The sequence below is a fragment of the Triticum urartu genome, chromosome 6A, assembly GCF_056163025.1.
Source record: "Triticum urartu cultivar PI428250 chromosome 6A, HENAU_Tu73, whole genome shotgun sequence".
In the NCBI taxonomy this organism is placed as follows: domain Eukaryota; kingdom Viridiplantae; phylum Streptophyta; class Magnoliopsida; order Poales; family Poaceae; genus Triticum; species Triticum urartu.
The window spans coordinates 106,862,691-106,934,779 of record NC_141878.1 but is presented as its reverse complement, the minus strand read 5'-3'; the positions used below and the strand labels follow the sequence as shown (position 1 = coordinate 106,934,779).

The 72,089-nt window shown below is 46.0% G+C and overlaps 2 protein-coding genes, 1 long non-coding RNA gene and 2 pseudogenes across 3 annotated transcripts; 4 read left to right on the top strand and 1 right to left on the bottom strand.

Moving 5' to 3' along the window:
• Positions 1–25,366: 25,366 nt before the first annotated feature.
• Positions 25,367–27,390, top strand: LOC125515751 (peptide-N4-(N-acetyl-beta-glucosaminyl)asparagine amidase A). Its single transcript, XM_048681254.2, has one exon. The coding sequence runs from the start codon at positions 25,426–25,428 to the stop codon at positions 27,073–27,075; it is 1,650 nt and encodes a 549-aa protein (XP_048537211.2). The 5' UTR covers positions 25,367–25,425; the 3' UTR covers positions 27,076–27,390.
• A 13,740-nt stretch (positions 27,391–41,130) lies between these two features.
• Positions 41,131–43,155, top strand: LOC147964286 (uncharacterized). The gene is made up of 3 exons (XM_087529908.1): positions 41,131–41,136; positions 41,949–42,095; positions 42,631–43,155. The coding sequence occupies exons 1-3, from the start codon at positions 41,131–41,133 to the stop codon at positions 43,153–43,155; spliced, it is 678 nt and encodes a 225-aa protein (XP_087386034.1).
• An 8,308-nt stretch (positions 43,156–51,463) lies between these two features.
• LOC125516607 (receptor-like protein 2) lies at positions 51,464–54,206 on the top strand (annotated as a pseudogene).
• Positions 54,207–55,028: 822 nt separating this feature from the next.
• LOC147964285 (tyrosine-sulfated glycopeptide receptor 1 pseudogene) lies at positions 55,029–57,199 on the top strand (annotated as a pseudogene).
• A 415-nt stretch (positions 57,200–57,614) lies between these two features.
• Positions 57,615–63,052, bottom strand: LOC147964284 (uncharacterized). The gene is made up of 6 exons (XR_015607508.1): positions 62,564–63,052; positions 62,263–62,316; positions 61,883–61,994; positions 61,000–61,123; positions 60,736–60,880; positions 57,615–59,883 (listed from the first exon to the last, which is right to left on the bottom strand). It is a non-coding gene; the product is annotated as an uncharacterized LOC147964284 (long non-coding RNA).
• Between the last annotated feature and the right edge of the window lie 9,037 nt (positions 63,053–72,089).

Genomic DNA, 72,089 nt, shown 5'->3' with positions numbered 1-72,089 from the left:
ACATTGTGGTGTTGCATAAAAAGTTTTTGAGCCAAAGGAATTGTTCGGGCATTTTTAGAAATTGAATAAGTCATTTATTATGCTATTGGACCACTATATAATTTTGTGAGGGCATTTTTAATAATTCAAATGAGGTTGGTTAACTCATCACAATTTAATACTGAATAAATGCGACACCACGAACATTTTTGTTTTACAGTTTGAAGAAATAATATTTTGACTTGGAATTTAAATTTGAATTCGAACGCTGTTTGAATTAACGCGAGTTTAGCAATAGTAATCGTGGTGACGTGGCAACATTAGTGGAGGGTTACAGTAGCTTAAATATCCAGGCGTCACATTATATCATCGCAGTGTTTCCGAAGCATTTCAGCGGTGTGTTTCCCCCGAAGAAGGTCAAGAAATCCTTCGTGAGATCCATGAAGGCGATTGTGGTCATCACGCCGGGTCAAAATCTTTAGCGACCAAGGCGTTTCGTCATGGTTTTTACTGGTTGACAGCTCACGCTGATGCAGAAGATCTGGTCAGTAGATGTGATGGATGTCAAAAATTTGCACGACGAGCGCATGTGCCGGCTCAAGAGCTCCGGATGATTCCAATCACTTGGTCGTTTGCGGTCTGGGGGCTTGACATGGTGGGACCTTTGAAAAGATCTAAGGATAAAAAGGCACATCTCCTGGTGGCAGTTGATAAATTCACCAAGTGGGTTGAGGCAGAGCCTGTGAGTAAATGTGATGCAGCCATGGCGGTTCAGTTCATGAAAAAAGTGATTTTCCGTTTCGGGTTTCCACACAGTATTATCACTGACAATGTCACTAATCTGTCCCAGGGAGCTATGGAGGAATTTTGTCAACGAGAACCCATCCGGCTTGGTGTTTCTTCTGTAGTTCACCCTCAATCCAATGGTCAAGCTGAGAGAGCCAATTAGGAAATTTTGAAAGGGCTCAAACCCCGGCTTATAGTTCCTTTACAACGAATGCCGGGTTGTTGGGTAGAGGAATTACCCTCGGTATTATGGAGTATCAATACTACGCCCAATAGGTCTACGGGTTACACACCTTTCTTCATGGTTTATGGAGCAGAAGCAGTATTGCCTAGTGACATCCGTCATGACTCGCCCCGTGTGGCGGCTTATGTTGAAGCTAATAATGAACAAGCCAGACAGGATGCACTTGACTTGTTGGATGAAGAAAGAGACTTAGCAGCGGCACGGTCAGCAATTTATCAACAGGACCTGCGTTGTTGTCACAGCCGCCAGGTTAAGTCCAGGACTTTTCTGGAAGGCGACTTGGTGCTCCGGCTCATCCAGGATCTTTCAAATGCACACAAGTTATCCCCACCTTGGGAAGGACCCTTGTGGTTAGTAAAAATTTAAACAATGGGTCATAGTACCTCATTGACGCTCGAGAGCATGCAGACTCACGTAAGTCAGAAGAGGAGACCCGCCGGCCATGGAACATTGCTCAACTTCGGCCATATTACACCTGAGCCACCGGCTCTCGTCATGTACATACGTTCACGTTGTATATATTATGATAAGCAATAAAGTAAGACCATCGGTCTCTTTTCTTTTCACAGACTATGCATCTTTATTATTGCTTATTTACAAATGGCTATTAAGGAGCTGATCATATTTGAATCAAGTTTAACCTTTTTGGTCCAGCTTATGATCGTATCCGAATCTAGCTGCAAATCTCATGGTCACTTGGGGGCTTCCTGTTCAAACATAGGTCGTATTCGAACCAAAGAGAACATAGCTGTCGTAACCCTCTTGATCGGCTCAAGGCCAAAACTCACTGGGGGCTTCTTGATCGTATCCGAATCATAGCTTAACCCCTTTGAGTCCGTCTTGGACCTTATTCGAATCAGGGTCGTTAAAAACCTCTCAAGGTCATTTGGGGGCTTCCTGTTCAAACATAGGTCGTATTCGAACCAAAGAGAACATAGCTGTCGGTACCCTCTTGATCGGCGGAATGCCAAAGCCACTGGGGGCTATATGGTCGTATTCGAACCTTAGCTTAAGTCCGTTGGTCCAGTTTACTGGTCGTATTCGAATCATAAACCCCCAACATTTTTGAATACAAGATTAAAATTATGCTTGTTATTTGTTGCTTACCTTTTAGTTTGTTGTTGTTTCAATATTACAAATAAATTAGCCTGGTCTTCTTCACTGGCTCAATTATTGGACAACACAGCCGCCCGGGTCATTCAAGCCGGCGGTTCAAGGATCAAAAGGTATGAGCTACTAAGGTATAATGATCATTGAGTATTCAAGAAGAATTAGCTTTTCATAAATATTGAGTTATCAAATTCAATCACCTGGATTATTTAAACCGGCGATCTAAGGATCAAAAGGGATAAGTTATGGTCATTACTTATACACGCTTACCTGCTGCGTTAACTAAAAAATTCGAATTTATATTTGTCTCTATTTTTATCAAGGAACAGAGTTCAAACATTGCAGAGATAAGCATTAAATGATGCATAAGCAAGCATTAAACATTGGCATCTGGAAACATAGAGTCACATATAAGTATTTTATGCGCGATGGCATAAGCAAACATGCGAAGTTTTAACAGCTAAGTTATTACAAGGCTTTATAAGACCATGAAGATGATCATTGTCCCTCCCTCGCCGGTTCACCATCTTGAGTCTGCTGGAAGTTGGGTTTTGACCAATCAAAGCCGTTCATGGCGACAAATTCGGCTTCGTCGTCAATTAGGCCGACCGGGTCAACCTCCAGGGCAAATGTATCTTCTCTCACTGGTGGGATCAAGTCTGTTACTTTATATGAGGGAGGGGCCATCTTCTTATTCTCACTATCAAAACCCGGCTGGTACTTGTCCACATTGGTGTCATGTCCAAGACTAGTCGCCTAAGGCCGGACTTCGCGGACGCAGGCTATGAAGTCATCCTGATCAAAAGGAGACCCGTCCTCCTTCACGGTAGGATAGCCCCTTGCTACGTCCGCCGGGTCTAGGTCTGGCACCCAAGCCTTGGAGTGGCTTAGGGCAGTCAATGCTTCGGCTCACGCGCAGGAGCGTTTTACTTCTTGGAACCTGGCAGGAAGGATGGACAGCTTCTTCAGGACGTCGCTGAGCCGGTTAGGACCTTGATTAGCGGGAGAGATGGCAGCCAGAGCCCGTTGTGCGCCGATATACAATTGTTCAACTAAAGTGTATACTGCCTTCAGCTTAATCAACGGGTCTTGGCTCAGATTCTTACTTCGTGGACCTGCATATATTTTTAACAGAGTCAGTTGGCGGATTATACTCCGGTTTGGCAAAAAATATATGAAAGGTCAAATCAGGCAGCTTACCAAAGATAGCAGCGACCATCTGAGACACCCGGCCCTTTAAACCGTTCAACTCTATTGAAATTTCTTTCAGAGCTGTTTCGGTTGTCTCAGCTCGTCCGGTCAGAAGTGTTTTCTCATTTTCCCGAGTCTTATCCTTGGCAGCAAAGCTGATCTTCAAATTTTTCATTGCAAAAAGGCTTATTTGCAGTTTGGAGGTGGAAGATTTGATTTCTAACTCCTGATTCGCTAGCCGGGTCTTTGCGTCAGTCAATTGAGAGTTCAATTCAAAGAAGGCATTCTGTGAAACGTTCAGATAAGTCAAGACTTGGTTTCAAATTCAAATATCCAATTCAGGATCCAAGTCTCAAGTACTTTACGAATAAACCACTTGACACTTGGGGGCTAATGTATGCCAAATCAAAATTTTACGACTCTACAAACATATTTAAAGTCCCAAGTCCCTTACAAAGTAACAGCACTTGGCACTTGGGGGCTAATGTATGCAGTTCAGCAAGTTTATCAAGGTTAAGCCAGAGTGTTAAGTACTTTGAAGACGGTTTTAAATCCTAAAGTACCGATTCATTAATGATCAAAATGAACCAGTCCCTTGGGACTATAGGTGAAGTTTTGTTCTATCAATATCACGCAAAGATTCAGAGGTCAAAGTCTCGGCCTATATTTGAAGTCTACAGGTTATTCCGTTTCTCTCATAATCTGAAGACTTGGGGGCTGAAGGAATATTAGTAAACCGGAAACAACGTACCTCATATTTCAACTGAAGCTGCTTGACCATCTCGATCTTAGACTCACGACTGGAGTGTACATGACTGAGATAGCCGGATAAGATATCACTGGCATTGAGACGGTCATAGTTGGCAACATCAAAGCAAACCTTCTGCCTCTCCAATGCTTCTTGCTTTGTTGTGCACCGAGCCAACACCGTTGGGTTCCCCGGCTCAACAAAGCGGCTCCTAGTAATTTGAACATCTTGAGAAGGTGGAGACGGCAGGTCGGTTGAGCTTGACGGTCTAGCCGTAGAAGGATTCATAATGGCTTCGTCAAAAGTCGGCTCAGGAGGGTTTGCCTTGTCAATAGGCGGGTGTTCTGGAGCGTTAGCCAATGGAGAAGGCGGCCTAGCTGGTTCAGATGCTAGCACTGGTGGGCCCTGTTCAAGAATTCATCCGATTAACCAGTTAACTTGCCGATTAATCCCTACTCATAGGGTCACCGAGTAGCCGATAAACCGAAAAATCGTCCGATTAATTGATTAAATGGCCGATTAACTTGCCGATTAGCCGATTAATCCCCTACTCGCTAGCCAACAAAGCAGCTACCAGTTAATGATTTCCTCAACAATGCTGGCAGGTCTTCCGCCGGTTTAGCCGCCTTCGTCTTCTTGGATTTAGCCTAGCCACTAAGGAAAAATATTGCAGGGTTGTCAGCATAAACATACAATTGAGCAACCCAGAAGAAAGGAGGATTTCTGATTACCCAGGAGCAGTCTTGAAAGCCGGAAATTGTGTCTGTGATGAGTCGCCTGAAGAACGAGACACCTCCTGAAAGGATAAAAGAAAAGAGTTAAAAGAAATACAAGGAGCAGGATTCATTAAAATGAGTTAAAAACAGCAATAAGTAAACCTCGTTTGGGCGTTTCTGAGGGGTCTGTTGAAGGATGACAGCCGGTTCATCTTCAATCCCAACTTCACGGCGGCTTTCATGTTGCTGCTTTTTCAAATGAAAGTTGGGATCCAAGTGAGCTAAGGGGTTAGAAAACCTTACTTTACGGATCACTCGTCGAACTTTGTGTCTTGGTAAGGGCTCTGAGTCGGAGGAAATGATAGTTACCTCTGCTTCCCCAGCCTGACTGGCCCCAGTGTCATCCTGGTAAGGATCAGTGTCAATAAGATTGTTAAAAAATTGGCCAAGGGAATCAAGGGCTACCTCCGAGTCAGACGTGTCATCAAGTTTCATTAAATCTTCAGCAGTGGTCTTCTTTTTCTTCTTCGATCTCTGGGTCGATTTCTTGGCATTCATGGCGGCGAGTTTCGCCTTCTTGGAAGCTTCATGATCATATTTCACTTTCCAAAAGTCAGAGTTGGCCTACAAAGACAAGAGGAAGGATCAGTGATAAACAATACGGCTGGACAAAATACAAAGGGAAAAATATCAGAGTATCCTTACTTCTGGTACCAGGTTAAGTTTATAGAAGGGATTTAACCCAACAATACTGCAATCTTCATACTTCCCATTCACCAGAAGGTTTGACATTGAGACAATGTCCTCTTCGGTTAGTTGAACCGGGGTATGACGGAGAGAGTCGTCCGGGCCTCCACCATATTCATACATCAATTTTGAACGACGGATTAATGGAATAATCCGCCATGAGATCCAGTAGCGGGTTAGATCGACTCCGGTTAAACCGTTCCCCAAAAAAGCGTTGATTCTTTTGATAGATGGAAGCAGCTTCTTGCGTTCAGCAACGATAAGTTTATCTGGCAGTGCGAACTTGGAGTCAATACGATCGGGGCGGTAACCCGGCAGTGGTTTCTCGTTGGCGGGTGAGATGTCCTGACAGTAGAACCAAGTTTGGTTCCAGTCCTTTGGGTGACTTGGTAAAACTATGAGAGGGAAAACAGCACCCTGTCGGCGCTGAATTGAGATGCCTCCAAGCTCTAAGCTAAGGCCGTTGGTGCACTCGTTCTACCGGTTCAGATAGAAGTATACCCTAAATAATTCCACAGTCGGCTCTTGCTGAAGATATACCTCACAGAGCACTTGGAAGTTACAAATATTGGATATAGAATTGGGCCCAATGTCCTGAGGATGGAGTTTGAAAAAGTGAAGAACTTCTCTGAAAAACTTTGAACCGGGCAGTGAGAAGCAACGGTTCATGTGGTCAGTAAAGACGATTACTTCGCCGTCTTTTGGATTGGGTCGTTCTTCTTCCGGGTCAGGAGCACGATAAGACATGATGCTTTTTGAGGGCAGAAACCCAATGAGGAAGAACTCTTTTAAACGATCCTCGGTTATGGTTGAGGGGACCCAATTACAGATGGTGGGTGTCTTTGACGGCATGATGTGCAAGGAACTGAAAAAGAAATAACAACATGCTGGTTCAGTTTACGGTCAGGTTAACAGTTAAAGGTTGAGGATGTAAAGCAAGTAATAGCGGCTTAACTAAGGGCTAATGACATATAAGGAAAATAAAGCCGGAGCGGTAAGCCGCCATGACTACAGATTTTCTCAGAAAGCAGATTCAGCTAAGTGTTGGCATAAACAAGTTTTACCAAGCTGTCATTACTATTTTGGATCAAATGGTCGTTCTGAAAAGAAAAATATTCTAGACCTAAAAAAACTAGTACAGATGGGTTCGTCAGCTATAACGAAGCGTCTATACAAGAAAAAGGGATCTACTGCTATCAAAAATGGATGCAAAACAACTACCGCGCGAGTTATGTCTCCTTTTTGGATCAAGAGAGGCTGCAGAGGAAGAACTACCAGAAAGGTTCATAAGGAATGGTGAAGAACACCGATGAACTCGCAAGCCCTAATGCAGATCTAAAAAGTTTGAGAAGGCAAGACTTACGGATGCGGATTGGCTGCGGAGGGTCGTCGCCGTTTATCTGGACAGTTCAGGGTGATGCAGCGGCCAAGCTCGAGGACGACGATGGGCACTACGGCGGCGGCGGAGCTCGAGCACCAGCGGAGATTGCGAGAGGAAGAAGATGAAGAAGAGGGGAGAATGAGAAAAACCAGTCGCGAGCCTATTTATAAGGGCACATGCGAACAGACGGGCGTGAAAATCAAGGGAGAACCAAATAATGGTTATCCAGCTATACAGACGCCTCGATACTCGGGAAGCATTAAAGATAAAAGATCCGTTGGAAGATGACGTCATGAAAGTTCTTTAAGTTTTCAAAAGATGATGTCACGGCGGGTTACAGAGCTTTTCAGACAGAAGATGGATTTCATCTAAGTGTTGAAGATTGACAAAGAACAAAGTTCAAAGTCAACCTGGGGCCTAATGTTGGGGATATTACTACCAGAATGACCCGCCCAGGAGGGGCCGGGTCAGCCCTAATGGCGGGTTACATAAGAAGCCCAATATACATTCAAGATGATAGTTTATTAAACATATAGAAAGCCCAAAGGCCTGGGGCCGGCTTAAGGCCCGATATTGTAAACCGCCGTATGTAAGGAAAGACTTGTAAGAAAAGGCATGTAAAGGAAGTCACCGAGCCGGACACGATTATGAGCCAGCCGGGACTCTATAGGCCACCAGGCGTCAACCCATGTATATAAGGGGACGACCCGGTGGCGGCTTAGGGCAAGAAAGAACCAAATCGATAACCAAGCCGGCGAGTTGAGCCCCTTGGAGATCGAAACTTCAGCAATACCAATCCCAACTAGACGTAGGCTTTTACCTTCATCGTAAGGGGCCGAACTAGTATAAAAACTCTCTCGTGTGTCCTTTGTCCCGATTAACCCCGTTAAGCTTCCTAGTGCGATGGCCCTACGACTAAGTCCTTGCTCTAGGACATCTGCCGTGTCAACTCCATGACACCCTCCTCTCCCTTTCCCCTACCTCTCCCACTCTCACTCTTCTTCTTCCTCAATACTTCTCCCCCATTACTCTCCCTCTTCTACCTACCTTTCTCTCTCTTCATTACTCCTACCTAACTACACCACCTCCATTAATGCATCTCCTTTCTCTTTTTCCTTCCCCCTACACTAGTTGAAGTTGTCTCCTCCCAAATTAGGTAGCTAGGTAGATGTAGCATTTAGTTAAGTGACCTATTTGCCCCCTAACTAGATCTATCTTTGTCAAGAAGAGCTTTGTGCACTTTTGATCTCCCTACATCATCATCTCCACCGTGTGCTCGATCTCGAGATATATGTGGTTAAAATTTCATGCTTTTGCAAAATGGAAATATGTTTATGTGTGTGTGATATGTTTATGGAAATTGTGTGTGTGGCATGAGTTGATGCCAAATTGTGCTTTTGAGTTGCCTATGTTTTGCCGAAATGTCGATTTATTTCCGTTTCGGCGAATTCCGGGCAAACTCTAGATCTATATATGTCCTATTTTTAAGGAAGGTCATGCCGAATTTTTGTATGACTTTGATGCATGCACGCATTTTTATAATCAATTTTTTTATTATTACCGTGCAGAGTTGACGATGGTCAGTGGAACGATGGTGGACAGGTGGTTGCGGTCAGCGGTGCGGGACATGAAAGAAAATAACCGGACAGAGGTTTTATGTCCGTGTCAAAAATTCAAAGGAATAGTTTGGCTCGACCCCCATGACGATGGTCGTGTCGAAGCGCACTTGCTCATGACTGGTTTCATGGATGGCTATACTCGGTGGATAATTGAAGATGAGGATGACGATGTTGAGGATGCCGACGGGGCAGGCAATGATGACACGGGGCAAGACGAAGAGATGATCGATAATGGTGGCAGGGAACAGGCCGGACATGGCGGCGGAGAAGGGGCCGGACATGGCGGCGGAGAGAACGACATGGACTCCACGCAGCAGAGTTCGTCGGTAATAAGTTCAATCGTGCGGGACCCTCATGTTCAAGCATTGCTTTACAAGGAGATGAGTACTTAGAGAGCTGCTTCTAGAGAGGAGGCTCAGCTGGAGCAACTAGTGGTAGACTCGAACACTCCATTGTATGATGGTTGCAATCCTGAGGTGACCCGCTTGAGTTTCACGCTCCAACTCCTGAAGACGAAGGCTAAAAACAAATGGACCGACACTAGCCTCGATGAGCATCTCAAGTACCTAAAGGATGTTCTTCCCGCGGGTAATCTATGTCCTAGTAGTGTTGATGAGGCCAAGAAGATCGTGTGCCCTCTTGATCTGCCACACATTAGATACCATGCATGCATCAACGATTGCATAATTTATAGGAGCACGCAGAAAAAACAAGCTGTCCGGTGTGCAATGCTTCCCGATACAAGAAGGCCGGGAAGAAATGTCCCCAGAAAGTGGTATGGTACTTACCGATCACTCCCCGTCTCCAGAGGTATTTTGTAGATCCCAAGGAAGCAAAGCTAATGCGCTGGCACGTGGAGAGGAAGAAGCCCGACGATGGAGATGATCCGAAGCTGAGACACGTCAAGGATGGAAGCCAGTGGAGAGCGTTGAACAACTTCTATCGGTATTTTGAATGTGATGCAAGGAACACCGTGCTCAGCGCGTGTACCGATGGCATGAATCCGTTTGGCAACCAGAACACCAACCATAGCACATGGCCCGTGTTTGTATGGATGTACAACCTCCCCCCTGGTTGTGCATGAAATCGAAGTACATTCACATGAGCATGCTTATTCAAGGGCTGCAACAACCAGGAAATAATATTAATTTGTATCTGGGGCTACTTCAAGAGGAGTTTGACACATTATGGAAAACACCGGCCAAGATATGGGACGCCAGCAAAGGCGAGTATTTCAACATGAGAGCCGCGCTGATCACGACAGTGCAGGACTATCTCGGTTACGGATATGTGGCAGGCTAGGGGTGCCATGGATATTGCAGATGCACGCGGTGCATGGATGATACGACGTCTCAGTAGCTAAGGTCAAGGAAAGATGGCAGGTCTGGGAAAATCGTGTACATGGGGCATCGAAGATGGCTCGAATAGGACGACCCATGGAGAAACCGTGGAGATCTATTCAATGGTCACGCTGAGCATCGAGGACCTCCACGTAAGCGGAGCGGTGCCAAAATCGATGAGCTGTTGAAAAACTGGAAGGAGTGCCCCGCGTTGGGAAAGACAATGAGAAAGGCGTCGGAGCCGCTGCTGAAGGTATGGAAGACGAGGTCTGTGCTCTGGGACTTGGAGTACTGGCACAAACTCGATACACCTCATTGCCTTGATCAAATGCATATCTGTAAGAATGTCATTGAGAGCTTGCTCGCAACACTGATGAACATGCCGGATAAGACCAAGGATGGGCTGGAGGCAAGAAAAGACTTGCAAGATTTGAAAATCAGGGAAGATCTGCACATGCCGCCCCGTAAAATGTTAGACGAGACAGAGACGGAGACAGAGGCACGGGAGAAGAAGGGCAAGAAAATAAAGAAAGAGGATTATTGCCCCCCTTCTTGCTTCACCTTAAGTCAGGCTGAGATCGATCAATTCTTTAAGTGCCTTACCGGAGTCAAAGTTAGTTCTGGTTACTGTGGCAAGATAAACAGATATCTAGACATAGACAAGAAAAGGTTCGGCGGGATGAAGTCCCATGACTGTCATGTGATGATGACGCAGATACTACCTGTTACCCTTAGAGGGATAATGGACAAGCACGTCCGTGACACGCTTATTGGTCTGTGCAACTTTTTCGACGTCATCTCTCGAAAGTCGATCAGTGTGAAGCAGCTCCGAAGGCTACAGGAAGAGATCGTTGTGATACTGAATGAGCTTGAGATGTACTTCCCGCCCGCGTTCTTTGACGTGATGGTGCATCTGTGTGTCCATATTGTGGATGACATAATAGACCTGGGGCCATCATTCCTGCACAACATGATGTCGTTTGAGAGGATGAATGGGATCATTAAAGGATCCATTCGTAACATGTCCCGGCCGGATGGAAGCATCGTTCAGGGCTATGTGACACAAGAGTGCATCTCTTTCTGTGAGAATTTTCTATATGGCGCAGACCAGCCGCCTGGTGTTAGTGTTGGTTTGCCCGTTAACAAGCACAATGGGAGGCTCGAAGGAGAAGGTCACTGCAACTGTCGCAGGGAACTGCACGTGGCATACTCAGATCGACGTAGCAACTTTGACAGAGCAAACTTGGTAGTGCTACAACACCTAGACGAGGTAGATCCTTTCGTGGCACTGCACAAAGAAATTATCGCAAAGAAGTATCGTGACCGGGGGGTATGCAGGACGGACGCTGAAGTTACTAGAGAGCACAACTCCACTTTCCTGCATTGGTTCAAAGAGCATATTATTGCTAATCCCTCGGAGGAGGGCTCTAAGGACGGATTGCTCATATACACCTTAGCACATGGCCCCTCGCCCAACCTCGTAACCTATTAGGCATATGATATCAACGGATACACGTTCTACACGGAGGCCAAAGATATGGACAGTGATGATCACAACTCAGGGATGACGATGGAATGCATGACCGGCAGCGACAACGGCGCAACTGAACGATTTTATGGAAGGGTCAAGGAGATCTGGGAGCTTGACTACTCTGGACTGCACAACACGACGATGTTCCGTGTTAGATGGGCTAAGAATGTCGAAAGAGAAAACCGGATTTTCACTACCATGACTATACCCGACGCCAAGAGCGCTACCGTGAACGCTATCACCAAAAACGAGACATGGGTACACGCTAAGCACGTGACACAATGCTTCTTCATAACCGACCCATGCAATCCCAGTCGTGTTGTCATGAGAAGAGGCAAAAGGAACATCATTGGAATGGATGGAGTCGCCAACGAGGAAGACTATGATCAGTACGGCAACCCAATGAGGGAAGATGACGATGATGATGAAGTATACGTCAAAACAAGAATCAATACTACATTACCTAAGAAAAATCGTACTCCATGGAAAAGGCAAAGTCACAATGAGGGGCTCAATTATTCTTCGACGAACAAGAAGGGAAAGAAGCTGACTCAAAAACGAAAGCGTCAGCGCTGAGGAACCGTATGTTATCGGTCAAATGATGTAATATATGTATATATATGTTCCTATTTTGTATACACACTTAGCCATTATTATGCATGGGTCCAATGATGTAATATATATGTTCCTATTTTGTATACATATTTAACCGTCAAATGATGCAATATATATCGCCTTCCCTTCGTTCACTGCTCTCGGGAAATAAAAGTGGGAGAAAAAAAGGAAAAAAAGGAAAACTGGCAGTAGCGATTTCTTTATAAAACAGCTACAGTCAAGCTAGCAGTAGCGATTTCCTTATAAAACCGCTACAGCTAGTGAAGGTAATAGCAGCGCGTTTTATCTAAACCGCTACTGCTAGTGAAGGTAGTAGCAGCGCGTTTTATCTAAACCGCTACAGCTAGTGAAGGTAGTAGCAGCGCGTTTTGTCTAAACGCGCTACTGCTACATCCACTTAACCCAAAATTCTCACTCTCCCTGCTTCATCCCGCCTCTTTCCCCCCCCCCCCAAATCCCCACTCTCTCTTCCCCCGTCGCACCGCCGCGCCCCGGCGCTCGCCCCCGACCCGTCGGCCCTCGCCTCCCTCCTCTGCTTCCTCCCCTCCCAACCTCGGTCGTCGTCGGGCCTGCCTCCTCGCCCCTGCACCCTCTGTAAACCCCCCTCTCTCTCTCTGCTAGCTAGGGTTCTTCGGTTAATTTACTTAGGTTTTAGTTAGGGCAGTAGGTTAATTAGGTTATCTATTTAGTTATGAATTTAGCTAGGTTTTAAAATAGGACAGAAATTTAGGGTTAAGCAATTGTAGTTAAAAGAAAAGGCAGTATTTAAGCAATTGTCCAAATCAACATCCCTTGTTAAAGCAAATTTAGGTAGGCTAAATTTATATGCAAATTTGAACTGGACATGTGATATGTGGATATGTCATGTTTTGGACATTTCATGTTTGGAATTTGAACATGTCATTTAGACATGTGATGTTTTGGTTCAGTTTTGGTAAATGATCCGAGTGGCCTATGTTACGCCGGAATGTTGATTCATTTTTGTTCCGGTGGATTTTAGGCACTCGATATGTCCATTTTTTAGCAAAGGTCATGCCGAAATTTGTCATGAATAAAGGCATGATTGTGCTACATAGTTGGCATATCGAGTGCTGCCACATAGATTTCTTTTTTATGTCATTTCTCATTTATTTATACTTTTAGAAATAAACGAGGACACTTAATCATAGGAAACATGTCGAACAACGAAGAAACTAGGCCTTCTGACCAAGATGCAGACGAGATGGATTATGAGGGTGAACAAGAGTACCTCGACTATTTGACTGCTAAGCAAGGTTTGCAGGTCGGCCTCGATGATGGTACTAACACCGACATCAACACCGGCGGCGCCGGCACCGATGGCGGCGCCGAGACCGGCGGGGAAGGTACCGGTGGGGAAGGTACCGGCGGGGAAGATACCGGCGGGGAAGGTACCAGCGCCGATGCTGCTACCGAAAAGAGGAAGCATAAGAAGCAGAGGATACGAAAACCTAACAAACTAGGGATTGGACGACTTGTGATCACAAAGATGGCACCTGGCAAGTTTGAGCCATTAGAGCCGGAAGAACCTCGCAAGTGCTATGGGAACCAATTAGGATGCATCCTACGGGAATGCGCGAGCATCAACGACGATGACTTAAAGAGTAAAGAACATTTGACGCAGTTGCTCCTAACGAAGTTGCACAAGATATTCAAGTTCCCCGACCGGGATGATAACATAGAACAACCGTGGGATGATCCGAAGATGAAAAAGATTAACAATCACGCCATGTGCATGTTTAGCAATGATTTGGCCTCCTGGAAAGGGAGGGTGAAACGAGCTATTGAGGCTGAGGAACCCCTGTCCAAGATTCTGGAGGAAAATCCGACACTTATGGAAGAGGAGTTCGAAAAGTTCAAGGACACTTGCGCTACCGAGGCAGCCAAGGCTAAGGCTGTGAAATTCAAGAGCCTTCAGCAAAGGAACACGGGGAAGCAATAGTACTGGCTGATGTAATCGGTCCTGTAGAACAGAGAATGGATGATGAGACGGAGGTCAACCCTATGGGTTTCATCAATACAAATGTGTATGACTGTGACATAGATATGATGAGTCAACCATATGACGAATCGGGCTATCAGCATGGTAATGAGGATATGGATGATATGCCCGGGCAGGAAGGTCGTTGGAAGGATTGCAAAAAGTCTCTCTTCACGAATTCCTCACAGGACACGCCTGAAGATGTCGCCTCAACACAGGCTCAACTAGCCGGGGATCGTATAGTGCTTAGCCCGGGAACCCTGGGGCAGGGGTTAAGGAAGGGTCTGGAAGGTGTGCCCAAGAAAAAGGAGAGGAAGAGATCTGGGAAGATAACTGCCTCCAAACAAGCCAGAGCACAAAGCAGCCAGACGATGCATTCTGAAGAGCGTGTACCCGTGAAAGGTGCGGCCATGTTCCATCTCACGGGCGAGCCGATGCTACCGCCGAAACCGCTGGAGGCACTATCAGGGGATCTCAGGAGACTGCACGACCATGTGCTGTCGACTGAGAAATGCCTACTAGCCTCAAAGGATCCAGGATATCCAACATACGCGACTCATGTGCCTGAGGGGAAGTGCTACATAGAGACACGGCCCGCGGAGGTGTTCTTCCTGCGGTTTGACCATATCTTTGAGATGTTTCTGACAAGGCGGCTCGATTTTACAATCGACCGCCTTTTTGCGCTACATATGAGCTCCGTCATGAAGAGTGAAGAAGTCTCGCAAATCTGTGTGGCGGATCCGTACTACATGCACGAGTCTTTCTTGAGTCTCGGCAACTTTGAGCGTGAAACTGCTAGGGAGTACCTCCAAAACTTCATGTACAGAATAAGGACCGAGAAATTGTCCTCATGCCTTATCATCCAAAGTAAGTCAGTTCCGGACAACCCTTTCATACATTTCAATCATTCCTTCTCTCTCATATGGGAAATAATTTGAGGTGTCTTTTCCCTGCAGCAACGGGCACGCCGTCCTTATCGTTCTTTACCCGCAAGTCTCCCACGCCATGTATTTTGACCCTTTCAGAGACTACGAGAAAAAAGACTACACCCACATAATGAATATTCTAGATGATGCTCTCCAAGGCTTCAGCATTAGAGGTGGCCACATGTAGATCAGGAAACAAAGGAACAAGAAGGTGGGTTTCGCGTATAAAACTAACTTCTCCTGCATCCATGTCCCAAAACCAAGCAAGAAGGATGGATTCTACATCGTCCATCTCATGATTCAGTTCAACACAGATCACCAAAAGCTTCGCATGAGAAGCAGAAATGATGATCATATCCACAAGTGGCTAGAATCTCATGGAGAAGCGGATTATAAACTTAGAGATGACTTCTTTCGCATCCAAAGCGACATTGCGACGATCATCATGAAAGAAGTCGTCGATGAGAAGGGGATGTTCCACCACGGCCCTATATCGCGAGCTGACGTCCGAACTCGCATAGGCATGCAACGTCTAGACCTCACGCCGTTCAAGAAGCTAGGGTCCATCCTCGATGATATGGAAGGATGAAACTTCTAGTGATTTATGATGCCGATGATGATGATATGTGTCGGTTGAACTTGTATACTTTTTGTAGCGATGAAACTTTGTGATGTCCACGGACCCTACCGAACTTGCGTAACGCTACTTTGTTAGTTTGCGTACGATGACCTACGTACCTCTAGTTAATTAATTTGCATACTGTATGTTGCATCTAGTTGCTAACCCTTTCTTTTTCGGTGTTGCTCTAGTATATTTTGTTGCATATATATGATTGTACATCCTCTTCATGAACATGCATCTCTAACAGGTACCTAGTTTCTTGATGGCGAGATGGAAGTGCTATGTCGTGTACAAAGGGAAGGTTCCGGGGGTGTACAACGAGTGGCATGAGTGCCAGGCGCCAGCCATAAAGGCTTCAAAAGCAGACAAGAAGGAGAAGCTAGTTACTTGAGGTTCACGCTAGCGCGAGAGAGGACTCGTAACCGCCACCTCATGTACTGTATAGTTCCGCTCTCACTCATAGTGATAGCTCTTCTCGCGTATACCTTTGTTTAGATGGATGACGTTGTAGTTGCAAGTATTCGAGACTTGCATGTATCGCTATTTTCGAGATGATGACAAGATACCACTTTGTGTTGGATGATGATTATGATGAGACTATTTGTATGTATATGCTATGATTACATTTGTGGTCTCGCAGGCATTTGTATGTGTATCATGATGACATTTGTATGTGCTAAAGATTCTTCTATAAAGCCTGTTTCAAATACAAAACAAATATGCCGAAAAAAACAAAAAACTATTAAAATTAGCAGTAGCGAGTGGAGAAAAGTTAGCAGCAGCGCGGTAGTAGCAGTAGCGCGTACAGGAGAAGCGCGCTATAGCTATTAGCAGTAGCGAGCTTCCATTAAGCGCGCTGCTGCTACACTTGTGTAGCAGTAGCGCTGGTGAGCACGCGCTACTGCTACGTGTTAGCTATAGCGCCTTATTAGTAGCGCCGGTCCCCGCGCTACTGATACACCTAAAACCTGCGCTGCTGCTAGCCTTTTCCCTAGTAGTGTCTCTAAGGCCACTACTCAACTTCAGGTCGGTACTTTGCGGTAGAGTATACCTCCATAATTCTCCATCGAAGATACTAAAGTTTGTTGATGATGATTTGTTTCAGGATATGCGGTACAAGGGATTCGAGGCAAATTGAGGAAGGAGCTGGAGCAGGTGGTGGATTAAGGAAAGAGCTGGAGCAGAGACGAATTAGAGCTGCTTAAGTGCAGATTTTTAGACTAGCCTGCTTAAGTACATGTTCTTAGATTGCATATGGAAGGGAACTTACGTGCATGTTGTTTGGATTGCATGATGGAAGGGAACTTAAGTGCATGTTTTCGGATTGTACATGAACTAAGTTCCTGCTGAAAAATGGTGACTGCATTTAGAGCTGGCATTGGTGCTTGGTCAGACATGGTATCTTTGTAACTACACTAAGTTCCCTGGTTCTTGCTTAAAAATGTTTACAAGATAAAATTTCTAAACATGATCTAGAAGCCCTCAAACCAGATCAAGCTCGGTACATTGGAATAAAAAGAATGACAAGGCATTTAGAAGTTCAGAATTCTATATAGGATATGTATACTTGGTTGTACCATATTTAGCTGAACTAAAGTAGATGCTCTAACTGTGTTCACATGATTTTGAACAGGCCCATGGAGAGAAGCCCTAATGTACACCCAAGGTTCAGGGAGGTGATCCAGGTTTCCAAGAAGGTTAGAAGGTTAGTTACTTGTGCAATTCAGTTCAAATGTAGCTTGTTGCTGGAAGGAGTAGAGTTTGATTAGATCGGATCAACATTATTTGGTATTTTGGTAGTGGTTAAGTATGGGATATGCACCTGCCATATGCACCTGCCATTTTTCTATGCATACTGTTCTGTCCATGTATGTTGCATCCTTTTGACTTATGTATGATGTGTTCAATGATGTAATTGGTGACTCATGTGAAGTTGCTTTGTTTGATTCAGGTCCAATTAGACCGTGGCAGCCATGCGGAATATATGCATGAAGCCGTGAGCAGTGAGCAGCTTACCTATTTATTATTGTTGGCCTTTTCAGTTGGATTTAGTATAGCTGGATTACCTGCTTCTCAGATGACGAACAGAGACTAACATTATCTCTTTATTCTTGCATCTTATACCCTCAGCTTGAGAAAAACAAACCTTATCATTTCCATTTGTAGAATTATTAATATCATATTTGAGGTATCAGTTGGCACTGATGCCTAAAATGTGTTGTTTTCGCATGCTTAATTGTACACAGCTAGATAGACCTGCATAAGTATTTAGGTTGATGCACAAGTCAATTTACAGTAGGATTATGAGGACAATCAACTGAGCTCCAACAACTTATCTGCTATTTTCTTTCTTAACCATCAGACCGAATAGTTATGTTTGTTGAGTTTATGTGAACAATCATACTTGAGACCTTTTAAAGCAAAGCAATCTGTAGGACTTGTAGTGAAAGCAAGGCTTATCATTCAGGTTACTTGTTGTGACCTGTGACAGAAAAGCAATCTGTAGAACTTCTACTTGCCTGATCCCTATGCCTTTTCTATATATAGTGTCCCATCTAGGTTAACTGTTGGGATGAAACCTTTCAAGGCTGGTTTAGTCTGGTCGATCTTATCAATGTATGAGGGAAAGTATGCATTCCAGATCAATGTAGATGTCAAGCTGGAATAAAAACATCCAATAGCTTCTCAGTATGGACATTGTTCTACTGATTTCATTACTTCGCCATGGTTTTAGCCAGTCACATATGGAAAATCATCATCCAGCTACATCTCCCTTAGAATCAGGGAAACGTTCCCCATTTAAAGACCAAACATGCATAATCTATTTAGAGTTTCAGTTTGTTTTTTGTCTGACATCTCTGTTGCCTCTGTTATATTACTAAATTGCTATTAAAACAAGGAAGAATGGCCTGATGTTTCCTTTGAATCTGATTGTCGGGTACTGGTGGAGATGTGGAACTCAAGAAAACATAATAGATGGAGATTATCGGCTTCCTGTCAGAAATTGAGTTGAGCCAAGCTTTTTGTTCTTTTACTCTATATTTTCTTCTTAGAGAGGTTTATTTTTAACACACCTGTGTACAAACCTGCCCCTGCAGGTTAGTGACCGGAGACTATGTCGTAAATTGTAATGCTACACCTTCAGAATAGAGCTAGCTCATTTGATTGTCAAAAGTGGATTCTTTCGTGTTAAGATTTTACTTCAGAATATTGGTTCAATACCATTAATTTTTTTATGTGAGATATTTGTTTTATATTTTAGTAGTCGTTCAAGTGTGAGTTATGTTTATCTGTAACACGTAATTGACTACCGGAAATTTCATGATACCTTATCAAGGCCATTTGCAGGTTTATATAAGCATTTGGTTAGCAACCTCATATTATATAGTATTTGTAGACTTAACTATCTCTTTATCTTTTTCCCCAGGTTTTAGTTATCCATTGCTTACACAATGAATTTAGACCAATTGTAGAGTTTCATCTCCACGTACTGAACACAATGCAAGGTTGCTTTTCAATCATAACTAGATTTCTTTTTCTTTTGCAACCTATCAGACCATAGGATGTCTCATTTATGGAAAAAACTACTCGAGTGACATAACAACACTTTGTATTAATCAAATTTATATATTTGTGGTCAACATTTAACGTGCGTTGCACGTGCAAGCTTACTAGTTAATGAGATGGAACGGTCACCCAGTTCCTTGGCGACAGTGAGAGAACTACCATGTCGTGGCGTCAATCCCCTCAAAAGAAATATGTTGTGGCATCAAGAAAAAATTACTATGTCATGATTTTTATCATTAAAATGGATATTAATCCACTCTTCATCAATAAGAAAATATCTTTTGGTTCTAAGAAACAAATGAAAGAGCATGGATTAAAAAAATCCCTCCTTTCTTTATCTTTTAGTTCTGTAGAGCGAACATTTTAATGAAAGAAAAATAAAAGGATTTAGCTCATATTGACCGAAAAAGGCTTTCGCCCCCATTTTATACATAACGCAAACTGCCACAAGCACAATCAGTTCCAACATAGACAGCAACAAAGCACAGGCAGAGAGTACACACACAAGTCATACAAAAGGAGGTGGCGACGGAAGCGGAGGCGTCGGACGAAGCACCAAGGATCTGAAGCTGGCGGTGATCGCATTGATGGCGGCTCTCTCCTGGTCGTGGCTAAGCGGCTTCCAGAACTGCAAAAAACCACAGAGTTTATAGATCGCATCAGGGGGTTGCCGCAAGGGAGCACGCTCAATTAATTACAAGCTTGTTGGGGATCATCCACATCGTCCAAGCTAGCACCCTGATCGCCAGGCACCTAATATGGCGAGATCCATGGGCGGAAGCTTGGAGCTCCTCATATGGACTAGATCATTGATGGTGCGCGTTGCCGGGCCCATCGATTTGGAATGTTCTTAAATATAGAAAGACATGAATCATGAGCTTTAACTACATTTGCAGCTATGACCCATATATTTGTTAGCAGAAGAGAGGTGAATTGTGAATTTAATTGGTTTGTAAAGTATTGCGTAGTTTGGCAATACATGTTTTTTCCATCTAATGGGCTTCAATTGGTGCGAGCAATTGCATAACATAACTACATGTGAAGAGCTGGCCAAAATGAAGTCATGGGTATTGTGGTTTGACATTTGGGAATATTATTTGTCAAACTCTCATGTAAATCGGATTAGGTGGGGTCTTATAGATATGTTCATTGATTTGAATTGGGAGGATAAATTATTTGATTATTTACAATTTGCCTTCTGTATTAATTGTGATTGTGGATTTCAGTTATTCAGAATATGTTTCCTTTGACTTGTGAATATATTTTTTGATTGTTGTCCCATTTCTAAATCTAAATACTATTAACTTGTGAGCAATATACCATGTAACAGTACAAAACGGAAGAACTCAAGTGAAATCTTGCAACAGATCAATAGTATAGGCCAGCTCTTCTATGTTAAGGACCTAAAATATAGCTTTATTGATCGGGTTATACAGTGTCCGAGGAGATGATCTCAAACCTCTATATACAGTATAATATGTATTCATATCATTTCTCTAACCTCATCCATCACCAGCCACACTTTATGGCCTCCTATCACTTCCTCCTTCCATAACTGAAAATGAATATGAGAGCCACATAAGAAATTTATAATTTCATCAATCATAAAGTGAATAAGGCAGAACTTCAAATATAAATATGGCATTATCTGAATAGTGGGCATTTTCTAAAGGTATATGCAGAGACAGATGGAGGCCATGGCAGAATTGAAATAAACTTGTCAGATGATATCAGAGTTGTTGTGAACCAATTGATTAGTACTCAAATCCCGCCTTCAAAATGGAGTGACCCAGGCAAGCTCAAATTTGCAGACTTACACTTATATTCCTTTTTTTTTATCACGGCCCGTGGAACTTATTGACATCCGCAAAGTAAAACCTGACTATGAAAGAAACAAAATATGTTGTTTAGTCCGAATCAAGAGATTGGTCCTACACATTCCATATCATACCAGTCGATGGCACACCTTGAAAACATGGAGCTGTGACGTAATAATTGATTGATATGGATACCAAATATCAATAATCTCAACAACAATAATCATGATATTTTGTCGATGGAATGTGAAAATCATTTCAGGGAATTGAGACCAACCCTGGAAACTCTCCTACTATCTTCCGTATCATGAAAGCTGAGATCACATTCAAAAACTACAGATTAGTAAAATGTGTATTGGGCACCTGGCGGTTAGAAAATCACTTAGCACAGAGTCCCTCTCAGCCTTTGATTTATCACCATGAATAGCAGAAGTACCATACTGTTGTGATAGGGTTCAAGATAGCTGATCACACACCCTCTTCGTGGAGCAAAATATAATGACCTTCGATCTAGGACCCCCTATATATATCTATGTAGTTTACAAAAACGAAAATACCATTTCTTAGGTACGAGTAACATTAGCATCTAGCAATGTAGTGTATTAAGTGGTCTAAGAGTAGAGTAGTGTAGTGCAGACATAAAGATAGAAGGAACATACAGTAGATGACATTCTCAATGCTCTACCAAACTTGATTGCTTCATCTTGAATCTGTGTTGCCAATTCCCTGGTTGGAGACAGAACTAACACGGTTGGCCAGCTGGCCATCCCGGGGAGAGTACACTGAAACTTCGTCACTCCTCCTCTTCTTGTTACACTGGCACAAACAAAGGGACAGCGGCCTCCCTGTCACTGATCCACCCACCACCGAGGAAGAATGGGTCGGGCCAGACCGCACCCGCGACTCGAAAGCGCACTAAAAAACAAGCAATCGGCTGAATTGACCACAGCTGCTCTGAGATTCGAAAAAAGAAAATCGGATGGCCAAAAAATTCTACCTGAAGCCAAATCGAAATCAGCCGACTGGATTTAGTAAAAGTGTAAAAGAAAAGTCGTGCTCCAGCAGTCTCCCTTTAACTTTCACATTTCCCAATAATTCACTCAACTCTCCCTAGACTCTCCAAATACGGTAGTTGGATTGAGATGAGATTATCGGGAGATTGCAAAAGCAACTCTTCCAATAACGATAAAAGTGATCCTAAAAAAACGATAAAAGTAATATTGAAATATCCCTATTAACTAGTTATTGGAAAACATTTATTGGAAGACTGCTGAAGAGAGGAACCTATTTGTTGCAAACGAAGGTGTCAATTTGCAGCTCAGATTCAAGTTTAGGCAAATTTTCCCTCATCCTACTCCCGATCTCAGGCGAACAAGCAACATCATGCTCCTGCCCCGTCATGCGACATGCGACATGGCCGAGCTCATCCGCAGCTCTGAATGCGAAAATGAAGTGCGACAAGATATGATGACTAGTATAACGGGCAGATGAAGCCAAAGCATAAAACAAGTGTACCATTTGCTCCGATCAAACCGTATATTTGGAAGAGCATCGTATACTAGACACTTGTGGCCAAATCTAGTCATTAGAAATTTACAAGGCGTAAAAAACAAGAGGTCTATACTATACTGGTTCACCTAGCTAGGGCTTGATGCCCTGCGATGAGAACAACGTTCTTGTTGCATACGGTACGGGGACAAGGTCTCTTATGTGCTGTGCCACAGCTTCTTGCAGCTAGCATGCCAATGGCCAGGCAACTGGCTCTAGTAGGTTCCGCTGGCTGCTTTTTTTTAACTGGGCATAACCTTTTCCATTAACTGAATAACGAAAATACATAGTTTCAGACCAGAAACTAGAAGGAACTCGCCTACGAGACACCTGCTATGGGACGAAAACCCGGCGACACCTATATCTCAAATACAAAAGACTCCAACTTCAAACTCGCAGAATACATGTCCTAAACAGGCCACATGCTCGCGCATGAGCAAAATAGAACAACGCATCCCTAGACAAAAGGGGTATCTCCGAGGTAACATCCAGTGGGGTCGGGGTGGAGGGTGGTGCCGGAGAGCGCTCGAAGGTGATGCTGCTCCTCAGATCGTCGCCGAGTCCTCCGTCGCCGCAGCACATATCAACATCATGTTACTTGTGCTGTCCCTCAGCATTTGTGCACCCCGCTCCATTGCCTCATGGTCCGATCCCTTCAGAAGACCTGCCCAGTACCCAGCCCCCGCGTCGCTCCGCTCGGGGCGACTCGGGCGGCGACGAATCCCTAGCGCGCGCCGCCGCCCCCTGCTAGCCCCCCCCCCCCTCGCCGCCACCAGAGTAGGTCTCCGGGCAAGCCAGGGCGGCCGACGAGGACGGTGGCGGCGAGGATCTGCTGCTCCGCCTCCGTGCGGAGAGCCACGGACGCCGAGGCGGCGGCCTCGGAAGGAGAGGCGGCGGCTGGCTCTCCGGCGAGCAGCGGTCGCGGGTGCTGCTCCGCCCCCTCGGCCGCGCGGGCGACGTGGTGGCGGCGGTCGTTTGGTGGCTGGTCTTCGCATGCGGCCTCCTCCGGCGGACGGCGCCAGATCTGCAGGTCTTTCCCTCCCCCTCTCATAGCTCCTTCCATCCCGGCGCTGCTGGTCCTTGGCGGTCCCTGATCGCCGGATCTGGTGTGTTTGGGGTGCGGGAGTGGCGGCAGTCCGGGAGAAATCCTTGGCCGGTGTGGCCCGGCCACAACGGTGACGTCAACTGTTGCCGTGCCCCTCCCTGGAGGCTCCGTCGAGGTTCTGTTCCCCTCTCCCCCTCTCGCCCCGGGTGAAAACCTCAGCCTTTTGGATAGGGCGGCAGCGGCGCTCTACGCCGTCACCTTCCTGGAGGTGCCGCTCAGGTGGTTCGAGAGATGCGAGGGCGTTCTGATTTGGGGATAGGGGGATCGACGGTCGCGTGGTCCGATTTTATCGTTCTGCGCTTCCTTCCTCGGCTCCTTCGATCTTGATAGCTTCATCCCTTCGTGTGTGGCTCTATGCGTGTGGGCGAGGATCTTCCAAGGCGAGCTCGTCTCAGCTGGGGGCGGGGCTGAGTATCTCTCAAGGTTGTTCGTGGCTGCCATCTTCTCTGGCTCTAGGGTGAGCTTCCCCATCTTCCGACGGTACGGCGTCCTTCGAGCCAGGACGAGGGGCAGGGGTCCCCTTCGGAGATGGTTTCGGGTAGTTTGTTGCATCTCACCACTCCTGGTGCAGATGAGGGCATGCTCCCTGCCTATGATGGGTCTCATCTTGTTAGTGCTTCCGCTCCACCTATGGTGCTCATTCTGCGGCTGGGGACTTCATCGACATCAAGCGAAGCTTTGTTGTCCATTTTGTTGTAGTGCTTGGTGTTGTTGAGGTTTGTAAGTTGTCTAGTAGCACCATGTATCTGCCGTCTTTTTCTGTTTTCTTCTTATAAAGTGTTGTCCGTTGTAACTCCTGGCCGGTTGATGACTTTGTTAATTCAAAGTCGGGCTCTTTCTCGAGCCTTCGTTCTAAAAAAAAGACCTACCCAGTAATTGATATAAACACATGCGGAAGAAGGCGATTTCAAAAGGAGTTTTAGGCAGTTTCCGCTGGCTGCCTGCAGCTAGCGGTGCACCCAAGCAAGCAAGCAGCTCTCAGCGGCGGAGCTAGCTATAGCCGGCCGCAGCAGTAATCGATCGTGTTTTGTTTGGGGGGTCTCTTTTGTGGCAGCTCCTTTTAGCTGTTGTTGATCCTCCCGAATTCCTTCATCAATGTAGGATCTTGATTTGTTTGCTGCCTCCAAACAATGCTTGTCCTCGATCTTGAAGATGAAAGACTTGCTTTCTTAAAAATAAATTTTTATACAAAGTCTGTAGTCCCAAACAAGTTAGGGTAGGTTAGAGGCGAAATCCATAAGATCTCGCAACCAATTCATGGCTCTGGCACATGGATAGCAAGCTTCCACGCACCTCTGTCCATAGCTAGCTCTTTGGTGATACTCCAATCCTTCAGGTCTTTCTTAACGGACTCCTTCCATGTTAAATTCGGTCTACCCCGCCCTCTCTTGACATTCTTCACACGGTTTAGCCGTCCGCTATGCACTGGATCTTCTGGAGGCCTGCGCTGAATATGCCTAAATCATCTCAGACGATGTTGGACAAGTTTTCTCAAAAATAAATAAATAAATAAAATGTTGTTGCCACTACGTGTTCGTCAAGTCACTGGACTAGGGCTCGATTTTTCATTGGTAGGCACTAGACGGGGAGACCCCGCTTGAGCCGGTGTCCGTATGGCCACCGATTTCAATTTGCATCAATGCAATACTTTGAATTTTGAAAGACTTTCCAGGTCGTCCATGAATGGAGGTTGACGTTGACCTGATATTGGTCCGTCCTTTTCATCATGTTTGCAATAATAAAGTTTTAAGCCAAGCTCCTGATCTTACGAGATACACTCCCGGCTACACGCAGTCAGGAAGCATTGCCTCCACTCTGGTCTCGAGTCTCAACCATGGCCGCGTCCTGCATTCACCTTGTCATTCTCCTTTGTCTGGTCCCAGCAGCCACCGTCGCCTCACCTCGTCGTAATTTACGCAAGTCCCCGGTCGACATCGCCGCGGCCGCGCCGTCTCCGGCAGGCGCGTCGCGGCCAACCACCTTCTTCGAGGTGGCCCGCCCGCTCCGCCCGCCACCGGGCAGCTCCGGCCCGTGCTCCACGCTCCTGCTATCCGGCTCCTTCGCGTACACCTTCACCAAGCCGCCCGCCACCGCCGCGTACTCCCCGCCGCCCTGCCTGGGCCGCGGCGGCGCCTCGGCGGTCTCCCTCGCCGTCCTCGAGTGGCGCGCCACCTGCCGGGGCGTCCAGTTCGACAGGATCTTCGGCGTCTGGCTCGGCGGCGCCGAGCTCCTCCGCGGCAGCACCGCCGAGCCGCTGCAGAACGGCGTCGTCTGGTCCGTCTCCAAGGACGTCACCAGGCACGCGTCCCTCCTCGCCGCCGGCAACTCCACCCTCGCCGTCTTCGTCGAGAACCTCGTCAACAGCCAGTACACCGGCGTGTACTACGCCAACGTCACGCTCCACCTCTACTTCCGCCGCACGCCGACGAGGCCGCCGCCCGCCGTGGCTCCCGCCGACCTCATCGTCCCGATGTCCAGAGGCTTGCCTCTCAACGACGGGCTCTGGTACAAGATCCAGAACGCCACCGACGTCGCGTCCAAGAGCGTCGCGCTGCCATCCAACACCTACCGCGCGGTCCTCGAACTCTACGTCTCGTTCCACGGGGACGACGAGTTCTGGTGGACAAACCAGCCCGGCGCCGACGCCAACGGCCCGTTCCGCGAGGTCACCGTCCGTGTTGACGGGGTCCTCGCCGGCGCCGCCTGGCCGTTCCCCGTCATCTTCACCGGCGGCATCAACCCCCTCCTATGGCAGCCCATCACCGGCATCGGCTCCTTCAACCTCCCGACGTACGACGTCGAGGTGACGCCGTTGCTGGGCAAGATGCTGGACGGCAAGGCGCACGCGTTCGCGTTCGCGGTGACCAACGCCGTGGACGTGTGGTACGTCGACGCCAACCTCCACCTCTGGCTGGACCCTGGGAGCACGGCGACGGCGGCGGCCCTCGTGAGCTACGTGGCGCCGGAGCTAGCGGCGGCGACGACGTCCTCCCGCACGACGGCGAGCCGGCAGGTGTCGGCGACCGGATGGGTGAAGTCGTCGTACGGGAATATCACGACGAACGCCACGCAGACGTTCCATTTCGACAACACCAACACCAACACCAACGACGGCGAGACGGTGAACCAGACGACCGTCGCGCACGCAGGCGTCGCCGCCACGGACCTCGCCGGCGTCCTGTACTACTCGGTGCAGACGCGCCGGAGGTTCCCGCTTTTGTTGGACTCAGGAGCGGACCAGGTGACCGTCACGCACGGGTTGGAGGAAACGACGGTAGCCGCCGGCCGGTGGTCGTCGGGGCCCAGGTACCAGTCGCTGCGCAACACGCGGCGGAGCAGCGTCGCCGGGGCGTCGCGGGGCGTCCGGCAGACGTACAGGTACGAGGCCACCGATGGGTGCTACCTGAGGAACGTGACCAGCAGCGGTTACAACATCGTGTCGGACCAGTCCAGTGAGGCGTGCGTGAAGGGGTCATTGCGTTGATCTACAGGATCAAGCAGTAAATAAAGTGTACGGTGATATACGATAACGAGTAACAGGTGGTTCGTTCAGTGATCCTCCGTGACAGATGTTTTCGCTTTTTTCTTGTTCTTAGTTGTGGCTTATCAAGCATTCAGTCAGCTTCATCAAGAACAAGATATGCTATTTGACGCAGACTCACTTTCCCCATTTCCAGAATATCATTCGGCCTTCCAGGAGTTGCAACAACCATGTCAGCACCATGCTCTAAATCTCTTATCTGAGGGCCTTTTGGAGCACCATCATATAGACACTGCAAAAGAAAAATTATGATTAATACGATATATATATCTCTCTCTGTGTGTGTGTAGTTTACAAAAACGGAAATACCATTTCTTAGGTACGAGTAACATTAGCATCTACTCCCTTCGTTTCGAATTACTTGTCGCAGGTATGGATATATCTAGATGTATTTTAGTTCTAGATACATCCATTTCTGCGATGAATAATTTGAAACGGAGGGAGTAGCAATGTGGATAAACAAGTGTATTAAGTGGTCTAAGAGTAGAGCAGTGTAGTGCAGATGTAAAGATAGAAGAAACATACAGTAGATGACATTCTCGAGAGTTATTTATAAGGATGGCAATGGGTCGGGTTTGGATCGGGTTGAACAATATCAAATCCATATCCATATCCATGAAGGTAGTCTCAGCCCATCCATGAAAAAATCCATGGGCGAAAAATTGTGACCATGTCCAAATCCGATGGATATCCATACCCATTGGATATCCATCGGGTCCTCTCAAAACCTATACATAAGACATAACTCATTGCACAATGTGCACTCTGCATTGGCGTGCTCACTCCCTGCCGTGCAGTCACAGCCCTTGCATTGTCCCACTACTGCGGCCATGCATCAATGTGTGTGTGGAAAAGCGAAGATGGAGCTGGGTTGTCGCAGGCCAGTAGTGGCTGCTGCAGAGATCCACCTTACGTGGGGGTAGCGGCTGGCAGCGGCGACCTCCTCTAGGGCTATGAGAGGAGTAACTCAAGATGGCACCGATTCTCAATGACAAGTCATTTAATTAGTGTAGATAATAGGATGAGAAGGTGCATTGGAGTATGTTTCGGTGGGGATTGTGTAATTTTTTTTGGATGTTTTAGATAAAGGATAAAATTATAGTGGAACATGTGACTATGGGGTAGGGATAGCAGAATATTGCTCATTAAGTCAGACGATCGGGTCGAGTTTGAATATATCCATGGGTACAAGATTATGTCCATGCCCTATCCACGAGTAATCAGATCGGGTTTGGACGCTACCCATGGGCGCAAAAGCATATCCAAACCCTATCCATTCGGGTTGGATATCCATGGGTATCCATGTCCATGGATAAAATTGCCATCCTTAGTTATTTACTCAAAACCACCACATTATGGGCTAGGGTAACAGATCGGTACCACATTTGAGGCAGTTCACAAAAAACTACCAACAATGGGGCTAATCTGTAACGCGGAGCACTGACGCTGCGTTTTAGCCCAGAAAACAGCGAATCCGGCAGGTGGGTCCCGCCTGTCGGGCTGACGTGGCGCGTGTTGATGGACGCCGTTAGACGGAGAGAGACGGCCGTTTTGGCGCGCCCGTTTAAGTGGCCCACACCGGTCGGTGTTCGAACCAGACCAGCCAGTTCATCACTCTCGCTCTCCTCTCTCTCGACCCCGACCACCGCCGGCGCCGCCACTGTCGACTCGCCGCCTTTCGCCGCTCCGCCATGGTTTCTTGGAGCGACCAGTCCTCGAGCTCTTCTTCGGACGGCGAAGAAGTCACTAGCCAGGTATGCATGTTCGCCTCTCGCCTCCCCCACGAATTAGGGTTCATCCCGCTAGGGTTAGTGTAACACCCCCAATGTCATGCTACAGTAATCACCTGTTAATGGTGCCATGTCATCATGTTACTGTTGTTAATCTTCACTTGATCCAAATCACCATTCTAATTCAAATCCAAATTAAAGTCAAAAATTCAAATTTGCCAAACATGAAAACTAAAATGTTCAAAGTGTGAAAAATAATCTCTGGTTATTTATCATGTTGAAACCAACCTCTTTTGGGATTCCAAAGTGCCCCTGGGAATTTATTTTGTGGTCTGCCAACATTTAAAATTGGCCTTTTCAATTTCTAGAAATGATTAGACAACTCATTTTGGCCTCGAACATTTTGTGACTCGTAGAAATAATTTGCTTGTTTTATGAGACAAGTCTCTTATCTAACAAAACTGTTTACAGTTTAATAGAAAACAATAGCAAAGTTTTAATTAGAAAATAAAATGGAGAGGAGACCCCCGGGCCAACTGAGCCAACTGGCCCAGCTAGCCAACAGGCCGGTCCAGTCGGCCAGCCCACCCCGGTCGGCCCATCTCTCCTCGCATAACCCCACCACCACCTGCAAACCCTAGCCCACTACCGAACCCAGCAGTCCCCTCCACCCGCGCCGGTCTCGCCTGCTCCGACCGCAGCCGCCAGCCTCGCCCACGCCACCTTTCATGCCCGATGGCCGTCCCCTCCTGCGCCAGCCTCGCCCCCCGCCTCTGTCCCCGCTTCGTCGCAGCACCGCGCCCACGGTCGCCCGCGTCCCGCCCACGCACTCCGCCCGCTCACCGTACCAACCCTGTCACCGCTCTTGCGCCGCGAGCCCCCGCGCCTGGCCGCACCGGGGCCGCTCCGGGGACGCCCCTCCCGCTCCCTGCCGCTGGCCTCGCCCCGCCTCGTCTTTCAGCCGCCCCCTACGCCGCTCACCGCAGGCACTCCCCGCGCCACTCGCCTACGCCGGCTGGCGGCCTCGCCGGAAGCCACGCCCGAGCCGCCCCTGGTGCCGTGCATGCCCAGGGCCGCGTGCCCCGGCGTCCGCGCATGCGCCACCGGGGCGGAGGCCCGATTAGCTCTGCTCCCGCAGCACCGATAACCCGCTCCATCGAGGCCCCCTGGGTCACTGACGTTGGGGCCCCACGTCCCCTTTTTCTTTTTTAAAAAAAGATAAAATAAAAATAATTAATAAAATAATTAATTATTAATATAATTAATTAGGGTTTAATAAATTTACTTAATTAACCTTGTTATTTAATGCTAATTATCTGTTTATCTAAAATGTGTCAATGACATGTGGGTCCCACACGCACTATTCACACCTTTGACCAGTCAACAGTTGACTTGGTCAACTGGGTCCCCCGGCCCACATGTCAGCCTCTGTGTACATTCTGTGTACACAGGGCTGGGTACCCATAGCGTTTTATCTATTAATTTTGAATTAATAATAATTTCAAAAAATATTTAAATCTTTAGAAAATACTAGTAATTAAACCGTAGCTCGGATGAAAAAGTGTTGTACATGAAAGTTGCTCAGAACGACGAGACGAACCCGGATACCCAACCCGTTCGTCCATCACACGTCTCTAGCATAGCAAACGTTAAACTTTTCCCCTCCGGTTCATCTGTCTGACAGACGTCCGGAACCGGGAAAACTTTCCCGGATGTTATCCTCCTTCGCCAGTATCGCCTAGCGCTGCGTTAGGACACCTCTAGCACCGCTTATTGTCTTGTTATGCTTATGCTTGCGTGTATTTACTGTTTCTCCCCCCTCTTCTCTCCGGTAGACCCCGAGACCGCTGTTAAGGCCCCGGTGTTCGACTACGTCGACGACGACCCCTCCTTGCCAGAGCAACCAGGCAAGCAAACCCCCCTTGAGCATTCCGATATCGCCCATTTCTTTCCCTCTCATGCTTGCATTAGAACTGCTACTGCTTTCTGTATGATCCTACTCTGATGCATAGCCTGTTGTTGTTACCTTCTTTCATAACTTATCTTCTTATCCTAAACTGCTTAGTATAGGTTGGTTAGTGATACATCAGTGACCCCCCACCTTGTCCCTGTTGCCCCTGCTTCATCATCGAAGACCCGATCAACGGGATCGAAGACCAGGCCCCGACACCGCACATCACTTTCCTCTTAGTTGCTCGACACTACTGGGTTACTATTGAGTGCCGAGGGTGAGACCTCTTCAGCACTTCTGTTGTTAACCTGTAGTGTAGTTATTCGGCCGTGGTCATCGAGGGAGATTTCCTCCTTAACCACTTCCGATACGGCTCTGTCGTGCAACCCCTCAAGTGTGAACCTCGAGGGTGGATCCTCTTACGTTCACCTTGATGATTACATCGAGTGGAATTCATCGGGGGTGATTCCTCGGGTTTTCCCCTTGATGTTTCGACACACGGATACTTGGACTTTACCCCTGATACTTGGAAAGATGGGTCGACCCTGAGGGGTACCCGCGCGAGCTTAATTGCGAGTGATGTGGAGACGGGTTGACCTGGAAGGTGCCCGCGAGATACTTACGAGGCGTGCCCGGGCATTCTTAGCCCTTGCCGCAAGTACTCGAGACGGGGCGACGGGGTCACATCGATCATGAGTCTCTGCTCGTTACCGTGCGTTCCTAATCCACTACGATTTGGATATTTGATCCGAGGGGCCTCTGGCCTGATAGCACTAACCATCACGTGGGCATAGTATGGGTGTTCTGTGTCGTATACATCAGCCGAATCTTAATAGACGTCAGCAACTGAGCGGCGCGCGCCGGGTTGGACTGCATAAGCTCCTGCCTTGTTGAAGGAGGTAGCTAGGTCTGCTCACCGGCCGCATACGCAACGTGCAGGAGTTCCCGGGGAGATGGCCCATGACCCCTGGGGGCATAGGTTTAGTCCGGCGTGCTGGCCTCTTTATTAAGCCTAGGTCGGGTTGCGACGTATTGTTTGGCCGAGGCCGGGCATGACCCAGGAAAGTGTGTCCGGCCGGAGTTAATCGAGCGTGGTGGGTAAGTTGGTGCACCCCTGCAGGGAAGAAAACATCTATCGATAGTCTATCCTACGGTAACGGACACTTGGAGTTGTATCCCGATCGATACAACTTGAACTGGATACTTGAGATGAGAAATGAATGGATTGTGATGAGAAACGGATGGTGATGAGAATTGGATTGTGATGATAACTAGATAGTATGGCTCTGGGATTGCTTTCTCGCAGGGAGTCAAGAAAGGATCTCTGGCCGAGGTTGATAACACTTCTACTACTTTACTTTATGCTACTCTACTCCCCCTGTTGCTGCAAGATGGTGGTTTCGAGAAGATGCTAGTCTTCGATAGGCTAGGCTTTCCCCTTCCCTTCTGGCATTCTGCAGTTTAGTCCACAGATACAACCCATTCCTTTGATACAGATGCATACTTAGTTTAGATCTGATGTAAGTCTTGCGAGTACTTTGGATGAATACTCACGGTTTCTTTGCTACCTCTTTCCCCCCTACCCTATTGTTGCGACCAGATGATGGATCCCGGGAGCCAGACGACACCACTGAAGACTACTGCTACCCTGAGGTTGCCTACTACTATGTGACAACCGCTGACGACTTGGAGTAGTTAGGAGGCTCCCAGGCAGGAGGCCTTGCCTTTTCGATCGTTGCTACTTTTGTGCTAGCCTTCTTAAGGCATACTTGTCTAACTTATGTTTGTACTCAGATATTGTTGCTTCCGCTGACTCTTGTGTATTCGAGCTTATGTATTCGAGCCCTCGAGGCCCCTGGCTTGTAATATAAAGCTTGTATTATTTTAATTTGTGTCTAGAGTTGTGTTGTGATATCTTCCCGTGAGTCCTTGATCTTGATCGTACACATTTGCATGTATGATTAGTGTACGATTGAATCGAGGGCGTCACAAGTTGGTATCAGAGCCGACTGCCTGTAGGTAGCCCCCTTTCCAACTCCTTGGCCGAAGTTGAGTCTAGTCACTGGAAAACTTTTACTAACATGGCTATGCGGCCCATGGGTCCACGTCGCCGTTGGGTGGTAGTAGGATCTTTTATTCATTGTCTATACTCTGGGACTCTGATCTCTCTTCTGTTCGGGTTAAAATGGTTTTACTAACTCTAACATTAGGATCTCGTGATCACATCCACCTGGAGAGCCCTTATTACAGGTGATCGCTGGCTGCACCAGAAGTTTCCGAGGTTACTCTACGATGTTCTCCCGAGACACATATACCCACCGCCTTTGCAAATTCCCTACCATTGTTATGTCCCTATTGATAACTGCTTACACCTACCATTCTTACATTCAATCCCATTGATCTTGTTATTACAAGATGCCCTGAACTGCTCTCCATTGTTCCGAGAATCCCCTGAACTTACTGCCTTACAATTCCTTGTCACCTGAATACCCCTACGGATAACTTTGTGCACCTATTGAGTATCCGCTCATCCTCAGTTGATTCATGTACTTCACAAAAGTCTTCGTAATACCATTCGTTCTTGTGAAAATCCTCAGCAGCCTATTGTTCTTGAATTTCTTGCTTGCTTGCATTATGGTTAATACCATAAGTCTAGTAATCTTATTGTCATCCATTGTCTTTATCATTTTGAGTCCGTTGATACAATATGTTGCGAATGCTCGCAATCCTCAATCAGATCCTAGAATTCATCCTTCCGGCTCAGACGTCATTTTAACATGTGCTGGATCTCGACCAATCAAATCGCCATCGATTGTACCACTAAGGCTATTCTACCTATCCATCCCTAATCAGAGCATTACTTCTGATCCCTTGTCTTGGAATTCATAATTCCTTTGCAATTGAGCTTTGAGTTAGTCAGTTGTTTCTATAATCTGATATCCTTGCATTCTTTCTTCCTCTGGTTGAGTACTGATGCTCACCTCCGATCCCTTGTGGACCACCAGCCCCCTTTTTCGGATTTTATCCGACAACGTCCTTCTTATTCAATAAGCTTGTGAGCCTTTCCCCGGATACATAATGCTTTGGTAAATTGTATCGTCCGCTTTCTCAAGCATGCTCTACTATCGAGCTTGTGTTATTTATTCTTGAAATTTATGATATATGTTCCTAAGATGCCCCGATGGATTGAACCTATGCATTCCCTAATCTGTGCGAACTCAAAAGTTATGCGGGTTATACTCTACTGGCTTTTCGTCAGATAAAATTTCAATACTATAGCTTCATCAAGAGCGAGAAGTAAAATGAAAGGTTATGCATTGTAGAAGTGGGAGTCGACCCTGAACCTTTGTGTTCATGCCCACGGACACGGTGTGGGACTTATCATGAAAGTTTCTTGCAAGGATATTTAATCATTTGAATATTCTTCCAGTATCGTAAATTGGATCCCTTGCAGTTATGGTCCCGACCATATTTCCTCCTTGATCCCATTTACTGGGTAAGTTAAATTACTTATCCTCTACAACTCATTTCCCCCGTCCAACCTCTACTCTGATTTACCTTCTGGCATTGCACCTAGTACTTGATACCGGAAAGCTTTATGCCCCATCACATCATTCCTAGCCTGATCGGCTATATTTTTATCTTGTCAACTTTATAACTGTGCTACCTAGTCCTTATACCCGGAGCAACTTCCGCCGATGAGCTAAGCTTACGTCGATCTTCCTCATCTTATCATTTCACCTCGAACAACAAGCTTGACTTTGAGCTTGTGTCGAATCCGTGGTTCTCATAGCCTTTCACTTCATCCTTCCTTTTCTGCTCGGTGGCATCTTCTTAGAGTCTCTCGACAAAATTTGCCTTGACCACCGTCAACACTTTGGCTTCTTCAGAGATGTCAACTGAATTCATGGCTAGAAATACCATCCTTGCCTCTCTATGACTTGTGTCAGCATCAACAACATTCTTGTCTCCCCCAACACAAACTTGATCATATTAATTTAGCGAATACATCCTTTTTGACATGTCGATGGATTGCTACTGAGCCCGCCGGCCACACCCTCATCTTTTCCCTGCTAAAGTTGTATGACTTATTTTCTAAGTTGTTTCTGATGGATCCTTGGTGTATCCAAAGTCCGACCTTTGCTTGAAACCATGTCAATGCTATCTCGAAGCATGTCTGTGGTAATCCAATCTCCAATAAGAACATTTGAAGCACGATACTAAATCTTCTTTATCAATTATCCAAACACCGTTGTATGGGTAATGTCATGAAATTTCTTTCCCCTTACCTAAATGGTTTTATACTTCTATCCTGTCATGGATACCATGCTCTGCTTGTCCTTGGGAAGGAAATACCCCTGAAGTATGTGTTTAAACACATTTTCCTTTCCATTGTTCTGTTTAATCTGACTATTAATTTTTCCTTTCCATTGGTTTGTTTAAACCTTATTGTGATCTATATTATATAAGCAACAATATTTCCCTACTTATGTAAACACCTCATTGTATCACTCTGTCAGTAAGACCCTGTTACTGTTGTTGACGACATTCTGTTAGCCACCGATGGACGAGAACTTTGCCTAATGGCCGCCTCGTTCAACGAGCAAGGAAATGGTTCTCTTCATCCCTTGCCCTTGGTACCGACGTTGTTGCCGACATAACTGGAAGGTTACACTCTGACATGCCTTACTATCAAGACCGTACAAAATGTCAGCACCCTTCCTACTTTTTAACCCACCTGGTGGGCCCATAACCCACCGTTCCACAGGATCGAAACATGACTCTCCTGTATATCCTCTATTCCAAAGTATCACTGCTCTTGGCTTTGTGTGTTGTCACAAGCCACCGTCCGAGAGATGATCTATTCCCGATGCTCTGAACTCCCCTTCTCACACTCTGTTCAGGTATCGATCGTTTGTCCATTCGCTTGAAACTCCCTATTGTACCTTCATATTTTGCTCTTGATGTTTTTTTTGTTTCAACTCGAGAGATAATTCTGCCACATTCCCTGAATTGTTCACCAGATAGTTAACCCTATAAGGGTCAGTTCTCCCGTAGTTACTCTTTACTTCCGCACTTAAATCTCGGGACAAGATTTCTTGTAGTGGAGGAGATTTGTAACACCCCCAATGTCATGCTACAGTAATCACGTGTTAATGGTGCCATGTCATCGTATTACTGTTGCTAATCTTCACTTGATCCAAATCACCATTCTAATTCAAATCCAAATTAAAGTCAAAAATTCAAATTTGCAAAACATGAAAACTAAAATGTTCAAAGTGTGGCAAATAATCTCTGGTTATTTATCATGTTGGAACCAACCTCTTTTGGGATTCCAAAGTGCCCCTGGGAATTTATTTAGTGGTCTGCCAACATTTAAAATTGGCCTTTCCAATTTCTAGAAATGATTAGACAACTCATTTTGGCCTCGAACATTTTGTGACTCGTAGAAATAATTTGCTTGTTTTATGAGACAAGTCTCTTATCTAACAAAACTGTTTACAGTTTAATAGAAAACAAGAGCAAAGTTTTCATTAGAAAATAAAATGGAGAGGAGACCCCCGGGCCAACTGAGCCAACTGGCCCAGCTAGCCAACAGGCCGGCCCAGTCGGCTAGCCCACCCCGGCCGGCCCATCTCTCCTTGCATAACCCCCCCCCACCACCCGCAAACCCTAGCCCACTACCGAACCCACTCCTTCCCCGCGTTCCCCACACCCCGATCCCCTCTCCCTCGATTCCCCCCCCCCCATGCCTCTCTCCCCTCCCTCGTCTGGATCGGGGCAGAGCCCCCCCTTTCGCCGCGACGTCGCCTCCCGGAGACGCCACCCTACCGCTGCCTTGGCCTCTCCCACGTTGACCCCATCGCCCTCTTCCTTGCCTCCTCCCTACGCCGCCCTCGAGTCGTCGCCTCTCAGGAGCTCATCCCATTGCCGCCGCTACAAGGAGCCCCCTCGCCGGAACCACGACGCCGCTGGACCGTCCCCGTCGTCCTCCCCAACTGCTCCAACGAGCCCGCTGCCAGACCCCTACGCTCCGCTGTGAGCCCACGTCGATTCCCCCTCCCCCTCGACTCTGCCGTCGTGCGCAGCCACGTGCACCGTTGGCCACCATGGCCGCGCTCCAGCAGTCCCCCCACCCGCGCCGGTCTCGCCTGCTCCGGCCGCGGCCTCCAGCCTCGCCCGTGCCACCTCTCATGCCCGTTGGCCGTCCCCCCTGCGCCAGCCTCGCCACCCACCTTTGTCCCCGCTTCGCCGCAGCACCGCGCCCACGGTCGCCCGCGTCCCGCCCACGCACTCCGCTCGCTCACCGTCCCAACCCTGTCACCGCTCTCGCGCTGCGAGCCCCCGCGCCTGGCCGCTCCGGGGACGCCCCTCCCGCTCCCTGCCGCGTCCTGCCGCTGGCCTAGCCCCGCCTCATCTTTCAGCCGCCCCCTACGCCGCTCACCGCAGGCACTCCCCGCGCCACTCGCCTATGCCGGCCGGCGGCCTCACCGGAAGCCGCTCCTGAGCCGCCCTGGTGTCGTGCATGCCAGGGCCGCGTGCTCCGGCGTCCGCGCGTGCGCCACCGGGGTGGAGCCCCGATTAGCTCTGCTCCCGCAGCCCCGATAACCCGCTCCATCGAGGCCCCATGGGTCACTGACGTTGGGGCCCCACGTCCCCTTTTTTTAAAGATAAAATAAAAATAATTAATAAAATAATTAATTATTAATATAATTAAATAGGGGTTTAATAAATTAACTTAATTAACCTTGTTATGTAATGCTAATTATCTGTTTAGCTAAAATGTGCCAATGACATGTGGGTCCCACACGCACTATTCACACCTTTGACCAGTCAACAGTTGACTTGGTCAACCGGGTCCCCTGGCCCACATGTCAGCCTCTGTGTACATTCTGTGTACACTGGGCTGGGTACCCATAGCATTTTATCTATTAATTTTGAATTAATAATAATTTCAGAAAATATTTAAATCTTTAGAAAATAATAGTAATTAAACCGTAGCTCGAATGAAAAAGTGTTATACATGAAAGTTGCTCAGAACGACGAGATGAACCCGGATACGCAACCCGTTCGTCCGTCACACATCTCTAGCATAGCAAACGTTGAACTTTTCCCCTCCGGTTCATCTGTCTGACAGACGTCCGGAACCGGGAAAACTTTCCCGGATGTTATCCTCCTTCGCCAGTATTGCCTAGCGCTGCGTTAGGACACCTCTAGCACCTCTTATTGTCTTGTTATGCTTATGCTTGCATGTATTTACTGTTTCTCCCCCCTCTTCTCTCCGGTAGACCCCGAGACCGCTGCTAAGGCCCCGGTGATCGACTACGTCGACGACGACCCCTCCTTGCCAGAGCAACCAGGCAAGCAAACCCCCCTTGAGCATTCCGATATCGCCCATTTCTTTCCCTCTCATGCTTGCATTAGAACTGCTACTGCTTTCTGTATGATCCTACTCTGATGCATAGCCTGTTGTTGTTACCTGCTTTCATAACTTATCTTCTTATCCTAAACTGCTTAGTATATGTTGGTTAGTGATACATCAGTGACCCCCCACCTTGTCCCTGTTGCCCCTGCTTCATCATCGAAGACCCGATCAATGGGATCGAAGACCAGGCCCCGACACCGCTGATACGTCTCCAACGTATCTATAATTTTGATTGCTCCATGCTATATTATCTACTGTTTTGGGCAATATTGGGCTTTATTATCCACTTTTATATTATTTTTGGGACTAACCTATTAACCGGAGGCCCAGCCTAGATTTCCTGTTTTATGCCTATTTTAGTGTTTTGAAGAAAAGGAATATCAGACGGAGTCGAAACGGAACGAAATCAACTGGAGAAGTTATTTTTGGAAGGAAATACACCTGATGGACTTGGACCCCACGTCAGAAGATACGGGAGCTGCCCACGAGGGTGGGGGCGCGCCCACACCCCTAGGGCGCGCCCCCTGCCTCGTGGGGCCCCTATGGCTCCTCCGACGTCCTCCCTGCACCCATATATACCCACGTGACCTAAAACTTCCAAAACGCAAGATAGATCGGGAGTTCCGCCGCCAGAAGCCTCCGTAGCCACCAAAAGTCAATCGGGACCCTGTTCTGGCACCCTATCGGAGGGGGGAACCCTCACCGGTGGCCATCTTCATCATCCCGGTGCTCTCCATGATGAGGAGGGAGTAGTTCTCCCTCGGGGCTGAGGGTATGTACCTGTAGCTATGTGTTTGATCTCTCTCTCTCTCTCGTGTTCTTGAGATGATACGATCTTGATGTATCGCGAGCTTTGCTATTATATTTGGATCCTATGATGTTTCTTCCCCCTCTTCTCTCTTGTAATGAATTGAGTTTCCCCTTTGAAGTAATCTTATCGGATTGAGTTTTTAAAGATTTGAGAACACTTGATGTATGTCTTGCCGTGGATATTTGTGGTGGCAATGGGATACCACGTGCCACTTGATGTATGTTAAGGTGATCAACTTGCGGGTTTCGTGACATTGGGAACCTATGCATAGGGGTTGGCACACGTTTTCGTCGTGATTCTCTGGTAGAACTTTGGGGCACTCTTTGAGGTTCTATGTGTTGGTTGAATAGATGAATCTGAGATTGTGTGATGCATATCGTATAATCATGCCCACGGATACTTGAGGTGACATTGGAGTATCTAGGTGACATTAGGGTTTTGGTTGATTTGTATCTTAAGGTGTTATTCTAGTACGAACTCTAGGGCTGTTTGTGACACTTATAGGAATAGCCCAATGGATTGATTGGAAAGAATAACTTTGAGGTGGTTTCGTACCCTACCATAATCTATTCGTTCGTTCTCCGCTATTAGTGACTTTGGAGTGACTCTTTGTTGCATGTTGAGGGATAGTTTTATGATCCAATTATGTTAGTATTGTTGAGGGAACTTACACTAGCGAAAGTATGAACCCTAGGCCTTGTTTTCTATCATTGCAATACCGTTTACGCTCACTTTTATCATTCATTACCTTGCTGTTTTTATATTTTCAGATTACAAATACCTTTATCTACCATCCATATACCACTTGTATCACCATCTCTTCACCGAACTAGTGCACCTATACAATTTACCATTGTATTGGGTGTGTTGGGGACACAAGAGACTCTTTGTTATTTGGTTGCAGGGTTGCTTGAGAGAGACCATCTTCATCCTACGCCTCCTACGGATTGATAAACCTTAGGTCATCCACTTGAGGGAAATTTGCTACTGTCCTACAAACCTCTGCACTTGGAGGCCCAACAACGTCTACAAGAAGAAGGTTGTGTAGTAGACATCAACCGCACATCACTTTCCTCTTAGTTGCTCGACACTACTGGGTTACTATCGAGTGCCGAGGGTGAGACCTCTTCAGCACTTCTGTTGTTAACCTGTAGTGTAGTTATTCGGTCGTGGTCATCGAGGGTGATTTCCTCCTTAACCACTCCCGATACGGCTCTGTCGTGCAACCCCTCAAGTGTGAACCTCGAGGGTGGATCCTCTTACGTTCACCTTGATGATTACATTGAGTGGAATTCACCGGGGGTGATTCCTCGGGTTTTCCCCTTGATGTTTGGACACACAGATACTTGGACTTTACCCCTGATACTTGGAAAGACGGGTCGACCCTGAGGGGTACCCGCGCGAGCTTAATTGCGAGTGATGTGGAGACAGGTTGACCTGGAAGGTGCCCGCGAGATACTTATGAGGCGTGATCGGGCATTCTTAGCCCTTGCGCAAGTACTCGAGACGGGGCGACGGGGTCACATCGATCGTGAGTCTCTGCTCGTAACCGCGCGTTCCTAATCCACTACGATTTGGATATTTGATCCGAGGGGCCTCTGGCCTGATAGCACTAACCATCACGTGGGCATAGTATGGGTGTTCTGCGTTGTATACATCAGCCGAAGCTTAATAGGCGTCAGCGACTGAGCGGCGCGCGCTGGGTTGGACTGCGTAAGCTCCTGCCTTGTTAAAGGAGGTAGCTAGGTCTGCTCACCAGCCGCGTACGCAGCATGCAGGAGTTCCCGGGGAGATGGCCCATGACCCCTGGGGGCATAGGTTTAGTCCGGCGTGCTGGCCTCTCTGTTAAGCCTAGGTCGGCTTGCAGCGTATTGTTTGGCTGAGGCCGGGCATGACCCAAGAAAGTGTGTCCGACCGGAGTTAATCGAGCGTGGTGGGTAAGTTGGTGCACCCCTGCAGGGAAGAAAACATCTATTGATAGCCTGTCCTACGGTAACAGACACTTGGAGTTGTATCCCGATCGATACAACTAGAACTGGATACTTGAGCTGAGAAATGAATGGATTGTGATGAGAAACGGATGGTGGTGAGAATTGGATTGTGATGATAACTGGATAGTATGGCTCTGGGATTGCTTTCTCGTAGGGAGTCGAGAAAGGATCTCTGGCCGAGGTTGATAACACTTCTACTACTTTACTTTATGCTACTCTACTCCCCCCTGTTGCTGCAAGATGGTGGTTTCCAGAAGATGCTAGTCTTCGATAGGCTAGGCTTTCCCCTTCCCTTCTGGCATTCTGCAGTTTAGTCCACAGATACAACCCATTCCTTTGATACAGATGCATACTTAGTTTAGATCTAATGTAAGTCTTGCGAGTACTTTGGATGAGTACTCATGGTTGCTTTGCTACCTCTTTTCCCCCCTACCCAATTGTTGCGACCAGATGACGGATCCCAGGAGCCAGACGACACCACTGAAGACTACTGCTACCCTGAGGGTGCCTACTACTACGTGACAACCGCTGACGACTTGGAGTAGTTAGGAGGCTCCCAGGCAGGAGGCCTTGCCTTTTCGATCGTTGCTACTTTTGTGCTAGCCTTCTTAAGGCATACTTGTCTAACTTATGTCTGTACTCAGATATTGTTGCTTCCGCTGAATCTTGTGTATTCGAGCTTATGTATTCGAGCCCTCGAGGCCCCTGGCTTGTAATATAAAGCTTGTATTATTTTAATTTGTGTCTAGAGTTGTGTTGTGATATCTTCCCGTGAGTCCTTGATCTTGATCGTACACATTTGCGTGTATGATTAGTGTACGATTGAATCGAGGGCATCACAGTTAGGGTTCATCATTTGGGGATTTTTAACCAGGTCGCCGATTTGTGCAATTTGTGTGCTGGTTAGCTTCCTAGGACTATCTCTTACTATGAATGGAGTGGCATTGCTCATGATCTGTTGTCTCGTTGTCTGCATCAAGAACCGTGCGTCAAGCTTGTTGCATTTGAATCTATGGAAACATGCAGACGTTTTCTTGCGTGTGCTCAGGAGAAGGTATGTTGGTTAGTAGTGTAAGTAGATTAGCTTAGTTAGTTTATGCTCCATTCACTTGTCAGTACTCCAATTTTGTGTATCAAAGATTTGTTCCTGGATAGATGTTGCTTCAGTACTCCAATCTTCTGTTGCTTCAGTTGATGTAATAGTTGTTGCCCATAATCTATGCATATAATCTATGCATATACAATCTTATAGATGGGAAAAATTTATATATGTTGTTATAATTGTTTCTGCCCAGAATTTGTGCATACAATTTTGAGAATATATCTATTAATTAATGATGTAATATTTGATTTAGGCACCAATTGATGCATATAATATAATTCAGTGGATAGAACTAAACTAAAATTCAGTGGATATAACTGAACTACAATTCAGTGGATAGAATTAAACTAAATTTCAGTGGATAGAACAAAAACTACAGATTTGCACATTTGGGTGGAAAGAACTAAACTACAATTTCATACAGTATTATATAATTTGTGCACATTTCATATAATTTCTTATTGAGAACATATTTATTTAATTGTAGGCAGAACTAAAGTGCAACTATCTCGAGTGGATAGACCCAGAGTGGTCAGTGGCTATGCAGTTCACCCTCACTGAATTGTGGAGCATGTATGACAAAGATATCGATGACAGGCTGAAAGAAAATGTTGATCTTGGTGAAAGAAATTTCAAACTAGTTGGAGAAAAGAGGAAGATGGAGGAAGATCTGAGGTTTTTCAAACTGGACTTTGCTAAAATGGTTGCTGACAAGGAGGATGCTATCACAGAGTTGGGCAATGCTAGGTTGGCTCTAAGTGATCTCAAAGAGGAGATGGAGAAGAAGAAGCTGGCAGACCATGGTTGTACCAATCTTCATCAGGTACTTAGGGCAAAGGCAGAGAAAGAGAGGGACCAGCTAGTGGTAGAGAGAGACCAAGTTGTGATAGAGAGGGACCAACTGGAAGAAGAGAAGAAAAAAATGGAGTACATGATTGCAGATCTGCTCAAACAGAAACATGGGTACAAGGACAAGATCAAGAAGTTGAAGGACATATGTGATGATTTTTAAGTATGTATCGTGGTGTGGTTTAGGGTAACACTGCAGTTGATATGAATGTGCTCTTATGCACTTCCAAAGCTATAATGCTTTATGTATCTTTATGTCCAAGACTTGTGTTGTGTACTCTAAGACTTGTGTTGTGTACTCCCAAGAACTAATGTCTAACTTATTATCATTGCATCTTTGGATCAATGTCCTACTTATTAATGTATTTTGTTTGTATCAAATGAAATGTTTGTAGTTGTTTTGCCATAATATTTGCACAAAACATATATTCTAAATGTTTGTGGTTGTTTTGCCATAATATTTGCACAGAATATATATTCTAAATGTTTGTGGTTGTTTTGCCATAATATTTGCACAGAACATATATTATAAATGTTTGTGGTTGTTTTGCCATAATATTTGCACAGAACATATATTCTAAATGTTTGTGGTTGTTTTGCCATAATATTTGCACAGAACATATATTCTAAATGTTTGCACAGAATTTTAACAGCAGGAGATAAACATAGATAACTTCAAAGTGCCATACATAGGTTTAACAAACGTAGGTTCTAAGTGCCATACAAAGGTTCATAATGTCATAAATAAAGTGATGTAATGCCTGATTTAGCACACATGCACTTGCATACAGACTTCAAATTTGAGCATTTAATAGTTCCCACTGGCATAAAAGTACCCCTCCATCCTCTTGCTCATGTACTTTGTCCTCTTTGGCCTACTGCCTGCAGGCTGGCTAGTAGAAGCTTTTGCAGAACTTCTTGGAGGCTTGAACCTTTTTGCACCCCTTCCAGCAGCAGTGGAAGATCTTGCACCTCTCCCAGCAGTAGGAGAAGAACTAGCACCCCTTCCAGGAGTAGTAGCAGACTTTGCTCCTCTTCCAGTAGCAGCAGATGAACTAGCACCCCTTCCAGCAGCAGGAGATGAGGCTGCACCCCTTCCAGTAGCACTAGTAGTCTTTGCACCTCTTGCAGCAGCAGGAGAGGAGTTTGTAGTAGATGATGATGGTGCACCCCTAGCACTTCCAGTAGCTGATGAAGCCGCACCATGGTGCCATTCAGGTACAGTCCTATTTTCCTATAATTAAAAAATTAAACAACTTTATAATGATCAGTCAATAGAAATGAACACTCAACTAATTTCAAAATGAAAATACCATGTGCTTGTTCCTCCTGATTTGCAGATCAAGCCTCAATGGCTTTGGACAGCCTGTGTACTTGTGTCCTTGCAGCTTGCAGTTCCCACATGTTATAGTAGCCATCCTAGATGTCTGCTTTGCTTGAGGTGGCTCAAACTTTCCTTTTTTCCTTTTCTCTTCTGCTGGCCCCTTCTTGTCATTTTGAGTTGTGGTGGTTCAATGTCAGGTGTTGGAGTTTTCACCCAGCTATCTGGACCAGGAACAGGGTAAATTACCGGCTTATATGCCTCCAAGTACATAGATTTCTTGAAAACACATTGATATGATCCTCTGGCAGTTGTTTAGACCTATAGATGGCAGAACAAGCATGGTTGCAAGGAACTCCAGTGATGTCCCATTTCTTGCACCCACATGTCTGTAGGTTTGTGTCAACACCATAGGTCTTGTCTCCACTAGTGACTTGGAAAAGTCCTTGGCCAGCTATCAGTGCTTTGCAATCCCTTGCATACTTCTTGTGCATCTCCAACCTCTCTGCATAGGTTGGTGCAATCTCCCATCTAGCACATTTTCCACCCTCTCTCTTCTAGTGGAACCTCACTAGAAACTTGTCCTTGATCCCATTGATCATTGTGACAAGCTTGTTCCTTACATCTAGAATGTACTTATTAAAAACTTCACTTAAGTTATTCACCACCAAATCAGTTTTGCAATTAGTGTTCATTGCATGCCTAGACCAAGCTTTACGAGGAATTCTTGACATCCACTCCCAAGCAGCAGTGCACTCAGCCTTCATGCTTTCCATAGCCAAATTAAAGTCATGTTCAGTGTAAGCATAGGCAGCTGCATCCATGCATCTCTTCAAATCCTCTCCTCCAAATCCTGCTCTCTGGAAGTTTGCATAGATGTGCCTCAGACAGTACCTATGATGGCAGTTTGGGAATATTGTTGTCACTGCATTGAGTAGACCCTGCATGAAAGTGAATTGAAATTATTTTAAATGATTTTACATGATTTAATATGATTTTAAATGATTTTAATTGATTTAATATGATTGTAAATGATTTTAAATGATTTAATATGATTTTAAATGATTTTAAATGACTAAACATGATGGTTTCACTTTGATGATCAACTAGTCTTGATTGGTCACCCTAGGCCATCATGGGTCACCCTAGGCTATCTAGACCAAAGTGTCGAGAAGAAGCGTTACGACTCGACACCTACCAACTAGTCTTGATGGCATCACTTTAATGATGCCTATGTTTCTTGATCCTACATGGGTCACCCTAGGCCATCTAGACCTAAGTGTTGACAAGAAGCGTTACGACTCGACACCTACCAACTAGTCTTGATGGCATCACTTTGATGATGCCTATGTTTCTTGATCCTACATGGGTCACCCTAAGCTATCTAGACCTAAGTGTCGACAAGAAGCGTTACGACTCGACACCTACCAACCAGTCTTGATGGCATCACTTTGATGATGCCTATGTTTCTTGATCCTACATGGGTTACCCTAGGCCATCTAGACCTAAGTGTCGACAAGAAGCATTACGACTCGACACATACCAACTAGTCTTGATGGCATCACTTTGATGATGCCTATGTTTCTTGATCCTACATGGGTCACCCTAGGCCATCTAGACCTAAGTGTCGACAAGAAGCGTTACGACTCGACACCTACCAACTAGTCTTGATGGCATCACTTTGATGATGCCTATGTTTCTTGATCCTACATGGGTCAGCCTAGGCCATCTAGACCTAAGTGTTGACAAGAAGCGTTACGACTCGACACCTACCAACTAGTCTTGATGGCATCACTATGATGATGCCTATGTTTCTTGATCCTACATGGGTCACCCTAGGCTATCTAGACCTAAGTGTCGACAAGAAGCGTTACGACTCGACACCTACCAACTAGTCTTGATGGCATCACTTTGATGATGCCTATGTTTTTTGATCCTACATGGGTCACCCTAGGCCATCTAGACCTAAGTGTCGATAAGAAGCGTTACGACTCGACACCTACCAACTAGTCTTGATGGCATCACTTTGATGATGCCATCAACTAAATAAACAAGCTAATGAACTAAATGAACTAAATGAACAACTAAATGAACAAGTAAATGAACTAAATGAACAACTAAATAAACAAGCAAATGAACTAAATGAACTAACCTTCTGTCTATCAGACATGAATGTGTACTTTCCAAATTTTCCCTCTTCACTTCCTCCTAGAGCATACTTGAGTTGTGTCAAGAACCAGGACCAGTTCACTGTATCTTCAACTCCAACCACTCCAAATGCAATGGGGTACATATTGTTGTTTGCATCCCTTCTAGTAGCTGCTAGTATCTGTGCACCACTTGTCAATTTGATGAAGCAGCCATCTAGACCTATGAATGACCTATATCCATTCAAGAAGCCCTCACAACATGCATTCAAACTGAAAAATAGACCATGGAACCTTGGTCCAGCAGTAGGATTTTCTCTGGTTTTGCCACTAACAGTAGTGACAATGCACCTAGATCCAGGATTTGTAAGCTTCACAGTCTCCAATGTTGGGTAACGTAGTAATTTCAAAAAAAATCCTACGCACACGCAAGATCATGGTGATGCATAGCAACGAGAGGGGAGAGTGTGATCTACGTACCCTTGTAGACCGACAGCGGAAGCGTTAGCACAACGCGGTTGATGTAGTCGTACGTCTTCACGGCCCGATCGATCAAGCACCGAAACTACGGCACCTCCGAGTTCTAACACACGTTCAGCTCGATGACGATCCCCGGACTTCGATCCAGCAAAGTGTCGGGGAAGAGTTCCGTCAGCACGACGGCGTGGTGACGATCTTGATGTACTACTGTCGCAGGGCTTCGCCTAAGCACCGCTACAATATTATCGAGGATTATGGTGGAAGGGGGCACCGCACACGGCTAAGAATATGATCACGTGGATCAACTTGTGTGTCTATGGGGTGCCCCCTGCCCCCGTATATAAAGGAGTGGAGGAGGGGAGGGCCGGCCCTCTCTATGGCGCGCCCTAGGGGAGTCCTACTCCCACCGGGAGTAGGATCCCCCCTTTCCTAGTCCAACTAGGAGTCCTTCCATGTAATAGGAGTAGGAGACAAGGAAGGGGAAGAGGGAAGAGAAGGAAGGAGGGGGCGCAGCCCCTCCTCCTAGTCCAATTCGGACTAGGCCTTGGGGGGCGCGCGGCCTGCCTCTCCCTCTCCCCTAAAGCCCAATAAGGCCCATATACTTCTTCTCCCGTATTCCCGTAACTCCCCGGTACTCCAAAAATACCCGAACCACTCGGAACCTTTCCGATGTCTGAATATAGTCGTCCAATATATCGATCTTTACGTCTCGACCATTTCGAGACTCCTCGTCATGTCCCCGATCTCATCCGGGACTCCGAACTCCTTCGGTACATCAAAACTCATAAACTCAAAATATAACTGTCATCGAAACCTTAAGCGTGCGGACCCTACGGGTTCGAGAACAATGTAGACATGACCGAGACATGTCTCCGGTCAATAACCAATAGCGGAACCTGGATGCTCATATTGGCTCCCACATATTCTACGAAGATCTTTATCGGTCAGACCGCATAACAACATACGTTGTTCCTTTTATCATCGGTATGTTACTTGCCCGAGATTCGATCGTCGGTATCTTAATACCTAGTTCAATCTCGTTACCGGCAAGTCTCTTTACTCGTTTCGTAATACATCATCTCGCAACTAACTCATTAGTTGCAGTGCTTGCAAGGCTTATGTGATGTGCATTACCGAGAGGGCCCAGAGATACCTCTCCGACAATCGGAGTGACAAATCCTAATCTCGAAATACGCCAACCCAACATGTACCTTTGGAGACACCTGTAGAGCTCCTTTATAATCACCCAATTACGTTGTGACGTTTGGTAGCACACAAAGTGTTCCTCTGGCAAACGGGAGTTGCATAATCTCATAGTCATAGGAACATGTATAAGTCATGAAGAAAGCAATAGCAACATACTAAACGATCGGGTGCTAAGCTAATGGAATGGGTCATGTCAATCACATCATTCTCCTAATGATGTGATCCCATTAATCAAATGACAACACGTGTCTATGGTTAGGAAACATAACCATCTTTGATTAACGAGCTAGTCAAGTAGAGGCATACTAGTGACGTTTGGTTTGTCTATATATTCACACAAGTATTATGTTTCCGGATAATACAATTCTAGCATGAATAATAAACATTTATCGTGATATAAGGAAATAAAATAATAACATTTATTATTGCCTCTAGGGCATATTTCCTTCATCCAAATAGTCTCTCAGCCTCTTATATTGCTTCCTGTGATCACCAAGCACAATCTCCTTTGCTTTCTTCTTAGCCCTCCATGCCATCATTCTAGGAATCTCAAGCCCAAATTGCCTCTTTGCCTTGTCAACAATAGCAGGTATAGTAGTGTTGGGATCTGATCTGATAGTTTCAAGGATTTTGTTGCCAAGCCACCTTGAACTAATCCTAGTTTTCTCAGACTGGGTGGGACATGTGTGCTCCAACCTCATCTTCTTAATGCAGAAAGTGGGGTCATTTCTTATCTGTGCTGCTACCATGTAGAACTGACATCCATCTCCATCACAGCAAACTATTGTCCTATCACCGCAGTTTCTGTGATATTTGTATCTTCTAAGTTGTTTCACATGCAAATTGACAAGGGCCTCTCTGAATTGGTAAACATCTTTGAAACAGAGCTTCAGCTGAAATTGTTGTTCTAGATGCATCCTGTCCTCATCATACCAGACCCTAGGTGGTCTTTTCTTAGCTCTACTCCTTCTGCCAGAGCTGATAACAAAGGACATTGATTCATTGCCATCATCATCTGCTTCAAAGCCTGTATCTTCCTCTTCTGAAGATGGAAACCAATCAGGATTAATGGTTGGCCCAGCACTTGAGTGGGACCTACTTGTAGGACCTGGCCTCTTTGCCTTCTTCTTAACAGGCTCAGGAACTTGGATCTCTTGGGCCTCCTCATCATCTTCTTCCTGGTCCATGTCATATATATCTTCAGGATCTGTGTCCCCCTCACAGTGTGTACTAGCCATGTATTCAGCTCTCTTCCTCTTTATGTCAGCAATAGTTTCATCTAGCTCGTGTTCCTCTTTCCTCCTCTTTGCACTCTGTTCTTCCACATACTGCACTGAATCTGAGTCATCTTCTTCTTCTTCTCCTGTAGCTAAGAGATCCACATCAACTACAAATTCTTCATCACTGCTTGAACCTTCATCATCATTTGTGTCCATGCCTACAGGAATTTCTTCCTCACTAACTGCATTGTCCTCCTCATCTGAATCAAACTGAAAATCAGCATAATTGACACTTACTTCAGTGTTAAGCCGTGTCCCAAGATGTAACTGACAGTTAGGAGGAACTGATTTGAGTGGCAAAAAATTTACACTTTCATGTGTCCCAAGATGTAACTGACAATTAGGAGGAACTGATTTGTGCACAACACCTGATTCAGCAACAGCAAAGACAACAGGTGGCTCTGCATCTATTTGTTGTGCATCTTGATCTTCTCCAATTGGTGGTTCAATAACTACCTTTCCCTTTATAACTGTCAGTGACAATGTCTGGGTGCTCTCAAATTCTCTCAGCATGCGAACTACTTCAATGTTGCCTTTAATGACACAAACACCTTGCAGCCCTATATCTTCCTCTTTCAAGTAGCAAAGACTGTCATCCTCACAGTATCCATTGGTGACCATTACATTGACCAAACTACCATAAGTGATTTCTCTTTCAGACATCTTAACAAGAGCATACTTCTTCCCAGGAAACTGGAAATAGATTGACCATAAATCTTCAGGCCTAAAATGGACATACAAATGAATATTAATAAGTCAATTGTATCAACATAACTGACCATTATATCTGACCATTAGAATGCACTATTCAAAAAATTTAGAACCATCAAATTAGTACTAACATTACTAGCATAGACAAATGAATATCTTCAGGCCTAATATAGCTCACCATTACAATGCAGTGTAAGCAAAATTACCAAGTCAATTATAGTAACATGACAATAACATAAATGAACACTACAGTGTGATTTTCTCCAAAAATTCGGAACCCTACAGTACTACTAACATAACTGAACCCTGACTGAAGATGTGATATTCGATAAATATTCAGGACTACAATCACTTCTAAATGACTAACAAATCAATATTGAGAACTAGAATCTTTGTTCAATGTATAAAACAGATCTAGTAGTAAGGACAGATTGAAAGAACATATTTTGAAAGATTCAGATTACCTAGCTGAAGATGGGGCGAACGGGAGCACATCCTCGGGACCAATCTGCGAAGCTGCTTCCTCGGTACCAGGCTCCGGCGACAGGCCCACCGCCGCGGCCGACTCTGGATCTAGGTCGCAGCCGCCATCGGTGTGGGGGCCGATGACTCCGCATTGCGAGCGCAGCCGCTTCCGCCCTGAAGTAGTACCACCGCCCTCGCCGCTGAGTGCGTCGTCGCCGCTTCCGTCGACTCCGTGTGCGCCGTCGACGCCGGAGCTGGTCGCCATCGGAGCGGAGCGGGGAAGGACTGAATCGAGGGGTGGACTGAATCGACGGGGGGAACGGCTTGACCTAGTAGACGGGCGCGCCAAAACGGCCGTCTCTCGCCATCTAACGGCGTCCGTCAACACGCGCCATGTCAGCCCTACAGGCGGGACCCACCTGTCGGATTCGCTGTTTTTGGGCTAAAACGAAGAATCAGTGCTCCGCGTTATAGATTAGTCCCATTGTTGGTGGTTTTTTGTGAACTGTCTCAAATGTGGTACTGATCTATTACCCTAGCCCATAACGTGGTGGTTTTGAGTAAATAACTCCATTCTCGATGATGTACCAAACTTGATTACTTCATCTTGAATCTGTGTTGCCAATTCCCTGGTTGGAGACAGAACCAACACGATTGGGCTTGTTGTGCTCCACGGAGGAGGCGAACGCAGCGTCGAGCTTCTCCATGATGTCGATGTCCCCCATCTCCACCCGCACTCACCCCTCTTCCTCCTGTCCCTGGCACACGAACGCTGCCTCCCGGGTGTGCACGCGATGTTCAGAGTTAAGGAATCTGTCCGCCATTGTCATCTCCTGCCTCTCATAGTCTCTCTCCCTCTCGATGGTGACGGCGGCTGCGGTAGCGAGGATCCTATACAGCGCGTTCCGCGCCCGCGAGCGTCGTGGCGCGTACCGCCCCTCACCTGCTGTTGTTTCTATGGGCCGACCCATTTTGGGATTTAACCCCAACCGGTTTTGGGAAGGTTCTAGAACCTTCCCTGAACCGGGTTTTTATGTTTTTCTTTAGGTTTTTTTCCTTTTTCCTTTTTCTTTTCCTTTTTCTATTTTATTTTCATTTTTTCTTTACTTTTATGTTTTCATTTTTATTCTTGTTTTTCAATTTCCAAAAATCTATTAATTCACGATTTGTTTCTAAAATAGTTTTTTTAATGATGAACATTTTTCCAAAGTCGTGGTTTTATATTTACTAAATCGTTACTCTTAAATCATGAACATTTTTTTGAAACTGTGAACATTTTTTTAAAACTCACGAACATTTTTTTAAACCATGAACAGTTTTTTTTAGAAATTTGTGAACATTCTCTTAAGTCATGAACATGTTTTTCAAATAATGAACATTTTTTTTGAAATAATGAACATTTTAAAATTAAAGACTACTTTTTCAAAATCATGAACATTGTTTTTCAAATTCGTGAATGTTTTTAGAATTAGCGAACAATTTTTTGAATCGTGAGCATTTTTCCAAATTCGTGAACATTTTTTTAATCGTGAACATTTTTTCCAAATTCATGAACATTTTTCGAATTAGCGGACATTTGATTGAATTTTTTAAATTTTTTGAACATTTTTTACAAATTCATGAACAGTTTTTGAATTCTAGAGCATTTTTCTGTAGTCATGATGTACTTATTTTGTGAACATTTTTCAATTTCACAAACTTTTTTTTGAAATCATGAAATTTTTTAAATTTGTGAACATTTTTTGCCAAATTCATGAACAATTTTGGAATTATCGAGCATCTTTTTGGAAATCATGATTGTTTTATTCAAAATTAGCACATAAACTTTTCCATCTCAACATAAAGAACTTTCATATTATGTTTCAACAGGCGCGGCGTGCCGCCGCGCGGGTATGCTAGTTTCTGTAACAGCTCACCATCCTTTGTGGTGCTTGAACTATGTTACAACAGATTCACTGGCAGCATCCCCGTTGAATTTGGTAGTTGTTCGAAGCTCAAAATACTCAGTGCTGGCCACAACCGCCTCAGTGGGACATTCCCAGATGAACTCTTCAATGCTACTTCGTTGGAATATCTATCTTTCCCTAAGAATATCTTACATGGAGTACTTTATGGTTCACGCATAATGAAGCTCAGAAACCTCATAACCCTTGATTTGGGAGGGAACAGTTTCAGTGGCACAATTCCTGATTCTATTGGTCAGCTCAAGAGACTGGAGAAGCTCCATTTGAACAACAACATAATGTCTGGGGAGCTTCCATCAGGTCTGGGCAGCTGCACAAAACTCATAACCCTTGATTTCGGAGGGAACAGTTTCAGTGGCACAATACCTGATTCTATTGGTCAGCTCAAGAGACTAGAGAAGCTCCATCTGAACAACAACATAATGTCTGGGGAGCTGCCATCAGGTCTGGGGAGCTGCACAAAACTCATAACAATTGACCTCAAGAACAACTACTTCAACGGAGAACTTATGAAGGTCAACTTCTCCACCCTGTCAAATCTAAGAATTTTAGATCTTCACATCAACAACTTCACTGGCACAATTCCAGAGAGCATCTATTCATGCAGCAATTTGATCACGCTGCAGCTATCAGTCAACCATTTCCATGGAGAGCTCTCGTCAAGAATAGGAAATCTGAAGTATCTCTCCTTTTTCTCGATTGCCGACAACAATATTACAAACATCACAAACACACTTCACATTCTTAAGCGGTGCAGGAACCTTAACACCCTGCTAATTGGGCACAACTTCAGGGGTGAGCTCATGCCAGAGGATGAAAAAATTGATGGTTTTGAGAATCTTCAGGTTTTGGGCATCGGAGGTTGCCAGTTGTTTGGAGAAATACCTCTTTGGTTATCGAAGCTAGAAAATTTAGTGATGTTAATCTTATCTGACAATAACCTCACTGGATCAATACCAGCCTGGATCAATGCCCTTAGCAATCTCTTCTATCTAGACATATCTTCCAACAGCATCACAGGAAAAATTCCAACAGCATTAATGGACATGCCAATGCTAAAGTCAGAGAAGACTGAAGCCCATCTGGACATGAAGGTCTCCGAACTACCAGCTGATGCAACTCTATCACTTCAATACCGCATACCAATTGATTTATATAAAGCTCTGGATCTAAGCAATAATATGTTAACTGGTGAGATCCCCATGGAGATTGGTTAGTTGAAAGCCGTCGTTTCACTCAATCTGAGCTTCAACGATCTAACATGGCAGATCCCAGAATCAATATGTGGTCTAACAGACCTCGAGGTGCTAGACTTGTCAAGCAACCATCTCACAGGTGCAATCCTAGCTGCATTGAACGGACTGCACTCCCTTTAAGCTTTCAAAGTCTCTAGCAACAATCTGGAAGGTCCTATTCCATCTGGAGGCTAGTTCGACACATTTCCAAATTCTATCTTCGATGGGAACACAAAGCTCTGTGGTGCTATCCTCCATCGCAACTGTAGTTCAGCAAAAGTACCTCAAGCTACCATTCTTACAAAAGAAGAAGTTTTTGCGATTGCCTTCAGTGTGTTCTTTGGTGTAGGTGTGTTGTATGATCAGATATTTTTATCAAGGTTTTTTCTTATAACTAGGCGATAGCCCAGTAGTGGAAGCGTAGTGGCCAGACCAGTGTATCTCTTTTTAATAATGTGTCTGGGGTGCTAGTACGTTGGTCTCACTATTTCATCTTATCAAGGTTTGTAGGCTAGGCTTGCTATCCATGTACCAGAGCCATGAGTTGGTTGCAAGATCTTATGGGTTTCACCTCTAGCCTACCCCAACTTGTTTGGGACTAAAGGCTTTGTTGTTGTTTGTTTTTTAAGGTTTGTAGGCTAGCCCTACTCGACTTTGCCAATTTATTATGGCAATTTTGTTCAGAGTTGAATTTAATTCAGGTTTAGTGACATGTCAAGTAAACAAGATTCGTCAAGGTGGTGGTGTATTCCATGCAGAGAGACTACAAAGGAGTAGAAAGTGCACTACACATACAGTAAAGATCGTCGAAACAAAACTATTCAACTAAACCTTCAATCCATGAATCACAACCGGATACCGTTCGACAGACCATGTCCACTGTCCACATAAGCATCACACAAATCGCCAATCAGCCTGTCACTACTATTCCTCGGTCCTCACGCGATACCGAGTCCCACCCAGATCGGTTCCATGGCAACCACAAATCCCAGTCCAAGGTAAGTAGTCAGTAATAACGAACCAGCGGAGACGCCAAGATAGCTAATCGAAAACAACAACAACGGAATCCTTGACCCAAACTCCTTCGTAACAACCACGGCCGCAAGAGGCAAATACATATGATGGGAGCAAGAGCTGCTTTTTTGTTCGTCTCGTGCTATTTCTCCATAAGACCATTGATGCCTTACATAGCCAGTGCATAACTTGAGGATCTGGCTTCTATGCTAGTTTCATCAGAAACCATGCAGCCCCTTCAATTTTCAAACAAGACACACAACAACAAATTGTACATACCTTCCCTTGGCCTCACTCTTGTGCTGCTGATCTCATTGGCCTCTCCCGCAAGTTCCTGAACGGAGCAGGAGAAGACCTCCCTTCTCCAGTTCCTCACCGAGCTCTCATGGGACAGTGGTGTTGCCGCCTCATGGCGGAACAACACGGATTGCTGCAAGTGGGAAGGGATCACCTGCAGGCAAGATAGGATGGTTGCCAAAGTCATGCTGGCTTCAAGAGGCCTAGAGGGGCACATCTCGGAGTGCCTTGGAAACCTCACCAGGCTGCAGTATCTTAACCTCTCTCACAACTCGCTGTCTGGTGGTCTGCCGCTGGAATTGGTGTCGTCCAGCAACATCACCGTCCTTGATGTCAGCTTTAACCAGCTCAATGGAACACTCCACGAGTTGCCATCTTCAACCCCTGCTCAACCCCTGCAGGTACTGAACATCTCAAGCAACCTATTTGCAAGACATTTTCCATCCACCACATGGAAATCAATGGAGAATCTGATAGCACTCAACGCAAGTAATAACAGCTTTACAGGGCAGATACCAACTCATTTCTGTAGCAGTTCACCATCCCTCGCTGTGCTAAATCTGTGTTTAAACAAATTCAGTGGCAACATCCCGCAGAAACTTGGTAAGTGCTCCAAGCTGAGAGAGCTCAGGGCCGGCTACAACAATCTCAGTGGAACACTTCCAGATGAACTCTTCAATACTGCCACACTGGAGCACCTGTCTTTTCGTAACAATGATTTACATGGAGCTATTGATAGTACACGCATAACCAACCTCAGAAATCTTGTAACTCTTGATCTTGGAGGGAACAGATTCGGTGGAAAGATTCCAGATTTGATAGGCCAACTCAAGAAGTTGGAGGAGTTCCATTTGGACAACAACAAATTCTCAGGGGAGTTGCCATCAGCTCTAAGCAACTGCACGAATCTCGTAGCAATTGATCTCAAGAAAAACAATTTCAGTGGACAGCTCGCCAAGGTCAATTTCTCCAACCTGCCAAATCTAAAGACATTAGATGTTTACTTCAACAGCTTCACCGGCACAGTTCCAGAAAGCATATACTCTTGCAGCAATCTGACTGCACTGCGGGTATCTACCAACAAATTAACAGGGCAGCTTTCACCAAGATTAATTGATCTGAAGTACCTCACCTTCCTATCACTTACCACAAACTCCTTCATAAATATTGCAAATGCACTTCACATCCTTAAGAGCTGCAGGAACCTTACCACTCTACTTATCGGCAGTAACTTCAAGGGAGAGCTCATGCCAGATGACAACACAATTGATGGTTTCGAGAATCTTCACGTTTTGGACATCGGAAGTTGTAAATCATTTGGAGGAATACCTCTTTGGATATCAAAGCTTCGAAAACTAGAGGTGCTAATCTTATCTGAAAATCAACTCAGCGGATCAGTACCAGCCTGGATCCAAACACTAAGCGACCTGTTCTATCTAGACATATTGAACAATAACCTCACAGGGGAAATTCCAACAGCACTGATGGATATGCCAATGCTGAAGTCAGAGAAGAATGAAGCCCATTTGGACCAAAGGGTCTTCGAGCTACCTATTTATGCAGCTCCATCACTTCAATACCGGGTTCCCATGGCTTTGCGTAAAGTTCTTGATCTAAGCAACAATAAACTCACCGGTGAGATCCCCATGGAGATCGGTCAGTTGAAATCCCTCCTTTCACTCGACTTAAGCTTCAACCACTTGACAGGACATATCCCACAATCGAGTTGCAACCTCACAAACTTGCAGATGCTAGACTTGTCCAGTAACAACCTCACAGGTGCTATCCTAGTTGCACTGAACGCCCTGCACTTCCTTTCAGCATTCAACATTTCAAACAATAACCTGGAAGGGCCTATTCCATCTGGAGGCCAATTTGATACGTTTCAGAATTCTAGTTTCGATGGGAACCCAAAGCTGTGTGGCTCTGTCCTCACTCACAAATGCGATTCAGCAGAAGCACATCAAGCCATCATTCTGTCAAGAAAACCAACTGACTGCAAGGTGGCCTTTGTGATTGCCTTCAATGCTTTCTTTGGTGTAGGCGTGCTGTATGATCAGTTAGTCTTATCAAGGTATTTTAGCTAGTCCTATTTGGGTTCACATAGTAGCTTATGGAAATTTGGCTCATATTAGGCTGCTACTCAGGTTTAGCAACGCTCAACTAATATGCTTCTCCTCTAGGTGCGAGTCACAATTAGGTAGAAATTAAATATTATAGGGTGAAGAATGATTTCATTACGTGGAGATGTCAAAGATGTAACTATGTAAGACATTCTGTCAAAAACTGTGTCATCTCAGCATTCCATATAACACAGTTCAGCACATTGCAGTATGTACCCGTGATGTTCTAATAGCTTTAATTTCAACAATAAACACTTTGTAGTTGAGGCATGGGGCATTTTGGGGTGGGTGAGTAACTAAAAGATGAATGTAAGATGCAAGCACTACAAGCCACAATTACTCGCAGCATGCAGAGCAGCACGTAGAAATCCATCACAAAATCTTATTAGGGTTAAAACTTAAAAGGAGACTAGCAGCTAGAACAACAAGGACAACTGAATATCAATCACACGCCCCAGTTTTCTTTTCTAGATTTGTTTTGCAAGGGGTAATGTTTTCCCTGGTCTTTAGACTCCCAGATTTTGAGATGGCGATCATTCTGGTTCACACAAGCATTGAGGTTAGTCTAGCTTGTGCTTGTTTGGCTTTCTGCTGGTTTTTTAAATGAAGCTCAGAGAGAAACACAGAGATGTGAAAGGTGGAGCTAAAGGCGAAGACTTCGTAGGACCTTGATGTAGCCACAAATTAGATCATCAGTAGGTCAAGATAGTTGAGTCTACAATTAGGAACTCTGAGTAGCTGTAAACTTGCATTAAAAAAGAGTAAACACAAGTGACACAATAAAATGTACTTAATACATGAACTCGTGAACATTGTATACAAGAGAAGTTAATAGAAAGTGGTCAATTACATCATATAATTTGGTTCTATACTCTTTTGTATATATCCTGAATGCTACGCCTTTGTGATCAACTCTTTGTCCTTCGAATCAAATGGCACAACTACTGCCCCTTGTGGAAAAAGAAAGGACTATGTAATACTCATAAACGTAAAAGGAAAACATCATGTGATGCATCTCAACCTGCGCAAAACAATGTAAAAACCATACATGCTATCTACATACTCTCATTGTCTACCAAAGCATAAGTAGTTGAGGGACCCTGTACAAAAGAATTGACAATTAGCAAGAAAGAAGCATGCCATCAGCTGTCTAGACAACAATAAAACAATAAGTGTGAAAAGCCCCATCAGAATTAGCATTTGCCATCCAGTTTATGAGCTAAAGTTGAGCATTCAACAGTCGATAAAACATATTAAGCATCAGCTATTAAACAAAATCTTTTTTCCTAATAAGACAACATAGATATGAAATGGGCAAACTCTATTTTGCCATCCAGTTTATGAGCTAAAGTGGAAAGCTATGGTCACAAATGCATAAATAAGCAATATAGAAAATTAGTTAAACAGATTCTGTTTTTCCCTTGAAATACCTGAAGGAGCCCGCTAATTCCACGTGTGCTTTGAAAAAAGTGCAATGTATTACTTGTTTTAGTCGTGGGCAAACACATCCTGCCTTATAATCTTTGATAATAAGATATACATAGTTTTGAAAAGGATGTGCATTTTTAGAAGCATGTGTATTTTGAAGTAATTTTCTGTGTGAGCAAGGATGCATGGTAAAAATTTATGGCCTTGCATATAAAAAAGAAACAGAGAAGGAAAAGCAATCAAAAAAGAAGAAAAATACAATGGAGCCGAATAGAGCTCTTGGAAGCATCTCACAGGGAAGTAATATGCCTGGGAAAGCAGTAGAAGACCAGCGTGCAGGGTAGCCTGCTCATAGGCGTGCATAAAACCACATTGCACCGTGTTCCATGAGAAAGCCCTCAGTGGCACCCCCTCTCTGGGGCGGTGTGAAGACACTGTCAAAGCCCGCTATCTTGCTCCCTCCATATGCTCTAGATGACCAGAGAGATAAAAGCATTTTGTTTTACTCACCCTGCATTCTTGACCAAGCATCCCGCCACCAGGCCTGGAGAGCAAGATTAGTAGGGAGTGACCTCGTTTCAGAATCATTATAAAAGTAAAAATAAAATACCTAAAGGCCGTCAATAGAAAAGAACACAAAATTCTTGAGTATTCACCGAGGCAGCTATATGTAAATCTGGAAGAGACAAAAATCAAAGACATCACAACATAAAATAGGATAGAGAAATTCATCCAGATCACATGGACATGCTGGCTGCGTGTATGAGTCAAATGTATACAAAAATGAGACCGAGAGGCCAACTTGTTGCTATTTCAATGCACACAAAGCCGTATCGTGTATGAATCTACAAAATAGCCACAATTTATGAATAAGACGGAGCACAATTCTAAAATATTATTCGATGGAAGCTTTGATTGCAAAACGAACAAAACGATTATATCCTACTGTTGTTCGAGGTTTCATAATTCAAGAAGAAAAACATTGTCTTTAACCAACAATACAACAATGTAACCGTGGACACACACAACAGCTGGCCTGGTTGCACTCGTCCAACTTGACAGCATGCCTCGAGTGCTCGCTTAGGGTGCCCCTACTGGTCTGGTTCCGGACATGGCTCAGGATGACGATGCCCAGCCGGTAGCATGACTGTTAAGGCTCATCAGAGCCGGGTCTTGAACACGAAGGGCCGGTTGACCTAGCCCTGCCAGGTCTTGAATGCCTACAACAGCAAAGGTGAATAATCCTCTTAGTTACTAAAAAATATGTTTGAGGATTTGGGCAATAGTGTCATTCCTGCAGCAGAAAAGAAATCTCCAGCATATTTGCCACTACTTTTTCCTGAAGATGCCACTACCTATTGTGAAGTTTAATATCAATGGACCAATACTCATTTCAAATTGCGAAAATAGAATGCCGACAGAGACCAATGATATTCAACTATCTAACAATCTCATGAGTTAAAAAGAGGAAGGCAAGAATATAGAAACATCTGCACGATTTGAGTACAGTTCAAACAAAATCTACATAGGTATACATAGGTAGCCATATGGAGCTGTAAACCAAGACAGAGGCCACCCAAGGTAGAACATCAAACAGTGACAAAGGAACATCAAAGCATTATATAGAACACTTTGCAATACACAGAGTAGAGAGCCTAATGCTTGAACTCTGATGGAGTTATCAATATAAGCTTTAAATACTATTGTGAAGGAGCTTTACCTAGGCTGTAGCACCGGAATACATGAATCCAAAAAAACTAACCATTAGAATTAAGTCCCAAGAGCCTAGTATTTAGAAACCTATAACTCTGGGTGAACATAAGATAATTCATACAGTCAATCCGCTAATAACTAAGCAACACAACTAAGCAACACGTAGTAGTTATCTTCCTGCTAGTAAAGAGAGCCAACCAAACAACCAATATGCCTAGGCTTCAGAAAAAAAAATTGCCTGAAGGAATAACCTTGGCAGATAATTTATAAATACACCTCGAAAATCATCACCAAGTTTAACGGGTACGTGTTAATTTAAATCAAGAGAACACAAAAGGATCATGTAACATGGTTCTTACCTTCTACCATTTTGGAAATTATTGTACGCTGAAATCTACAGCTTCTGCTGGACAATGAACATATGTTAAGAAGAAAAGTATAGTTTAGGAAGGTGTGCATAACAAAATATGGAGCGCGCGTCCCCTCCTCCCATTCTCTTCTACCCTGCAACGACAGAGAGTAAAATTCCTCAGTTCTTCGGCTATCTATGAATCAAGCTTTTGGTCCTAGGATGCACAACCAATAAAAAGCATTACAATTTTATAAGGCATGAACAACTGTACCTTGAAGCACGGTCAACATGCAGGACATAGCTCGTAATTCTATTTAGGAATCATCATCTTCATAAAAGTAACAAGTAAACTTGGTCATCCATGCACCGACTGTAGGTTGCTTGCTAATTTTCACCTATGTCACAAATAGGACAATCATGTTCAAACTAAAGGTGAAAGCAGTACACATTCAGTTTCTTATTTAATTTAGTATACTGATAAAATCTCTATGAAGAAGCAGACCAACTGCTAGAAATAAACTGGCATGGAACGAAATCAGTGCCACAAAACCATATAGACATGCATGCTTCGGCCTTGCAGATGATGATTGGGATATGAAAAAAAAGATAGAAAAATGCATTGAAAGCTTGGACCTGAAATGTAGAAGATTGCCCCCTTGATCTACCGATGAGAAATACACGTAAGCGTCAACCAAATGCAATCACAGTCAAGTATGATTTCTTTAATCTATTTAGGGTGTTTTTCACGTACTGTGCGAGTAAGTAGCAAGGGGCTGTTCTTCAGTAACAACATCTTATTAGCTTCAGATGACGCCCATTGACACTATACTGCTAATTTAAGTTAAGTTGTGATCCTAATATTCGGCTAAAAAGACACATGGAAAGCTCAAACTGAATCGGGATTATCGATCTGCATATTATAACCTACCAAGGTTACCATGACAATGTAGATAGTCTGGAGGCTAACTTAAGAATGTAAACAAAATATATATATATAGACATTTCACGACATCAAACAATTACGGGTTGCGGTTTTAAACAGAAATACATGATGGATCATTGCATACAGCTATGATTATAAAGGTACTACTCTTACCGTCTATAATTATAATTCAATTCTTTGTCGATAAGAAAGCAACCATCATTATGGATACCTTTATATGCTTGTAGTGATCCTATGAGCATATGCTAATACTCCTTAACATAAATCTCACTTGTCATCGCCATCGTCACTGTCTTGCTGGAATCACATCCTCTATCTGCAAACTGAAATAATAGCAACATCAAATCCCTCTTGAAGGTCTCACCCTGGACCTCCCCCCTGTTGATCTGCACAGGCATGGCATTAACCAAGCAAACTCAACAATCCACACCATGCATATAATATCTCAAGTAAACTTTTTCAGGAAATTCACAGTACACTTCAACCCACTTGATTTATACACATGAACTTAACGGGATATGAGTATTTACACACAACAATTCATGGTTAATGTGGAACTGAAGCGACAAATTGAAAAAATCAAAATCTTACCTTAATGAATAAGCGGGGCAAAGAGGAGACTTCAAGGGCAACCACTTGTGTACTCTGAACAACAGAATGACCATATTCATTAAATATCACATTCAGCATACCCTCAAATCGACTGATGTAGATTATTGGGCTAATCTGCAAAAAGAAAAGCTAACAGGGGCTCTTCTCCTTGTGCAGACGTGTACTGAATTGGAAGGTTGACTTGCCTAAAGTACTGCCCAGCGACAGCAGGCATAGCACTGACCCAAACATGCAGTTACAGCTAATCAAAAGAGGAGAGGAGCAGGAAGGAAGAAGGAACCTGCAGACGTGTGGGCAGTACAGAGCCATCTCTGGCCTAGCGCGGTGTGAACGATGACCAGTTGTTCCTTCCGGTGACCCTCTCCCGTCGGCTGGCGCACATCCCTCTCCTCTTTCCTCTCTATTTCTACCTCCTCTCCTTCCTTCTCTCTCTCCCTCTCATCTTCTCTCTCTCCTGTAGATCAAATCGAGTGCCGTCGCCATCGCCCTTTGACTGCAGGTCGCCGCCGCCGTCGGAGAAGCTCACCTCCGTGCCCGCACGAGATGAGGAGGGGTGGGCAGCGGTGGCGTAGGGGAGGAGAAGCCAGCGCTGTCGGATGCCCTGCTCGGGAGCCGCCTTGTCTCTCTGGACGGGGCGCGCTCCACGGCCACCCCATCGTGTCGAGCTCTCCTAGGAGGCGACTGAGGTGGGAGGAGGAGGAGGAGGCGGCGGCGACTGAGGTGGGAGGAGGAGGGGGGCGGCGGCTAGGGTTTTGAGGAAGGACGGGAGGAGGAGGAGGGGGTCGGGCGTGACTCGTGAGAGGAGGAGGAGGGGCGTGGGAGGACGTGGGGTCATTTCTTTTTCTTTCGTTGCCGCTTTTTCCTTCGCTGCCGCGTGAGTCGCAGGACTATTCACAGTCGACGTGGATGCCGCGGTTGTGACTACCAACCCGCTCATCCTTTATAAGTTCAATTCAATTCTTACTAGTGAGGAGTCCAAAGATGCGGGACCACGGAGCCGAGAGCAGGATGGAAAGAACCTTCTCCGTTGGTGATCGAGTTTCTTAAAATTGCAACCGTATGTGCAAGCCACTGCGGCCAGAATATCCAATCAAGGGTATAAATATTTTGGCCCTTGTACAATTTTGCAGCGGGTGGGAGCAGTTATCATTGGACCTTCCATCTACAAGCAAGATTCACCGGGTTGTGCATGAGAAAGCTCTGCTGGCCTCTGGCATGCTCTGTTCGTGCCCGGATTTGACGGGGTTGGCCTAACTCTCGCTATGGGGGTGGCAGCGGCGCTTCCTGGTGGTATTGGCAAGTTCCCGAGTGAAAGCTTCGCACTTGGCACCGGCGACGGCGGCGCTTGTGGGTGTTGTTTCCTTCTTGAAGGCGTAGTCATGGGTCTCACTCATGTGCTAGGGCTCCGGGTGAAAACCCTTGTCTGCTCTCAGACACGGCAGCGGCGACACTTTGTGTCGTCACCCTCCTGGGGGTGTTGCCGTGGAGTTTTGGTGTCATCGGCTGGTCCTAGGCGAGGTATTAGGCTAGCTCTAAACTTCTTGTTGTATCTTTTGATCCACTTTGTAAGAGAGTCTTCTCTCCACATTGTATCGTTTGGTCGTGTACTGTTCGGTGTTGTTGTTTTATATATAAAACGGGGCAAAAGCCTGTTCCGAGAGAAAGCTCTGCCGACTCAGACAGTGCCACGACATGACCTACCTGAAGTTTGCACTTAACTCACCTCAGGTATCGAACCATTGTGCATCTGATCAGATTCTAAAAGGGTTGTTGCAGGCAATAATTCTGTGGAGTTGGTGGGATCCAGTGGACAACACTTCCCTCCTCCTGGAACACATGGGAGAACAAAGTTGATCTTCAACAACAGTTTCTGGCTGCACCTGCTTGGGGTCAGGCAGAGGGCAATGTTATAGCCAGGGCTCGGCCCATATCCGTGACCCAAGTCCAGGATCAAGCCCAAAGCCCAGTGAGAGCGCCATCTAGCTGTGTCCAGCTGCTGGGGCACTGCCCGTGTAAAGGGTGCCGTGTGTGTTAGGAAGAGGCATTGATGATCATTTACCTGTAAACCTCACATACTCTCTCTGTTCCTCTACCATCTCTCTCAAACTGAGAAATCATATCTCTGAGATTGTATCAACTCCAGAATTCCTATTTGGGGAGCTGTCCAGAATGGTGTACCGGGGAAGCCAGGACCTGGGAAAAGGAAAACAAACACACACGTATAAATCAGGCAATCAAAGCTCACAAGAACAGGTAGCAAAGGGCATATGGCACCAGATCACACATCCTGCACAAACTTGTCCGTCACGCCCAGGTGATGACCTGTTTGTCACGCTGTGATCAAGGCGCTCGAGCATGAGCTGGGTAGGCCCATGCCACACACTTTCCTCAACCACTTCTCATCACAGCTCGCCGTCAGTGTCGCCATGGACCGGCTGGTGGCTCTAAGGGAGTCCTGGACTAAGGGGTCCTCGGGTGTCCGGCCTACTGGACGTGGGCCGGACTAATGGGCTGTGAAGAAATAAGACCGAAGACTCTCTCCTGCGTCCGGATGGGACTCTCCTTGGCTACCCAATTTGAAGATTCCTTTCTCTGTAACCGACCTTGTACAACCCTAGTCCCCTCCGGTGTCTATATAAACCGGAGGGCTTAGTCCGGATTAGGGAGACAATCATAATCATAGTCATACATGCTAGACTTTGAGGGTTTGGCCATTACGATCTCGTGGTAGATCAACTCTTGTAATACTCATATTCATCAAGATCAATCAAGCAGGAAGTAGGGTATTACCCCCATAGAGAGGGTCCGAACCTTGATAAACATTGTGTCCCCTGTCTCATGTTACCATCGACCTTAGACGCACAGTTCGGGACCCCTACCCGAGATCCACCGGTTTTGACGCTGACATTGGTGCTTTCATTGAGAGTTCATCTGTGTCGTCCTCAAAAGGTTTGATGGCTCCTTCAATCATCTACAACAATGATGTCCAAGGGAAAGTCTTCCTCCCCGAACAGATCTTCGTGTTCGGCGGCTTCGCACTGTGGGCCAACTCGCTTGGCCATCTGGAGCAGATCGATAGCTATGCCCCGGGTCATCAGGTCAGATTCGGGAGCTTGAACTACGTCGCGGATATCCGCGGAGACTTGATCTTCGACGGATTCGAGACCACGGCGGTCGCTCCCCGTCACCTCAATGAACATGACTTAGATCTGTCATCGGGCCATACCCAGGAAATTGCACCTGTAACCGCTCTGGCCTTAGATCCGGAGCAGATCGTGCCATCCGAGGACAGAAAGCTCAACCCCGCCACGGAAATCGCAGACTCCACGGCGTTGGAGCCGCACACAGACCTAACTTCTAGTAATGCCTGTGTCACCGAAACCCCGAACTCGTTTTCGGTTATAAGTTCCGAACTACGTGCGTCCGCGCATGTCGAGCATGATCGGTCATCAACCACCGAATTCAACACCGCGGACATCTTTCGGCACTCACCTTTGGGCGATGTGCTGAACTCAACTAAAAATCTATCCTTAGCGGGGGATTCACAGTCGAACTATATCCGGTTCGAACTAGAAGCTGACGACGGGAAATTTCGCTCCCCACCCACCACCCACTTTATAGACACTGTCGAAGACTTAACAAACATGCTCGATTACGGCTTCGAAGACATCGACGGTATGGACGACGATGCAGAGGAGGAGGAGGATGGCCAAAACCCGCCGTTTACCGGACGCTGCATGGCCACTTCTTCGTACGACGTATACATCATGGATACGCATAAAGAATCTAACGACGACGACAAAAAAGATCCAGTTGAGGATAAACCTCCTGGGACACAGCCTAAGCGCCAACATCAGCGGCGCCGCTCTAAGTCATGTCATGCACAAGATAGCAATACCGGCACGGGAGAAGATAATACTCCTGACGGTGCCGACGATAATGAAGACCCCGTTGAAGCAACTTCCGAACAAGAAGAACGGGAAGATGGGCAAGTTAGCCCCGACGAACAGGCCATAAACGAAGACTCGGAGAACAGTAATTATCTTCCGCTCTCCAAGGATGAGGTGAGCCTCGGCAACGAGGATTTCATCGTGCCTGAAGAACCTCTCGAGCAGGAGCGCTTCAAGCGCCAGCTAATAGCCACTTCAAGAAGCCTGAAAAAGAAGCAGCAGCAACTTCAAGCTGATCAAGATCTACTAAATGATAGATGGACTGATATCCTGGCAGCCGAAGAATACGGTCTTAAGCGCCCAGCCAAAAGTTACCCGAAGCGCAAATTGCTACCACAGTTCGACGATGAGGCGCTGGAGCCCATACCATCATCATGCAATGGGGTTGACCGACTACCACGTGGTCGGGATAAAGCAGCAACTAAAGCCGAACACCAGCCCGCCCCGCCTCATTATAAAGGCAAAGATAAAACAGCTCATGGTCACACATATGACCTCCGGCAGGACCTGAACAACAAAGCAGGGCATACCGAATCAATCTATGGATCGCAAGGGTGTACCTCGACAAGTGTCGACGACTATCTATTCGGACGCGACAAGCCCAGTCATGCACGGGCCAAACACCGCAGACGGACTCCATCGGAGCTACGTCGCGATGCGACCCGATATAGAGGCGCCGCACACCCTCTTTGCTTCACTGACGAAGTAATGGATCACGAATTCCCAGAAAGGTTTAAACCCATAAATATCGAATCATACGATGGAACAACTGACCCCGCGGTGTGGATCGAGAATTTTATTCTCCACATTCATATGGCTCGTGGAGATGACCTCCACGCCATCAAATACCTCCCTTTAAAACTCAAAGGGCCAGCTCGGCACTGGCTAAACAGTCTGCCCAAAAATTCTATTGGCAGCTGGGAGGAATTGGAAGAGGCCTTCCTTGACAACTTCCAAGGTACATATGTTCGTCCACCAGATGCCGATGACATAAGTGTAAGGGCATATTTATCCCTAAGGTGTTTTGGTGATTGATGACAACGCGTTTGCGGACTAATCGTGTGCCTTGAGTATCCCAGACATTTCATCGCCAGGCACAAGACGGTTGGGTGCCCCTCGAAGACTGTTGAAGACGACGTCTTTTCTATGTTTCTTTTTGGTGGATTTAAGTCGTAGGAAAGCCGTACTATTAAGAGGGGGTCCGCGTCGGAAAGGTTTGGGTGGAATCATCACGTACACGTCTCCTTCTTGTCCCCTCCTTTCCCTTGGAGCATCCTCCGCTTTCTCGCCGCCTTGTTTCTGGCTGCTGCGTTGGCTCGCGGTAGTACTGCTCCCAAGTGAGCGGTAGTACCGTAGGCACCAGCGGTAGTACCGTGCTGCGGCGCGGTAGTACTGCAGGTGCCCACGGTAGTACCGCTCCCCTGGAGCTGCACTACCGTTGCCCACCAGGCTAGTACCGCTCCCTCGTGGTAGTAGGGGCGGATGTAATTTTTTACATCCGCGCCTACCACGGTAGTACCGCTTTTGCTCCACGGTAGTACCGTGCTATGTTGTCAGGCGGTAGTACTGCCCCTCTGCAGTACTACTGTGTCGGGTTTTTGCTTCTTTTGTTTCTTTGCGGAAGTAGGCACGGATGTTTCCTTCCCCCTGGCTAGGGGAGTCCTGCCTTGCGGTAGTACCGCATGGTGGCGCGGTAGTACCGCGCTCACGGAAGTACCGCCCTCAGCTCCTGTGTTTCAGATCTGACCTTGCTGTTGCTCGGGTTGCGGCAGTACCGCGGGCCTGTACGGTAGTACCGCATGACCGTGCGGTAGTACCGCTTGGCAGCAAGCGGTAGTACCGCGCGGCCCTACGATAGTACCGCTGGCCTGGAGCGGTAGTACCGCTGGCCACGGGCTGGTAGGTGGATTACGGTTGGATCTTTGTCCCTCACTATATAAGGGGTCCCCTTCTTCCCCGTTGACTTATCTCTTCCAACCCTAAGCTCCATTGTTGCTCTAAGCTCCATTTTCGCCTGATCTCACTCCCTAGCCAATCAAACTTGTTGATTTGCTCGGGAGTGGTTGAGAAGGCCTCGATCCACACTTCCACCAAGAGAAATTTGATTCCCCCCACTAATCCCTTGCGGATCTTGTTACTCTTGGGTGTTTGAGCATCCTAGACGGTTGAGGTCACCGCGGAGCCATATTCCATTGTGGTGAAGCTTCATGGTGTCGTTGGGAGCCTCCAGTTGAGTTGTGGAGATTGCCCCAACCTTGTTTGTAAAGGTTCGGTCGCCGCCTCCAAGGGCACCAATAGTGGAATCACGGCATCTCGCATTGTGTGAGGGCATGAGGAGAATACGGTGGCCCTAGTGGCTTCTTGGGGAGCATTGTGCCTCCACACCGCTCCAACGGAGACGTACTTCCTCTCAAAGGGAAGGAACTTCGGCAACACATCCTCGTCTCCACTATTGATTATCTCGTGCCTTTACTTGTGCAAGATTATTTGTATCATATCACTTGCTCGCTTGTGTTCCCATACTTGTTGCATCATATAGGTTTGCTCACCTAGTTGCATATCTAGACAACCTACTTTGATGCAAAGTTTAAATTGTTAAGGAAAAGCTAAAAAATTGTTAGTTGCCTATTCAGCCCCCCTCTAGTCAACCATATCGATCCTTTCAATTGGTACAGAACCTCGTCTCTTTATTAAGGACTTTACCGTCCGAAGAGTATGGTTGATACCGTAGACGGTGTGGAGGAACACTCCGGTGTTAATCCGATCTCGTCTACGGGCGATGGGGAAACCTTCGTCTCTCTCGTGAGGAGTTCAATGTGGCCTTGGAGACATTGAAAACCTCCATGACGACTGAGGTTGAAAGCATGTTTACTAAATTCCTTGAAGGGCTTAAACTATCCACCGCACCGTTGAAAGTGGGTAATCCCACCGACAAGGTGACGAATGCTACCTCCAATAAGGGGGAAGCTAGTAGTGAAAAGGCTCCTTCTTCTAGTGGTAAGAATGGCACCGGTATCTTTGCTCATGTGGAACCACCACTTGTTTATGGTGGACCGGTTCCTTCCACTCATTTGAATCATGCCGGTCCTCCCCCTAAGATTGTGAAAAATGAGGACTTTGGTTCTTGGGTATACCGCCTTAAACGTCATTTAAATCATGTGAACACTAATCTTTGGAGAATCATTGAAGAAGGTTTCTATCCGCATGATCCAAGCAACTTCACTCCTCAAGAAGCCGCGGATAATCAATTCAATGAGAATGCTCTCTTCATCATTCAAGATGCAATCCCACCTGAATACCTACCTCATCTTCGGCCCTTCGCCTTGGCCAAAGACGCATGGCATTGTGTTGTCTCTCTCTACCGGGGAAGCGCAAGCATTCAATGCTCCAACTATGAAGTGGTGCAAGATGAGGTCGATGAGTTTGCAATGAAAGAAGATGAAGAACCTCGTGAGCTTTATCGGAGAGTAACCAAACTCGCGGTCTCACTACGAGATCACGGGAGCAAGGACACGGATGACAATTGGATCAAGCGCAAATTCCTCAAGGCAATGATGCCCTACCACAAGGCCATGTCCTCCGTCATTCGTCAAAGACCGGACTTCCACACTTTGACCTCAAGCGAAGTGTTGGATGAGTTTGTGGCCATGAACATTTTGGACAAGACCGCCGACAATGCGGTGCTTCGTTCTCAAAGGGCAAAGAATCCTAACCTTGCATTGAAGGCCAAGCTCACCGTTGAAGAAGAAGAAGAGGAAGAAGAGGAGAGCAACCCCGAAGATACAAAGTATGCATATCATGAACACATGGCACTCGCTTCAAGGCAATTTTGGAGCAAGAAAAACTCGAGGCCAAACTTTAACAAAAACAACTCAAGTGGCACGAAGAGCAAGCAACGTGTAAGGACTTGCTACAATTGTGGCAATGTGAGTCATTTTGTTGCGGAGTGCCCGTATGAGAAGAGGGAAGACAATGGTGGCAAGCTCATCCAAAAGGACAAGGCCAAGTCGTTCCCCAACAAGAGCAACTTCACCAAGAAGACTCCTCCCAAGGCATTGGTGGTACAAGAAGAGTACAATGAGGATGATGACGATGATGAAGATGGTGAGTTGGCTGCCATGGCCTCAGTTGCCATTGTGACGACTCCACGGGTGTCTCTCTTCGACTCACCCAATGAGAGCATCACCGCCAAGTGACTCATGGCTAAAGCCACCAACAAGGTAACCCCCAACATCAAAACTACCATCATTAATCATCCTTCTTCGACGGATAGCATTGATGAACATGATGGAACTAATGGGGAGGCGAATGAGTTTGAGGCCTTTATGGGCAAACTTAAGGGTAAATCCAAGAAGCACTTTGTTGCTCTCTTGGAACAACTTGGTGAAGCCAATGACATGATCGAGGCTCACGAAGATACCATCACTAAGATGGAAGGGCATAGTCGTGACTATGCCGATGAGATTTCGGATCTTTCCAATGCTCTTGAGGAAGAGCGTGGTCTTCGTTTGGCTCTTGAGGAGTCACACAACGTTGATCATGCTAAGTTAAAGAAAGACTATGATCATGTTCTCATTGTTTCTCATGTGCTAAACTCCGAGAAAGCCGAACTTAAGGTTGATCTTGCTAGACTCAAAGAGGAGTTTGATCTACTCGACAAGGCTCACAAGGCCTTGAAGGGTGCTCATGCTAGCCTCAAAGAGTCGCATGATCAACTTCAAGTAAAGCTAACCAAGGAAAAAGCCACTTTTCCTCGTATGATGTTAATCGATAATGCAAATGCTACTAACCCATGTTGTGAGCATGTGCATCTTGTTGAGGAGAACGCTAAGCTAAAGGGGAAACTTGAGAGAGGTCTTGCGACTTGCATACAAGGCAAGAAGAACCTCAACGACCTCTTGATCAACCAAAAGGGAGTTGTGGCCAAGGAAGGGGTTGGGTACGTGCCCGAGTCCAAGAACAAGAAGAAGAACGACAAGACCAAACGACCTCCTCCTCTCATGCAAACCTTTGTGAAGGAGGGAGAGAGTGCTTCCAAGGAGAAGAACAATGCGAAGGGTGGCGCTGTCAAAAAGGGCAACGCCACTCCTCTGATCAAAGTCGGCGACTTTAATCCTTCTTATATGTTATGTCGTGCTAGTGATGGGCATGTCTTTGCCAAATTCGTTGGTTCTCCTCATGAATACATTGAATGGTCTATTTGGGTTCCAAAGACCCTTGTTACTAACATCAAAGGACCCATTACAAAATGGGTACCTAAAACCAAGCATTGATCTCTTGTAGGTGTTTGCTTCCGGTGGGGGATCATGGTTGCCCGATAGCGGAGCTACAAATCATATGACCGGAAGCAAGGACTTGGTGGTGGACATGCACAAGATTCCATCTACGCCCACCAATGTCGAGTGGGGTGACGCCTCATCTTCTAAGGTATTGGGACTTGGCAAGGTGGTCATCTCTCATGATCTCACGATCGAGAAGGTCATGCTTGTTGAGTCCCTTGCATACAATTTACTTTCCGTTCGTCAACTTGCAATCATGGGCTTTGCCACTTTCTTTGATATCGATACCGTGGCCCTCTTGTGGAGCAAGACTCTTAAAGTAGCCTTCGTTGGGCATGTCGAGAACGGTCTATATGTGATTAACTTTTCGGAGCGACCCTCTAAGACCGCGACATGCCTAATGGCTAAAGTTGATGTGGGATGGCTTTGGCATCGCCGTCTAGCCCATGTCAATATGAGATCTTTGCAAAGTCTTCTCAAGGGGGACCATGTCCGTGGACTAACGAATGTTAGTTTCGCTAAAGATCGTGCTTGCAGTGCTTGTATCGAAGGAAAGCTACATGAGAAGGCTCACCCT

Coding starts and splice junctions, on each gene's coding strand:
- LOC125515751 (XM_048681254.2), top strand. CDS start 25,426: ATGGCCGCGTCCTGCATTCACCTTGTCATTCTCCTTTGTCTGGTCCCA.
- LOC147964286 (XM_087529908.1), top strand. Junction 42,096..42,630: donor TTGCGTGTGCTCAGGAGAAG/GTATGTTGGTTA, acceptor ATTTAATTGTAG/GCAGAACTAAAGTGCAACTA.